This window comes from Dermacentor albipictus, chromosome 10 (genome assembly GCF_038994185.2).
Source record: "Dermacentor albipictus isolate Rhodes 1998 colony chromosome 10, USDA_Dalb.pri_finalv2, whole genome shotgun sequence".
Taxonomy (NCBI): Eukaryota; Metazoa; Arthropoda; class Arachnida; order Ixodida; family Ixodidae; genus Dermacentor; species Dermacentor albipictus.
Window position 1 is genome coordinate 45,259,161 of NC_091830.1, and position 71,241 is coordinate 45,330,401.

General features: G+C 46.2%; 3 protein-coding genes and 1 long non-coding RNA gene across 8 annotated transcripts; 1 reads left to right on the forward strand and 3 right to left on the reverse strand.

The window, feature by feature from the left end:
- Nucleotides 1–223: 223 nt before the first annotated feature.
- On the reverse strand, nt 224–8,973 carry LOC139050530 (uncharacterized). The gene is made up of 3 exons (XR_011508937.1): nt 8,666–8,973; nt 1,626–1,887; nt 224–990 (listed from the first exon to the last, which is right to left on the reverse strand). It is a non-coding gene; the product is annotated as an uncharacterized lncRNA (long non-coding RNA).
- A 5,289-nt stretch (nt 8,974–14,262) lies between these two features.
- Nucleotides 14,263–19,523, reverse strand: LOC139050518 (uncharacterized). Of its 4 annotated transcripts, none has more exons than XR_011508918.1 (3): nt 18,793–19,523; nt 15,735–15,996; nt 14,263–15,095 (listed from the first exon to the last, which is right to left on the reverse strand). XR_011508918.1 is itself a non-coding variant. In XM_070527003.1 (3 exons), the coding sequence occupies exons 1-3, from the start codon at nt 19,266–19,268 to the stop codon at nt 14,569–14,571; spliced, it is 1,218 nt and encodes a 405-aa protein (XP_070383104.1). In that variant the 5' UTR covers nt 19,269–19,523; the 3' UTR covers nt 14,263–14,568. The 4 variants fall into 4 exon arrangements, 2 of the variants coding, with proteins under 2 accessions (XP_070383104.1, XP_070383102.1); XR_011508917.1 differs by lacking the exon at nt 18,793–19,523 and adding an exon at nt 17,426–17,694; XM_070527003.1 differs by having other exon boundaries at nt 14,263–15,092; nt 18,837–19,523.
- LOC139050520 (octapeptide-repeat protein T2-like) lies at nt 17,823–47,268 on the forward strand. Of its 2 annotated transcripts, XM_070527005.1 has the most exons (6): nt 17,823–18,245; nt 24,087–24,336; nt 33,571–33,643; nt 36,135–36,548; nt 41,313–41,562; nt 46,217–47,268. In XM_070527005.1, exons 3-6 carry the CDS (start codon nt 33,638–33,640, stop codon nt 46,219–46,221), a joined length of 675 nt encoding a protein of 224 aa, XP_070383106.1. In that variant the 5' UTR covers nt 17,823–18,245; nt 24,087–24,336; nt 33,571–33,637; the 3' UTR covers nt 46,222–47,268. The 2 variants fall into 2 exon arrangements, 1 of the variants encoding a protein (XP_070383106.1); XR_011508919.1 differs by lacking the exons at nt 33,571–33,643; nt 36,135–36,548; nt 41,313–41,562; nt 46,217–47,268 and adding an exon at nt 28,472–29,095 and having other exon boundaries at nt 17,905–18,245.
- Nucleotides 31,647–36,137, reverse strand: LOC139050519 (uncharacterized). Its single transcript, XM_070527004.1, has 2 exons — nt 34,622–36,137; nt 31,647–32,723 (listed from the first exon to the last, which is right to left on the reverse strand). Exons 1-2 carry the CDS (start codon nt 35,573–35,575, stop codon nt 32,466–32,468), a joined length of 1,212 nt encoding a protein of 403 aa, XP_070383105.1. The 5' UTR covers nt 35,576–36,137; the 3' UTR covers nt 31,647–32,465.
- Nucleotides 47,269–71,241: the final 23,973 nt, after the last annotated feature.

Here is a 71,241-nt window from a genome sequence, read left to right on the forward strand (position 1 = left end):
ATCATAACATTTGATTGAGAAGTTGCATAATCAATTGAGAATAATTATCTAAGTAGGCAGAATTAAAATTAATTTGAGTATCTCCAAGTGACGGCAAACAACCCCACCTTGGTTCTGTCCAGCTACGTGGCATTCGCATATTTTTAAACTCTGGCTAAAATTAGCTGAGGCACCATACATATATAAACACATACATACATGCACACGCAAAAAAAGAAGTCTGTTATGAGAAAAGTATATGTTTAATATATATATTAGAGAGATTTAGGTTAGGGGACACAAGCTGCAGGCAACCGTTGGGGGACAGAACAGCATTGTGGGCCCTTCGCATTCTTTTGGGCTTGATTTAGGTTCTTTTGTACACCCAGTGGTTTGCGTCCCCCAACACTTGGGTGCAGCTTGCATCCCCATAACTAAAATTCTCTATTATGTGCTCCATTACAGTGAGCATGTTACTTTTCTCAATTATAGAAGCTTCCTCTGCTAACTCTCATGGCTTCCTTGCACGACACCTACGTTTGTGTGCGAGCATGTCATCCCTGCTGACATACGTGGCCCTGCACAAGTTGCACATGAATGCCTTGACGCGTACGTGTAGCCGTTGCATGTGCCTCATCATGTTCGATTTCCTACCATCGAATATGCACTTGCAAAATGGGCACCTTTCGCTGGTGCGGCCAAGGTGAGATACGAGATGAACCAGCGTTGCTTTCCAGTCTGCACAGGTCTGTGAACACAGGACACACTGGAATGGTTCAGGCCACGGGCACGTCAGTACATGGGAGGTTAAGGCCTCCAGCTCCTCGAACTTCAGTGAGCAAAGCGTGCAGGCATAGGCAATGACTATGGGAGAGCTTTCCGTCTGCTTGCTCAAAGCCGCGTCAGCATCATTCCCGAGTATATAGTCATCTTTTGTGATATCGTCAACTACTGCATCTTGCTGTACTCCATTGTTGGTTTTCCTTGAATTACTAGGCACCAGAGGCACTGCTGAAAGAGAACAAGAAGATTATGTGTTAGGCTATGAAGGTGCTTTCAATATTTGTGAATGATAAAGAGCAACACTTCTACAGATGAAGCATGCATTCTTTCAAAACTCGACCTTTTTTTGGCAGCAGAGTTACTTATTAGTAACGCAAACTCAAGAAAGTTCCTCTTAATTTTTGGGTCCGAGCTGCCACATAAGTACACTATTATTCCATTACAGAGTTTGAAGATATTTTCGTGTGTTCGAGGCACTTTTATATTCACTAATGCCAAGCAGATGATGTCCAAATCTTGCAATATCACAAGGCTCCACTCATGGTAAGACTCGTGTTTGCGGCATTGCAGATATGCAATTTTGAAATCCAGTCTAAGTTAACATTTCTTTTTAGTGCCCCCATAAATACATTGTTGATGATGATTATTCACTCACAATGCTTTGAGGGTGTACCCTTGCTTCTATTTTGTTGTACCGCAGGCATAAAGAAACACACAGAAAGGCACATTAGACAAACACACACCATTACGTGTTTGCAGTACTGTGTTTTTGTCTAAAGTGCCTTTCTTTGTACCCGTTCTTCTGCCTGCACTACAACAAAGTAGAATATGCCATACCAATGAGTCCATGTAGCTATTCGTACCTTTGCTTGGCAATGGCAGTTCCAGCAGTGGAGAGGCACAGCAGCTTTCTTCCAGATCATCAGACTGCGTCCACCTGGAGACCTTCAGAGTGAATAACTCAGTCTGCGTTGATTTGGAGATGGCTTCCTCACACCATGTGGACTTGAAAACAATGTCTGCTTTCTGGTCACACTGCGTAGCAGCATCCCCTTGCATGACTGTGGTGGATCTTGCAGGCACTGACTGGTGCCTACTGCAATCCGCAAGATTTTGCTTTATAACCTAGACAGAGAGAGAGGAGAGAGACATCATACGATAAAGCATAAAGCAACATTGTTACGGAGCATTTGAACAGGACCGTGCACACAAGAGTAAGACAAAGAGGAAGTGGTAGACTGTCTCCTAGAGCTGTGACCTTTGTACCAGCCTGCGTGATTACCACTAACTTTTGCCCATATAAATAGTTGTATATATATTTGTACATCGGGCTTCCTCTTCGTAGCATTTGGTGGAGGTGCGGGGTAACGACTCAGAATTGAGCTTCGCAGTGGCCGTTACTTCGGTTCTTCACCGATGTCGCAGGAGACTGTGCCTAGTTCTGCAACTCCTGCGTCGACTGTCGTACTCATGCATCCTCGTGATCCAGGAAACTTCTGCGGCACCGATAACACCGACTTCGATGACTGGCTTGAGATGTATGAGCGGGTGAGCAGCCACAACAAATAGGATTCCACAGTGATGCCGACAAACATAAATTTTTGCTTAATGGTAACTGCACAAGTGTGCTTTCAAAACCATGAGATGACGAGGGACAAGCAGTATATCTCGTTCATCATCATCATCAGCCTGGTTACGCCCACTGCAGGGCAAAGGCCTCTCCCTTATTTCTCCAACAACCCCGATCATGTACTAATTGTGGCCATGCCATCCCTGCTAACTTCTTAATCTCATCCGCCCACCTAACTTTCTGGCGCCCCCTGCTACGCTTCCCTTCCCTTGGAATCCAGTCCGTAACCCTTAATGACCATCGGTTATCTTCCCTCCTCATTACATGTCCTGCCCAAGCCCACTTCTTTTTCTTGATTTCAACTAATATGTCATTAACTCGCGTTTGTTCCCTCACCCAATCTGCTCTTTTCTTATCCCTTAACGTTACACCTATCATTCTTCTTTCCATAGCTCGTTGCGTCGTCCTCAATTTGAGTAGAACCCTTTTCGTAAGCCTCCAGGTTTCTGCCCCGTAGGTGAGTACTGGTAAGACACAGCTATTGTACACTTTTCTCTTGAGGGAGAATGGCAACCTGCTGTTCATGATCTGAGAATGCCTGCCAAACGCACCCCAGCCCATTCTTATTCTTCTGATTATTTCTGTCTCATGATCCGGATCCGCAGTCACTACCTGCCCTAAGTAGATGTATTCCCTTACGACTTCCAATGCCTCGCTGCCTATTGTAAACTGCTGTTCTCTTCCGAGACTGTTAAACATTACTTTAGTTTTCTGCAGATTAATTTTTAGACCCGCTCTTCTGCTTTCCCTCTCCAGGTCAGTGAGCATGCATTGCAGTTGGTCCCCTGAGTTACTAAGCAAGGCAATATCATCAGCGAATCGCAAGTTACTAAGGTATTCTCCATTAACTTTTATCCCCATTTCTTCCCAATCCAGGTCTCTGAATACCTCCTGTAAACACGCTGTGAATAGCATTGGAGAGATCGTATCTCCCTGCCTGACGCCTTTCTTTATTGGGATTTTGTTGCTTTCTTTATAGAGGACTATGGTGGCTGTGGAGCCGCTATAGATATTTTTCAGTATTTTTACATATGGCTCGTCTACACCCTGATTCTGTAATGCCTCCATGACTGCTGAGGTTTCGACAGAATCAAATGCTTTCTCGTAATCAATGAAAGCTATATATAAGGGTTGGTTATATTCCGCACATTTCTCTATCACCTGATTGATAGTGTGAATATGATCTATTGTTGAGTAGCCTTTACGGAATGCTGCCTGGTCCTTTGCTTGACAGAAGTCTAAGGTGTTCCTGATTCTATTTGCGATTACCTTAGTAAATAGTTTGTAGGCAACGGACAGTAAGCTGATTGGTCTATAATTTTTCAAGTCTTTGGCGTCCGCTTTCTTATGGATTAGGATTATGTTAGCATTTTTCCAAGATTCGGGTACGGTCGAAGTCATGAGGCATTGCGTATACAGGGTGGCCAGTTTCTCTAGAACAATCTGCCCACCATCCTTCAACAAATCTGCTGTTACGTGATCCTCCCCAGCTGCCTTCCCCCTTTGCATATCTCCCAAGGCTTTCTTTACTTCTTCCGGCGTTACCTCTGGGATTTCGAATTCCTCTAGACTATTTTCTCTTCCATTATCGTCATGGGTGGCACAGGTACTGTACAAATCTCTATAGAACTCCTCAGCCACTTGTACTATCTCATCCATATTAGTAATGATCTTGCCGGCTTTGTCTCTTAACGCATACATCTGATTCTTGCCAATTCCTAGTTTCTTCTTCACTGTTTTTAGGCTTCCTCCGTTCCTGAGAGCATGTTCAATTCTATCCATATTATACTTCCTTATGTCAGCTGTCTTACGCTTGTTGATTAACTTCGAAAGTTCTGCCAGTTCTATTCTAGCTGTAGGGTTAGAGGCTTTCATACATTGGCGGTTCTTGATCAGATCTTTCGTCTCCTGCGATAGTTTACTGGTATCCTGCCTAACGGAGTTACCACCGACTTCCATTGCACACTCCTTAATGATGTCCACAAGATTGCCGTTCATTGCTTCAACACTAAGGTCCTCTTCCTGAGTTAAAGCCGAATACCTGTTCTGTAGCTTGATCTGGAATTGTTCTATTTTCCCTCTTACCGCTAACTCATTGATCGGCTTCTTATGTACCAGTTTCTTCCGTTCCCTTCTCAGGTCTAGGCTAATTCGAGTTCTTACCATCCTGTGGTCACTGCATCGCACCTTCCCGAGCACGTCCACATCTTGTATGATGCCAGGGTTAGCGCAGAGTATGAAGTCTATTTCATTTCTAGTCTCGCCGTTCGGGCTCCTCCACGTCCACTTTCGGCTATCCCGCTTGCGGAAGAAGGTTCATCATAGCTGATGTTAGGTCTATAAAGAATGTCGTCGCGAAGCACGAACATTCTGGTGGAGTGATCTGATTGTCCTGAAGTCGGGCATTCAATGATTGACTGCAGAGAGTTGTTCTTGTGCCGCTCAGTTAACAATGTCGCAAAAGTCAGAAATGCCCACAAGGCAAGTGTTGGCATCCTGTTCGTCGTCGTTGGGAGGATTGATGTGATGATGACACAAGCAGTCGGCATCCAGATGTAAGCGGCTGGACTCGTACATCATAACGAAAGAATACTCCTGTAATCCGAGTGCCCAGCAACCAAGGCGATCAGTCGGGTCTTTCAGTGACGATAGGCAGCACAGGACATGGTGGTTTGTGATAATAGAAAATGGGCAGCCAAACAAGTAAGGGCAAAATTTAGCCACTGCCCACGCCAGCGCGAGGTACTCGTGCTCGGTCATAGAAAAATTGCACTCTGAAGGGGAGAAAAGGCAACTGGCGTAGGCAATGACACGCTCGACCATTTTGCTTTTTGGCGAGGACAGCAGCTATGCCACGGCCACTGGCGTCTGTGTGAACTTGACTTGGTGCAAAGAGATCAAAGTGGCCTAATATCGGAGGCGTTGACAAACGGATGAGGGTGTCAAAGGCGACGGCTTGTTTGCGGCCCCAAAAGAATGCCGTGTCCTTCTTGAGGTCAGTCAGTGGCTGGGCGACATCCACAAAATCTTTAAGAAACCAACGAAAATAAGAGTATGAGCCCTCAAAGCTGCCTACATCTTTTGCTGAGCAAAGTACAGGAAAGTTCTGGACTGCGTTAACCTTATCAGGATTAGGATGTATATCAACAGTACTGACAAGGTGGCCAAGAACTTTGGCTTTGCGATGTCCGAAATGGCACTTATAGGAGTTAAGTTGAGGCGAGACTCTCTAAAGACTTCAAAAACAGTGGCCAAGCGACTGAAGGTGGGTTTAAAACGTAGGGGAAAATACGATGACATCGTCCAGATAACATAAGCAGGTGGACCACTTATAGTCCCGAAGGAAAGAGTCCATCATTCTTTTGAAAGTTGCTGGGGCATCACAAAGTCCGAAAGGCATAACCTTAAAATGGTAAAGGCCATCCAATGTAACAAAAGCTGTCTTCTGACGGTCGAGTTCATCAACCAAAATCTGCCAATATCGCGATCGGAGGTCGATTGAAGAAGTGTTTCAATCTGCGAAGGCAGTTGAGGCCACTAATAATCCGCGGGAGAGGGTACACATCCTTTTTCGGGACCTCGTTTAGTTGACGGTAGTCAACACAAAATCGCCAGCTGCTATCATTCTTTTGGCCCAGACAACCACGACGCCCAAGGACTTGAAGAGGGCTCAGTTACACTTTTGATTAGCATCTTGTCTACTTCAGCTTGGATAGCACATAGTTACTGTCAAGAACAAACGGAAAGCACATCAAAGGCATATACATGGAGGCTTGAGGCAGCAACCGTACGAAGTCTAGAGGACATAAACAAGGCTCAGCTGATTTTGGAGCACAGCAGTGAATGGTTAGTTCAAGTTGGAGGAGGCTAGCAATATTAATCTCTAAGGGCTAACTACACCAGCTGACCTGAGAACAGATACCCCCCACCTTTCTAATTTTATACAGTGAAGATTTTTTGTGCTGGAGCAGTCTGATCTTTCCACCAGCAGTTATAAATCAATTCAATGTTCGGTAGGCGGTCCTTTTTTTCACTACTGAAGGATGCAGTCAACAAGAACCTTTAGTATGCTTTCACTGAATGCTGGCTGTACTTGACAACTGCTTTGGTTCAGTGCAGTGCCCTTTTGTCTTTCTTCTCGAAGATCTTCAATTGCAATATCCAAGAACTCAAAAAAAAAATTCTGGCAGCTTCTCTAGAACAACAAGAAATCGGCAATGTGTAGCAAGAATAAGGTGAATTGGATACGAGAGGCCGATGCTGGATTCAGAGGAGGGCCTTCACTGGTCGGTGACCTATCATCATCATCATCAGCCTGGTTACGCCCACTGCAAAGGCCTCTACCATACTTCTCCAACTACACTGGTCATGTGCTAATTGTGGCTATGTTGTCCCTGCAAACTACTTCATCTCATCCGTCCACCTAACTTTCTGCTGGCCCCTGCTACGCTTCCCTTCTCGTGGAATCTTGTCCGTAACCCTTAATGACGATCGGTTATCTTCCCTTTTTATTACATGTCCTGCCCATGCCCATTTCTTTTTCTTGATTTCAACTAAGATGTCATTAATCCGCATTTGTTCCCTCACCCAATCTGCTTCTTTCTTATCCCTTAACCTTACGCCCATCATTTTTCTTTCCATAGCTCATTGCGTCGTCCTCAGTTTAAGTAGCACTCTTTTCATAATACTCCGTTTCAGCCCCGTAGGCGAGTACTTGTAAGACGCAGCTGTTGTACACTTTTCTCTTGAGGGATAATGGCAACCTTCTGTTCATTATCTGAGAATGCCTACCAAATGCACCTCAGCCCATTCTTATTCTTCTGATTATTTTAGTGTCATGATCCGGATCCGTGGTCACTACCTGCCCTAAGTAGATGTATTCACTTACCACTTCCAGTGCCTCGCTCCCCGTCATAAACTGCTGTTCTCTTCCGAGACTGCTAAACATTACTTTAGTTTTCTGCCGATTAATTTTTAGACCCACCCTTCTGCTTTGCCTCACCAGGTCAGTAAGCATACTCATGGTGACCTATTCTCGGGGAGAACTTTCTGTGGCTATGAAGGGAAAGCTACGGAGGCAAAGCGTGCATAAGTGAGAGAGCATCTGAAAAGAGTCGTCCGTTTTCATCCACGTTACAGAAAACAAACATCTCATTAGCAACAGTTAACTATAGTCGGATACAACTTTAGAAAAAAGGGGGCGTTTACTCCTCCGAGGCAGATGCACACGAGCATCCACCAATGGGCGCGCACTCTGGACCGACGTCATGCGCCGGACGGCCAGTGACTTCACCGCTTCGGTCATCTGGGCGGGGCCTCCCCTTTTTTCTAAAGTTGTATCCGACTATAAGACAAAACACTCTACTGAATGTAAAAGCTTACTTATTTTGCAGCTTTTCCCTTCAGCGTTTGGGCAAACGTGGAAGCTGCGTCGATTCACAGTCTGTTCCGAGCAAACAAAAGCACTGTAAAATGCTGGCGGACTACTCAGCGTGGTAACACCTGTGCAAAAGCTCCGTCCCGTTGCTTTCCCATTATAGCCACAGAAAGTTGTCTGCGAGTACAATCCTTTTCCACAACCAGGGATCAACATTGTAGATTGCACTGAATCTCTGTAGATATTTTCCAAGATATTTATGTAGGTGGTCTGTGCTCCGTGATTACGTAATGCCTCTACGACTGCTGGTATCTCTACTGAATCAAATGCCCTTTCTTAATCTATCAGAGTCATATAAAAAGGCTGATTATACCCTGCCTATTTCTCAATAAAAGCCTATTCAATGTCTCCTTATACCACTTCATATTATATTTTGTTTTGATGAGCTCCCAATGCTAACGAATTAATCTACATTCTGCTCTTTGGGTTACTTCCAGCCTTGGCCATGTTTCAACCCAACTTTGCATTTCTGAATGCAAGCCCCAATGGCATTGCACTGTTATACCTCCGTAGCGCTCTTTTAATGGCTGCATTTGCTAAACGTGAATTTCAGCCTTCCACCTTCCAGTACACGATGCGGAGCGAAAGGCGCCCTCACCGCGTTTCACACGCGCACCCCTCCCCCCACCTCACTGGGGAGGGGGAGTATGGATTGTTCATTTCGGCTGTCGCTGAGCTGCTGATTGGCTGGGTTGGGGTACCAGTGGGATGGGAGACAGGCGCCCTTAACCAGTCTGCTTCTCACCGGCACAGGTCCAGCCAATCGGCGGAAACCGAAATGGACACTAAACCCCCCTCCCCCCCCCCCTCGTTAATATATGACCAAGAATACTTGCCACACTGATATCTGGCTACTATCGGAGAATCAGAATCCATGTGTTGGGACTGTCGCTGTGTTGACAATGCTACAGGATCGTGCGTGCTGCGTAGGAAGGCGGCTGGACTGTGAATTAGGTTGGGAATGCCAGACGACTATCACGGAAGTCCCACGATTACACCGATAAGGCAACACGGAGGTCCTTCTTCGGCCGGTTCCTGGCTTAGAAATTCACAAAACTCCATGCAAGATCCCCACTCCTCTACACCACACCATAACCACGGAGTACACTCGGCCACCATAACTGTTGCTTTAACGCTTGGCTTGGCTCTGTCATGCTAGCCGGATAGATAGGTGGATGGATGTTATGAGCGTCTCCTTTGAAACGGGGTAGTCGGTTGCGCCAGCAAGCTGTTTGATGTCCTACCTAAAAAACAATAAAAAAAATAAACACTATGAACTCCCACATCCAAATTTTCTAATCCCGTATGACTAACTGTGCTTTTGTACGTCTCCGTTTTTTGTCGTTTCTCTACTTTTCGTCCACCAATCCTCTAATCGCCTCTTCGGACGCCCCATTTGGTGATCGCTGTGGGCAACGTTCAGACTGGTGTTGTATATTTCGCGGGTCGCTTTTTTAGTCGCGACGATAGCTTATACGTTTTCTACAAGCACTGCTCCTGAAGGATACATGTAACCGACAAACGGAGGCCTCAGGAGAGCACCTGAGGTTATATCAAAGCAGGCGGCGCAGGATTTCCAGGGCACCCAAGCGGTTGCGGGCGGATCACAGCTGGAAGCAGGGCGGCCCGTGGGTTGGGGCCGCAGAGGCCGAAGTGTGCCAGGTGGTGTTTGCATAATAAATTGGCTGTTCGCGATAGTAGACAGCCGATGTTATACTCGCCTGGCACGCGGAGATATACGCCTAATATGCCCGATATGCCTAATGCGTGTACTGGAAGGCCTTGAGAGCTTTATCGGACGTGCCTGTGGCAATTCGAGCCCTTAAGGGCAGTTAAAGAGATTCATTCATTTTTTTTTTTCTGACGTTTTCGCGGCCCCTCGGGAGTCCAAAAAATGATACGTTGGCTGTATAGCTGACCAAGAGGATGCTTCAAATAGTCTGTGGGGCGAAAGCGTGGCGGAAGGAGGATGAGAACAGAAAGGAGCGACGCACATTGAGGAATGAATGGGAAAGAAAGCATGCCGCTGCCTTTTCGAAGGAGCTTGAGCGAAAAAAAAATGGCTGTGGCTTAGCTAAGGTTAAGCCCAGGATGCGAAGCGTACTAGCCTTTATTTTAGTTGTTGAACCACTGTTTAGCCTGGTGAACTGCTGTTGCTTGGCTATATTTGGTTCGGCTAGACGAAGAAACAATTCATGCGTTACTCTGCTTCGCCTTCAAGAGTGGAACGCCAGGTTCCCGTCGACCCGCCAAGGGGTGACAATGGGCTACGGCGCAGCGACTACGCGCCCTGCATTGGACGCGGTGAGCGTCTAGCAACGCAGCGTTCGGCGCGGCAACGAAATGTGCGCCTGAGCAAGCGACGCACGCCTGAGCCTCAGAAACAGCTCGTTTCTAAGGCAACACCGCATTCACTAGAGGCGCTTTTGTACCGCTTTGAAGCATTGTACTCGTGGCTCAGTGGTAGCGTCTCCGTCTCACAATCCGGAGACCCTGGTTCGATTCCCACCCAGCCCACCTTGCGAGAGTTGAGTCAAACCACCTAGAAGATCAGTCTCTGTAGCACGCCGCAACCTTCGCTTCTCATTCCAACGAGCAGCTCTGTCTCCAGGAGGCATCTCACCTCGTGAGTTTCTAGCAGAGGCAAGCGACGGCGCGAGTTGGAGCCCCGTTTCTCCTCTGCCGTGACATCACGGTGTCACGTGGTATTGAAGGCGACACCGCCGCGCCTGAGGAGCTCGGTTGAGCTCTGGTAATAATAATATATGGGGTTTTATGTGCCAAAACCACTTGCTGATTATGAGGCGCGCCGTAGTGGGGGACTCCGGAAATTTTGACCACCTGGGGTTCTTTAACGTGCACCTAAATCTAAGTACACGGGTGTTTTCGCATTTCGCCCCCATCGAAATGCGGCCGCCGTGGCCGGGATTCGATCCCGCGACCTCGTGCTTGGCAGCCTAACACCATAGCCACTGAGCAACCACGGCGGGTCTCTGGTAATATGCTTCGCATAATAATGTGTTGGCTCACGCCCGGATGCAGGTGTCCCTCATCCAAGCCGAAATATACTCTCTAAAGCAGTGAAACCAAACACTGATATGTTGTGTACGAGCTGGACAGTTGAGATTGACTTTCCAGCTGGTGAGAGAGAATCTTAGTTGTGAAAAAGTTCAGGCCTTATACCGATGAGCTTGCTATTGGTTAGAAATATGTCATCTTCGAAAATATTTACTTATGTATGCATTGATAAGAACGGCCTGCTGAGGTGCCAACATGTAAAGTTTTGCCAACCAGGTGCGACAGCGGCGTCGATATTTTCTGGAAAGCCACCGTCATCCTCTAGCCAAATGGCGCCACTAAGTCTACTGTGTGCGGAGGACAATATGCCGCATCCGTGACTCTTCGTCGCTGGATATTGCCAAGATGAGTTCGACGAACCAGGCTTTGTTACTGAACACGCCACCACCGACCTGGTCTGCCGTGAGCTGGGCAGTTCTCGAGGGAACGTATTTGGCGGCACCGTTCCACGCACCTTTCCAAACGTAAGCCCCGAGTTCTGCGAAGACCGTCTGGCCTCGGTGGGGACCGTGAAACCTGTGGGAAAGTGTGTGTGTGTAAGCCCTCCCGCTAAAAGGCGGCTCGGCTATGATGCCTAGTCGAACGTTTTCGTTCACCTAGGGATCTAGAGAGGACAGAGTGTTTATATATAAACAGCTGTTGTGCGGCTGCTTAGTACTTTCTCTCGCAGTCATGCTAGACTGATGAACTGCAACGTCCTTATGTAGGTACTGTAAATAAACCCATATTCCTTGTTCTCGATGAGAAGCATGTCCTTCCCTTCAACAGCGTGCTCAGCGTCGATAAGTTCGACGATGGCATGGGCCAGCTACCATGTAATTCATGCCCCACTCCAATCTTGACAACTGGTTACGAGCGGTGGGATTGACCTCCCAATCCTTACAGCATCCCCTTTTCATTCGTATTTGAAAACGTTCAACTCGATTTGAAATAGATTTTACATTTATTCGAATATAATTTACTGCGCATTTTACTAACATCTTCCTTCTGTGTTCTTTTTTGAATAATATAGTATTACTTCTTACTGTTCAAACTGGATTAAGTCATTTTTTGTTTCAACATGCTTACTAAAGTGACAGCATCAGGCAACATGGTGTCGGCCTGTATTGACATAAAACAAAGTTCTGCCTCATTCAGGGAATTTTGCAAAGCAGCTCAGGGAAAACGTGGAAAACTCGGGAGAATTTGGAAATGTCAACTTGGTAGACATCTTATGGTCAGAGCGACACTCCCACACGTTATCACTACAATCAGCTGATCCACTGACTGTGAACTGTGGCTCATAGGAGCAACATGAAATCGAGTGGAAAGTATCGCTACAAAGTCGCTGCCTTTGAGTGATTTCATAGAGGGGCTATGGATTGGAAACCTCTCTAGCTCATTGCAACATTGCGAGATAAGTTGCAAGCTGTGAAGTGTTTTTGTCCGAGTCAACCCACTTTTTTGTCATACGTACATGTGGTGCCGGCCTCTTCGTCCTGCTCTGCTTGGATTATTGGCAACTCCAACTAAATGCTCGCCCGCTAGTGGCCTCGCCGAAAAACAGTCCATCCAGGTTCAAGCTTGAAGCGAAAGTGGGCTTCCTATTGCAGAATTCGCTGAATGCCTCATAGTTCTCAAATCATTGTGATGCTGCCGCGCACAAGTCCGAAAAAGAAAAAAAAAACAAATATTTGTGTCGGAAGACTTGTTTACCATTACTAGTGTAATCACGGTGGAGACAGAAATGTATGATTGATTTCAGGTTTTCTTGAAAGGAGCAGATGACACGCATTGGAAAGTGACTAGGATCAGAAACTTTGCATCGAGAAAAGGTGACGACTGCTACTATACCAGTTTGTTCGAAACACTTCACTCGGGATTTCTTCCCGGCGAGCAGAACATTGCTTTCAAAATCTTGCTGGCATTTCAAATCGTGGCGTGTGCTTCGTTTAGGCAATTGCCTTAATATATTATAGCGATGTATGTTTAAGCTTCCTTTGGTTTTGTTTGTTTATAGCTTTCTGCCCCAGCATTAGTGTTACTAATGCTTTAGGCAGCAGAAATATTCTCGCTAATGTAACTGTTTTCAGAAGGTCCGAAGTAGATCAAGCGACACATTGTGCCGTGAGGCGACATATCGTTTTCATAGCATGCTTTAACTTATTGGTGCAAAAAGATACCGTTTTCTCATTCAACGCGTTGTCAGTTTATTTGCTCGCAAGAAATTTAGAAGCAACAGCAAACAGCGCTTGTTCCATCTTTTGAGCGTTCGACCTACGCACAGTGCCGCTAGTTCACTTACTGAAACTGTGCACACACCTAAGTTCCATTACAACTGGTTCAGTTCAGTTCCAAGTCACGCACTTACACTAATACAAGTGACTTTGCCTGAAAGAAAGCCTTCACCAAAATTTGGAAAGCTGGTGGAAGAAACTCAACTTTGTTCGATTGGTTGCTATTGACTTTTCGCGTTTCACTAGCGCTCGAGAATTTTTACGGGCGGCGGTTGTCTGCTGTGTTCACAAGCCCGAGCGCTACCTTGAATACTGCGTACTGTAAGCATGAACAAGCACCAGTCATGGGACGCAGACGTCACGTGCTTTCCTGACTCACGACAGAACTCTAATTTGTTTTTATATCCCAAGACGTCGCACTGACCAGGTAAAATTAGTTTTTTAGCCTCAGTGCAGAATATCCGTACTTAGCTTCTGAAATCAAGACGGACATTACCACCTATATATTGTGAGATGCTATATGTGATATACAACACGAGTCACACTGTGGAGTTGCCTATGAAGGTTAAAATAGTCGAGTTTTGTACGTGTACCAGTGGAGCAACGTGAACAAGAGCTTGCACCTTTCGGAGACCCGTTGCGCACAAACATCTCCCTTTTTAAGTCCTATGGCTTGCTTGAAAGGGCGTTTGTCCTAAAAAAAAAGTACAATGCGGCTCACTGGGCAGGCAGGATGTTGGCACACACAGCGCGACTATTTCTGTGATTTCTTCACTGCAATCCTCGAGACTGATCAAAATAAGGTAATTGGCAGCAAGGACCCTTTCGGCTTTGACGAAACACCTCAGTTCGATGCCACGAACAAGAAACGTGAGCACAGCACCAAGCAAAAGCTGCTGTGAACCTGAATGTCGTAGTCAACTTGTTTATTGTGACAGTGTTGCCAGCACAAGTAACGGATTCTGTAGTTGTCAATGCCCAGCACGCACGCCTCTACACACACACGCACACACACACACAGGGTGTCCCCGCTAACTTTCGCCAGAGTTTAAAGATATGCAAATGCCACAGCTGGACAGAACCAAGGTAATTATGTTTGCCGCAGCTAAAATTAGCTGAGGCACCATATATATATACACATACATACATACAGAGATACATACACACACAAAAAAGGAAGTCTGTTATAATAAAAGTATATGTTTAATATATATATTAGAGAGCTTTAGGTTAGGGGAAACAAGCCGCATGTAACCATTTGGGGACACAACACCACTGTGGGCTCTTCGCATTCTTTTGTGCTTGATTTAGGTTCTTTTGTACAGCCAGTGGCTTGCGTCCCCCAACACTTAGGTGCAGCTTGCATCCCCTTCACTAAAATTCTCTATTATGTGCTACATTACAGTGAGCATGTTACTTTTCTCAATTATAGAAGCTTTCTCTGCTCACTCCCATGGCTTCCTTGAACGGCACCTACGACGGCTGTGTGCGAGAATGTCATGCTTGTTGACGAACGTCGCCCTGCAGAAGTTGCACATGAATGCCTTGACACGCACATGTAGCCGTTGCATGTGCCTCATAATGGTCGAGCTCCTACCATCAAATATGTACTCGCAGAATGGGCACTTCGCCAAGGCGCTGTCAAGGTGAGATGTGAGATGACCCAGTGTTGCTGTCCAATCTGCACAGGTCTGTGAACACAGCACACACTGGAATGGTTCAGGCCACGGGCACGTCAGTACGTGGGATGTTAAGGCCTCCAGCTCCTCGAACTTAAGTGAGCAAAATGTGCAGGCATAGGCAATCACTGCTGACCCTGCATTGACTATGGGAGAGCTTTCTGTATGTGTCCTCAAAGCTGTGTCAGCATCCAGCCCAAGTATATAGTCCTCTTTTGTGATATTGTCAACTTCTGCATCTTGCTGCACTCCATTGTTGGTTCTCCTTGAATTACTAGGCAACAGAAGCACTGCTGAAAGAAAACCAAAAGATTAGTCTGTTAGGCTGTGAAGGTGCTTTAAATATTTGTGAATGGTAAAGAGAAACACTTTTCAGGTGAAGCATGCATTCTTTCAAAACTCGACCTGAATTTTTTTGGCAGCAGAGTTACTTATTAGTAAAGCAAACTCAAGCAAGTTCCTCTTAATTTTTGGGTCCGAGTTGCCACATAAGTACACGATTATTCCATCACAGAGTTTGAAGATATTTGCGTGTGTTAGAGCCACATTTATATTCACTAATGCCAAGTAGATGCTGTCCAAATCTTGCAATATCACAAGGCTCCACTCATGGTAAGACTCGTGTTTGCGGCATTGCAGATATGCAATTTTGAAATCCAGTCTAAGTTAACATTTCTTTTTAGTGCCCCCATAAATACATCGTTGATGATGATTATTCACTTACAATGCTTTGAGGGTGTACCCTTGCTTCTATTTTGTTGTACCGCAGGCATAAAGAAACACACAGAAAGGCACATTAGACAAACACACACCATTACGTGTTTGCAGTACTGTGTTTTTGCCTAAGGTGCCTTTCTTTGTACCCGTTCTTCTGCCTGCACTACAACAAAGTAGAATATGCCATACCAATGAGTCCATGTAGCTATTCGTACCTTTGCTTGGCAATGGCAGTTCCAGCAGTGCAGAGGCACAGCAGCTTTCTTCCAGATCATCAGACTGCGTCCACCTGGAGACCTTCAGAGTGAATAACTCAGTCTGCGTTGATTTGGAGATGGCTTCCTCACACCATGTGGACTTGAAAACAATGTCTGCTTTCTGGTCACACTGTGTAGCAGCATCCCCTTGCATGACTGCTGTGGAGCTTGCAGGCACTGACCGGTGCCTACTGCAATCCGCAAGATCTAACTTTACAACCTAGACAGAGAGAGAGAGAGAACATATGATAAAGCATAAAGCAACATATTGTTATGGTGCATTTGGACAGGATTGGCGTACAAGAGGGACACAAAGAGGAAGTGGTAGACTGTCTCCTAGAGCTGTGACCTTTGTACCAGCCTGCGTGATTACCACTAACTTTTGCCCATATAAATAGTTGTATATATATTTGTACATCGGGCTTCCTCTTCGTAGCATTTGGTGGAGGTTCGGGGTAACAACTCGGAATGGAACTTCGCAGTGGCCGTCGCTTTGGTTCTTCACAGATATCGCAGGAGACGGTGCCTAGTTCTGCAATGCCTGTGTCGACTGTCGTACTCGTGCATCCGCGTGATCCAGGAAACTTCTGCGGCACCGATGGCACCACCGTCAGTGACCAGCTGGAGATGTACGAGCCGAGGTAAACACACTCCTTCTCAGACTCTAGAGGCTGAATGGCGATCCTGAACACTTGTTCCCTTGCCCGGCTATTCGTCATTATCTTTGTCTTCGTCATAATAATCTTCAACCCCACTTTTTCACTCTCTCTGTTAAGATGCTCAATCATTTGTTGCTACTCGTCTGCAGTATTGCTGAACAGCCAAATGTCATGGGCAAACCGAAGGTTGCCAAGATATTTGCCATCGATCCTTACTCCTGAGCCTTCACAGTTTAATAGCCTGAATACTTCTTCCAAGCATGCAGTGAATAGGATTGGAGAGATTGTGTCTCCTTGTCTGACCCCTTTCTTTATAGATATCTTCCTACCTTTCTAGTGCAGAATTAAGGTAGCTGTGCAATATCTGTAGATATTTTCCCATTTATTTATGTAGGTGGTCTGTACTCCTTGATTATACGTAATGCCTCTACGACTGTATGCTGGTATCTCTACTGAATCAAATGCCTTTTTGTAATCTATCAAAGCCATATAGAGAGGTTGATTTCTCAATAAAAGCCTATTCGATGTCTCCTTATACCACTTCACGTTATATTTTGTTTTGATGAGCTCCCAATGCTAACGAATTAATCTACATTCTGCTCTTAGGTTTACTTCCAGCCTTGGCCATGTTTCAACCCAACTTTGCATTTCCGATTGTAAGCCCCAATTCCATAACATTTTTATGCCTCCGTAGCGCTCTTTTAATAGCCGCACTTCCTCGCTAAACGTGAATTTCAGCCTTCCACCCTCCCCTACACGATGCGGAGCGAAAGGCGCTCTCACGCGTCACACCCCTCTCCCCCTCTGGGGAGGGAGAGTATGGATTGTTCATTCATTTCTCCGATTGGCTGGGTTGGGGTACCAGTGAGATGGGAGACGGGCGCCTTAAACCAGTCTCCTTCTCACCGGCGCAGATCCAGCCAATCGGCGGAGGCCGAAATGGACACTAATACCCCCCCCCCCCCTCCTTAATGAATGACCAATACTTGCCAAACTGATATCTGGCTACTATCGGAGATTCTGAATCCATGTGTTGCGAGCGACTGTCGCTGTGTTGACAATGCTACAGGATCGTGCGTGCTGCGTAGGAAGGCGGCTGGACTGTGAATTAGGTTGGGAATGCTAGACGACCAACACGGAAGTCCCACGATCACACCGATAAGGCAACACAGAGGTCCTTCTTCGGCCGGTTCCTGGCTTACAAATTCACAAACTCCGCGCAAGCTCCCTACTCGCCAACACTCAGCCACCATAGCTGTTGCTTTGACGCTTGGCTTGGCTTGGTCATGCTAGCCGAAGAAATTCACGAGCGACATCACGACCATCGCTACTAGATACTTATCACGACAGCGCACGGAAAGCATGACACGATTGGGCCATATGATTGGGCATGGCCACTTTGACAGCGATGTAGCCGTGCTTTTTCTATTGCTATCATGATTGCTATTCATTTTTGTGCAACGTTGGCGGTAAGAGCGACGCTCCGATCTCGTTATCACTGAAATCAGGCGATCGACCGAGCGGGACCGGTGGCTGATATGAGCGACCTAAAATCAAGTGGGAGGTATCGCTTCAAAATCGCGGCCTTCCAGCGACTACAGCGGGCGGCTACGGATAGAAGAACCGGGAGAGCTCGAGAACTCTTCCTCGTAGCGATATCGAGAGCCCAAGCTGCGAAGCATTCTTGTCCGAGTCAACCCATTTCTTGTACGTGCATCTGGTGCCTGGCCTCTTTCGCGATAGCAGCCAGTAAAAAGAAGCAAACCACGGTTCGGATAGTCGTCCTACATGGCTTCTGTCACGAAAGAAAGTACGTATATATAAATGCATATCTAACCATGACATTGATGTGCTTTTTGAGCGCACGCATGAATTGTCGTAGCTAATAAAAAAATTAAGCCCAGCTCTATTAATTCTGTGAGAACTGTTGGAACAGCGGAGCTGTTCTTTGAGTTTTCAGGGAGTGGAACACTGGCCGTAGCTTTTCTTTAAGTTTGCCTCCTATCTCATTCATTATCGGGGCGTTCCGTTTGTGTTGTTGGTCTTGCCTCGTCATTGAAGCTTGAGTTCCTTCCATGATATACCGTTCTCCTGACGCCGTTGTCGCCGCTTACACCGCATGGGCACGGCTTTGTGATTGCTGTGGTATACAGCGAGCAGCGCACATATGTCGGCTGCAGGCCAGTCACGTTCGTGAAGACCACAAGTCAACACAGGTGCCCCTAATCGTAGTTGGCTGCTTGCCCCACGCATTGCTAAAACACGTTAATCTAAACTCTGTGCGCGCATGCACTGTACTACGATCCAGTTCTCCCGTAAAATGTTGATGTCGAAATCCTCGATAACTACTACTACACTTTAGTTGGGTCAGGCTACTGTCGAACCAAAGCCTCTCGCACACCTTGCAGCTTTGCCCAAAATGCCATTCCAAGAATTCCATCTTCAACCGCCCGTCGGCGCCGCCGGTAGCAATCTCCCTCCGGTGGCGCCCTTCTGCGGCCTCACTCTCTCGAAGTCCAGGAACATTGTTCCGGCGCTGCCGATGTGTTTCTGTGTTCCGGGCGCGCACTTTGGGGTCGGCCTCTCGGCGCTGCCTTTGGACTTCTGCCTTTCTAGCCCGTAGCTCCGGGTGGGCTTGCATCCGTTGTCGCTGAGCTGCGACTTCTCTTGCGTACGCTTCGGGGTTAGCCTCTCGGCGAAGTCGTCTAGCTTCGGCTTCTCTTGCGCGGACTTCGGGGTTGGCTCTGCGACGGCGGGCCCGTTCCCGCGCAAGCTTTCGCTGGCGATCACGTCGGGCAGCTTCTTCCTCGGGAGTATAAACAGTCTTGGCCATTCTCGAAGAACGAACGCGGAGCAAGAACGGACTTCTTTTGTTTATGACCCACCGAGCTTCTCATTTATATTGACCTACTTTTGGCAAACGCGCATTGGCTGCTGCACTCGCCCCCTTCGCGCCGCGCAGCCGTCTGGCTCACTCTCGGCGCGGCGCACCTCACTCTTGCCCCTCTCGCTCCCAGGTCACGTGACCAGCGTGACGCCAAGCAGCACGACGGTACAGGGTCGACCAAGAACAGCTCCTCTGTTAAAACGGTGCGCTGTGTACAGTGTATGCGATCATTGCTTACTCCATCATCATTAGGAAGACGGTTTTTTGTTCTCTTTTTTTTCTATGCACAGCTATTCAGTTCATTCCAGATGTATTTTTTCATTCATATATCTGTTTCTTCATTTTAGCCGTGTTCGCTATATCAGGGAAGAAATACATGAATGCCTATGGAATATAGATGGGACTGGCACTTTTCTTTACTCCTGTGGCCTGCAAGGGTTGAAGCTTGGTCGATTTGGTAACGGCGCGTTTTGATGCTGTTCACAGCCCACACAGGCGGAGGAAAACTAATAGCCGTATTAAAAGAGTGTTATATACAATGCCACTGACATGTGGAAAAAGATGTGCTGGATAGACTGCCAAATGACAGTTTGTATGAGCACCACAGTGTTCACAATGCTGTGGACGGTCATCTGGGCATTCACTGCTGCAACTGTGATTGCACACCTCCTTTTAATGAATGCGAAGTGATGGCAAAGTATCGGACCCACCTAACTTTTGCAATTATTGAGGCTGAAATGATAAATAAGCTTGGTGATATGTGTTAGTGCGCCTTCCGTTGCATCCTCGGAACATGAATTTCAATATCTTGCTGAATTTTGAGGCAATTAGTTGTGAGCACATGCAATGGAACATGTCAGCTGATGTGTATCAGTTGCTCTCCTTTGCCTTGTTTTTTTTTCACTGGTGTATATATTAAATTCTTCATGAAAATAAAATTAATTGGAAGTCATCACTCATTTTTGCTCTGCCCATCCTTTAATCTTCCATAGTACATGTACATTGTGAACACTAACAAAATCACTACAGCCGTTAGTTCTCTGTATGCGGGTGCACTTTAACATTCCATTCTACTGCATTCCGGTTGCACCATATTTGTATTTCAAATTGTTTAGAACAATGTGGTGCTATATTGTACTAACAGTATTCAGTGAATGCAACACAATATGTGCATGCGGTAAAGTGCAGTTCCCTTGTTCTATTGCTATGTGTAGCAGATAACTGAAAGCAGTTGTCACAAGCTCCTTAATAGACTGGAACCGACTGGATGTCAATTCATGTTCGGCATAACATGGATGTATCTAATGATGTAAATAAACCTTTCTCTTTTTTTTTGTTACCTAGTGGACTCCATGCAAACTTTATATCCCCTTCAGCGACAATGTGTACGAATGTGCACATCAAATGTGGCACCACGTCATGCACCCGCCTTTTCTTCAAATGGAATGTCGTACTGCATGAGCACTGAGATATGCCTTTGATAATGAGGATGATAATGATCTGTGGCTGCACCCTTTTTATCGGGCGGATGCAATGTTTGCATCCTAGCTGAGGGAGAAAAAAACAAAACACACGCACTGACAGAGCACTTCACTGGTTTGCCGTCCTGATTTGTGTCACTCTCCACCATTGTAATAGTCAGTGCTTTGTGAAGGACATGACGGTTGTGCTGCATCCATTGTCTGTTGTGAATCCAAGTGCCTGTTGTATGCCGGTGTCCCCTTGTGGTGATGGTGAGCGCTGCCTGCAATGAAGGACGATATGTTCGATTGTTTCAGCATGTTGCCCACATGCCCTATATGCCACCACCTGGACGTTGGGGGTGGTGTTGAAACTCTGGTGGTATACAAGTGTGAACAGTGCTCCCGCATGGGCCTCAAAGAGCTGAGTCCTGCCGCCACCGTTGACATACTGGGGTTCCATGGTGATTATTCCCTTGTGGGCTCGGCACAGTGCGAGTGTTGTTCTCGCTTGCATGTTAGTTCTCCACTGGGAGGTTTCTGCCTCGTTTACTCACTCTCATCCTGTTTGGGCGCTGCTTTGTCTGGTGTTATGAGTGTGTGACTTGGGTACTCCATATTTGCGATAAAAAAACTGCATTAGAACACTCCACTGTGTCCTAGTGCCCTTGAAGTACAGGTATCAGAGCACCTTATGTGCCCAGCGAGTGTCGCCCATGCAGCAGAGCGGCCGCGCAAAGCTAATCTTACTTGCAACTTCTCGGGCCTCGAAAGAGGGCCATCCTATGTCCCCCTGCACCGCCTCCACTGCAACGTGGCCATGGCATTCTAGCGACAGTTGGCCAACCTCTCGCTGGGCACGCTGAAACCATGCTCGCATTGTCGCCGACAGACGGCACTGCATTGGCGGATGTCATGCTCAGCGTGTGCACTGCCTTCCATAATTCGCACACCATCATGAAGCAACTGCACCCCCACAAACACAGTCTGTGTAAGATGTTGCTGGCTCATTGGGAGGTCTGCCTCAAGTGTGCCTCATGTTCCGTGTAACACCACTGGTGCTCACCCTTGGTGCTGAGTCTAACACCCAGGTATAGGTAGGTCGTTGCTGTTGCGATGGTCTCACCGTCTGGTAGGTGGATGGTCTTAGTCCAGTTCCTGCTTCCGGAGAACCTCAGGACTGGCAACTACTTCGAGTTAAAGGCGAGGCCAAGGATCTTTAGGTGGTTGGCTGCTACTGCAACGAATTTCTGTAGTTGTTGTCCATCAGCTAACAGGTCCAGGTCATTCTGCAGCCGCCTGCAGGCAGCTGCAGAAACCAGTGTTTCAGGGATGGCTGCTTCATGTTGCCCGCCCCCGGAATGCATAGATTTTCATACAATAATTACTAGAGGGAACTTTGGCACCAGTGTTTACGGGAGCTGCAATGACAACGGTTGTACCAGCATGAAAATTATGGGAAGTACATGGACTTGCCTAAACTTCGTCCTTCTGGCTTCAAACGACTTTGTAAACTTGTAAATTTCAACAATGTACTGTGTATCAAATAATTAAGTAGACATCATTAAAATTGTCAGATGATAGCAATTGAACACGGGACCTCTACTACTGAGGCCTGATATTGAAACCGTTACGCCACTGACACATGCATCGACAAGTGGCATAGAATGCCCTTATGAATTTCTTGCAGGCAAGCCAGTGTGTTGAGACACCTGGCAAGTTTCAACTTCGCCACCTCAGCAGCTGAGCAGCTGCAATTAGTAGCAATTATGCGTGTTTGCTGAGTATTCTGCAGTTAGAAAAGTATAGATCACTTTTAAATATAGGACAATGAAGGCAAAGTGTAAATAAACAAAGCCACAAGAACGTCTGAATCCACAGGTATGGAGATCAGACAAATTCATGTACTTCCCATCGTTCCCATAGTGACTCAACGATCGCAATGTCAGAGTTCCCTCCAGTAATTGTTCTATGAAACTCTATGCCAGAACACATGAATGACCTCCCTGAAATGCAGCTGCTGGCAGGTGGTGACACAAGTTTATGCTTGCGCCATCGCGGAAGCAGCTCACATTTCCATAAGTGCAGGTAAATTTGCACTTTTTCGAAAAGCGAAAAAGAATTGAAAAAGGAAGGGCACAGAAGCTGCGACTTCAAGGTTACCGAAAAGGAAGACGTGGTCATTGTTCTCTGGTACGACAATGGTTGGGTCAACATGGTCTCTACAGTTGCAGGACTATGAAACATCACTATGGTGATGAGATGGAGCGAAGCAACCAAGGAATATGTCGACATTGATTGTCTGTCCGTAGGTAATCACTAAGTACAATCAATTTATGGGTGGCGTCGACAAGCTCAACTTTTCAATTACAAAAAAAGTTTTTGAGGAAATGGCTGGTAGAAGTAATCTCTCACTTCATTTGGTTCACAGTGTGCAACAGCTGGCTTGAAACAATTGTGACGCTAATGCAGAGGGACTCCCCAAAAAGGAAGTGAAAGATGTTATGGAATTTCAATCACATATTGCATGGAGCTCGATTGCAAGCAACAGGACTGCACCAAACAGATGGGAAAGACCAAGCGCCAGCTTTCCAAAGCCTGTCCGAAAATCACATGTTGGCACTACACAAGGCTTGACGGCAATAACCACTGGCCCAATAACATTAATGCCAACTTCCTGCAAAGGTGCCGTAACACGGGCTGTGTTTCGAAGTCTCGGGTTTGCTGTTGCAAATGCAGACTTTTCCTTTGCCTAAGTGGCACACAGGATTGCTGCTATGAATTTCATGTCAAAAAGTAGGAGTCGTTGAAACAGGCAAGCTAAGAGACATTCAAACTGCACTCTTAAGTACTTCTTACAAATTAACAGTACATGAAAATAGTCGTTCCTTTTGTAAGTGGTCATCAACATGCTTTATGGCCCGGAAGCACTATGTGTGCAAGTGTTCACATCGCAAAACATTGGTGCAATAAATATGGTTTCTTGGTTCAATAAATATGTTATTACTTATATCACTCAGTTTGGGTCGCTACTTAGAAGCCATATTTGAGAAATCACAATTTTTCTTTGTGTTTATCTTATTTCGCACCTGAAGAGGATATTTCTGAGAAAATATCTTCGTTTTCAATACAGGAATTTCACTATTAAATAACCGTAAAGCCAACATAACTTGATAGTATTATCAACCTCATACGAAACAAGTTGCTTGTGTGATGTGCTAGGTGGACTTACATTGGTAAAAAATTTGCAAGTTATGGGTAAGAGTCTCGCTTTTGCATCTGCTTTGTTTTCTTCTCTGTGCAGGCCAAAAGAAAGCCACCTGTCACCAGCCATCAACATGGCTCCATGGCTGTTGCATCAGCTAAGGCTGTGCATTCGCAAATGGCAACACAGTTCAGTGACAGAGCAGATATTGCAGTCGGGCCCTCGGGGATCAACAGGTCAACCCAGACACCACCTGTTGCTACCTTGGTTACGAGGGTGAACAGCTGGACAGATACCGAAGATCTTGTCAGCTTCCAAGACACTGGCTCCGAGCCACACAAAAAAGCAGGTAAATGTTTTTAAGCTGGAAAAAGTTAACCACAGGTGGCGGATGGAATCAGCTGGTAGTCAGATTCACTGTCAACATAGTAGCAGGAAAAGGTTGTTAAGTTGTGCTGTCCCATATAATTTTGTACCAATGTAAAGGGGTTTTTTGCCTACTGAGACTTCTTATTGCAGCTTGACAGCAGACTGCTTAAGTAGCTCAGTCAAAACTATAGAAAGGTGAAAGAGAGTGCATGCCTCAAAAACCAGCAATCATCATCCTCTACTGTCACAATCATTGTGTTACTACTCAAAGCGGTACCCAGGAATTATTTTTGGGAGGGGTTCCTTAAAGATAACTGCAGCTCATTTCAAACATTATATACACTTGGTTATCTTAAAGTGTGAACCAAACCCTTCGCTGACATAATATGGTGAAAAAGTGCAAATGCTTGTCAGTAGACGTGTTGAAAGCCTCATGCGTGACCGTTTGTCGTTGACCTGCTCTACCCACTCGCTTGTTCGACTAGCTTTATTGAAACCCAAAACTGACGCTTCAGGATGCACTCACTCTATATAGACAGCATGAAGGTACTGAAAACAACAAGAAACTGGAAACCGGAAACTCACAACAGGGCAACGTCAATGCCGTGTTGCGAAATCAAACCAAGATAATGACCTGGTTACAGTTTTGGGAAGCTTGCATAAGCAGGGAGAACCAACACTGTAATCAGCCTCGAGGCAGATTGAAGGGCTCGCGTCGTTGCTGCAGCAACGAACAGCATTCACACTGAATCTGTCATGCTCAAAAAGCGATCTGAAATTTTTGCAAAAAACGGGGACATTTCGCATCAGGTTGTCGCTCCGGGATGAAGTGTCTCAGACACATCCAACTGCTTTCCGTCGAGTTGTCGCTAAATGAAAGCTGGAACTTTGTAAGAGATGTAAGTGGCTACACCCTTGTCTACAAAATAGACTCTGGCATGGATGTTCCCGTTGTGCCCCGCTCTTTTTCGGGATCTTCCGCCTTGCTTGAAACCCACTGGTGGATGGCATATTTGTCGGGGATGCTGTAAATTGGACTTGCTCGATACGTTTCCTGCTACCCCTTGCTGGCTAGGCCACTTTATCAACTAAATAACTGCACGGTTATGCCGTGATAGTCGTGCTTTGGATAGCCTACTTCGTTGACTCTGTGGTGGCCGCCAGTGCCGCTGTGATGCCACTATTGCCTCCAGCTGCAATGCTACTGTTTGCAGGACTGGGTACGATGCCGGAAGTGTACCACATCTGCATTAAGCCTGAAGTTGTGCCCTTTTCCCCAATGGCTGTAAGGCAGATATCCCTTCCGCACAGAGGGATGGTGAAAGACTAACTGGTCAAACTGCTAGAAGGAAGGTGTCATTCATCGAGTTGACAAGCTCACACCATGGTGTGCAAGTCTCTGTGACAGAGGTGGTAGGACAATGACAGTGATAGGCTCATAATCGTAAATACAGAGTATATCTGGGTTGTTTGTTACTAAACTACCTTTTTTTTACAAGCTCACGTACACCATGCTGTGCAAGCCTCTGTGACAGAGGTGGTAGGACAATGACAGTGATGGGCTCATAATCGTAAATACAGATTATATCTGGGTTGTTTGTTACTAAACTACATTTTAATTATCAAAGATAGGGCACACTTTCCTGGTGGCTTTGCTTTTTGTGACGTACATTAGCAGTTCTTGGTAACTTAGTTCTCACGTCCATTCAACCTTGCCATTAAGAGGTTCTTTTGGTGGGGTGATATGATTATGTTGCAGATGCATTTAATGTGCTTTTAATTTGTTTGCATAAGTGAACACCAGTTGGCTGCAACTTTTGCTTGAACCAGACTGTTTCTATGCTCATGTGATGACAAAAAAATGCAATGAATAGCAGTGGAGAGATTGTAATCTCCTATGTTGACTGTCTTCTTAATCAGCATTTGCCAACAATGTGACTGTCAATAAGTTATGCCACATCGTAGGTCGAAAAATCCTCGCTGTCCTAGAAATATATCCCAAAGGGTTTATTCATTAAGCAAACATCAATACCCCAAGTCTCCTGCATCATGCTTATGCTTACAACTTATTGAATTCTCCTCATAAAGCACAATTAAGTATGTTTTTCTCTATCTGAAAAACATGGGTCTAGCATACACTGCTGCACACACCTTAGACACAGTTGATGAGTAGTATCTAGGGAGAATGCATTCAGCCTGCGTTTGTTGGTTATTGTATTTTGATAATCTTTTGTTTCATTGACATATCTTTCATCATGTAGATACAGCCCATCTGTTTGTGGGATTACTTTTTGCAAGGCTTTGTATTGTTACTGCATTTCTGTGCCATACAAACGTATGACCGAGACGATGAAAGCTAACCAGCGATTGTAATTCACTAAATCTGGACTCCAGTATGCTGAATGGGGAGAAGTGTGTCCACTCTTGATGGCAATTCATTGTGACTTCTCATATACTGCCATATTTATTAACCAAGACGTATCATGCATATAGCCTGCGGCTTTTCGAGTACTGCTGTAGGATGTGCGAATATCCGAATTTTCAAATACAAATCGATTACGAATATTTAGCTTAGAATATTGTATAATGATATGTGCATTCATTTATTAGCAAGTATGGTTATTTTAACATGTTGGAACATCACAGGCACATTGTATACGGTAAAAAATTTAGCTGTTATACTAAAATATTGTGGATTTGACTAATGTTAACTTGGGGAGTTCAGTAATTCCCACCAGCTGTTTGCTATTGCCAAACTGTGCCTTATTAAATAGCATCAAATGCCTGTAAAGTCGGATGCATTTGACACTGTACCAGCTGGCATTCATCGCATTTGCTGTCAAGCAATGAGCTCAGGATTGGGGCATCGTTGTTGAGGATCGGCCCATTGGGCCTGAACCTCCAAAAAGCCCGTTCTTATTGCAGTTGGATTGTTTTGTGCAGTGCCCCGGACCCTTTTCGTTGCGCTCTGAAGGCACCCTTGCCGTCTGCAAACCCGTGCGACTTGCTACTGAGAAGCTGGCTTTTCCGCACATCTTAGCTGTGTAGTGGCTGAGCGCGTTTTACAGGCGAAAATTTTCCGGCAGCACAAAATACGACACATATTCTTAGATTGTATGGAAATAAATGCTAAGTACCTTGTTTTCACCCGCGCCGACATCGCTATGCTCGATTTGTTTCGAATCTAATACGAATATGAAAAAAAAATTCAATGGCAGTCGAAATTTTCAAGTATTCGTACACCCTAATTATCATTTCTCTAGACAATTGTGCATCTGTAATGTGCACATGCTACCCCATTCCTTAGTACTCCTAAAGAAGTGCTTAGATGGGCTCACAATTGTTCAGGAGCCATTATGGCAGCACGCAGGGAGCTCTGATTGGAAAGGTTTGTAGAAATGTCTGTACATTGCCCTCTAGAGCATAAGGATGGATGGACAGCATATAGCATGCGTTCGTTTCGACCAGATCTACAAAAAAATATTTTTGTGGATAATGCTGATTTTAACCTTTCAGCCATATTTATATTAGTCATTCATATTTGCGAGAACACATGCCCACATGATATCCATTCTGATGGCTGACAACTAAAATGTGTAACTCTGTGTCAAAAATCCACCTAATGTGTTGCTGATATTTTACCAATCATTTTCATGTGCAAGTGTGAGCAGATTAATTGGCCTAATTTGTATTATTTTATAAATGCTGAACAACCTTAATTATGTGTGCTCATGCTACGTCCACTCAGATACCTGTGTAAATGTCCATTAGTGGACATTCAGTGAATATCTTTTGGATGCCCAATGAGGATATCACTGTGGCAAAACATTCAATCTTCTTAAATCAGGTGACCCTCGGATATGCGTGGTGTTTGCATGGGCTTACAACAGCCCAGAAGGCATTACGCTGACACCCAGGGAGCCATAATTGAAAAGGTTTGACTTGTGCCTCTCCCCTATAACTATAACCTTATCCCTATAATTAGGGATAAGACGTGAAGTATAGAATCCATGTGAGATCACCATATCTGTGCTGTTTGTATGCTCCTTTGCGCTGTCCATGCTGGTATAGTAATTAAGCAGTTGAAGTAATGCGAACATTTCTGCATTCTTCAGGTGCAACTATTTTCTCCAATGGAATACCAAAAAAGATGGATCGACCCATCAAAGTTAAACGGTTTCAAGAACCATACCACTGCCACCTTTGCCCCTACAAAACAAAGGACAAGGCAATGTTGAATCGACACATGCTGACTCACAGTGGAGAGAAGTCCTTTGAGTGCCCCATCTGTACAAGAAAGTTTGGACGATTCGAATCACTTAAAGATCACATGCACACGCATAGTGGAGAGAAACCATACCAGTGTACCATGTGCCCATATAGAACTGCTCATAGAAGCACGTTAGCAGACCACAAGAAACGACACACCACTGAGGAACGCCTTTCGTGCGATTTGTGCCCTTATGGCACCATGCGGCGCACCAATTTGGAGAGGCATGTGATGACCCACAGAGGCGAAAAGCCATACAAATGCAGTGAGTGCTTGTATGCTTGCAACCAGAAAAGCAACCTGATCCGTCATAACATTTTGAAGCACGCAAGAGCCCACTTTGACAAGTAACTCTTTATCCCTCTTTTGGGAGGAATATTGCATCATTGGCAATATTCTTCCCAGAGAACGCAATAAACTGCCAACACTGAATTTTAAAAATAAATCTATATATTGTTCTCACCTTTGATGTCGGCGTGATTGACTTGGCTGGTTTACACCTCATACTGCCGGCTTTCTGCGAAAACTGTCACCGTGGTTCGAAACAGTTTGTTGCCAGACAGCAGTGCTTTTCTGTTTGCTAATGCCGTTTAGTAACTAGTTCATTTTTGTGTAGACTAGCAGTATTTTAAGTTGTTTTTGTTGGAGTATCAAGTTCCCCTCTGAAACAACATGCAGTACAGGGGTTGGGGGAATCAAGGGGCTCAATTTTTAGTAACAATTGTATTACACCAAGAAAAGCACAACGCATAAGGGAAATTTACTCTTTTGTTGAAACTGAAATGCAAAATTACTGCAGAAGTTTCACTTTCTTAATGAAAGAAAGGGAGACGAAAGTGGCAGCAAAGGCAACTTGCCGTGATTAAGAGCCACACCAACAGCCTGAGCTGTTGGTGTGGCTCTTAATAACGGCTATTAGTTATTAATAACGGCTGTAGTAAGGCTGTTGGTGTGATATGCAATGCTTTATCGAGCTATTCTACAGTGGAATGATTTTCTTGCCTTTACATATTGTTCTAAATAAAAAAAATTGAATCTGTTGTTTTGAAAATGGTATTTGCATGACAAGTTTCTCGACTCTCCCAGCCTTGATTTCTTAATTGACGTGCTCTACAAGCTAATTCTACACAAACCAGCACAAAACAGGCACCATGGAATATCTGCTACCTTGGCTTTCTGTTCTCATCAGTTTCGCAGTTATACTGCAAGTTTTGCCTTGTGGCCTTGCCGTGTGGTTTTCTGATCACGATGAACCCTGCTCTCTGAAGCTAAGAAAAAGTTCAGTGTGCAAGTTTATAGCTCCGTCTTTTTTTTTGTAATGTGATGCGTATGGGAGCAGTAATGAACAAAAAAGTGCTTATTCTGCAGTGCACCCTTATATTAAGACAGTTGAGGTAATGGGAGTTTGTGCTTGGAGCATGTTGATGTACCTGGTCAAAGGGTCATACCTCCTTTCCCTAAGAGACGCATATGCGAGTTTAGAAAGGACAGAATCACTGCTTCGTGAATGTTTGAAGGAATTTCTGACAGGTTAAGCAAGATGTAAACGTGCAGCGAGACTATAGTTTAAATATGTTGCTACACTGTGTAACAGTTTGATGAGCTTGAGCATATCACTATGATGAAACTAAACACTGCAAGACAGAGAATCCACTGAAATAAAACAGGTGCAAAGCTTTCTTGAAATAAAGATATAAGCAAGCAATTGATCAAGAATGTAAAACACAAATGATACAACAGAAACAACAAAGAGCTCAGCTTTGACAGTTTAGTGATAAACAGCAAATGTGAAATATAATATCAGCAACAAGAAAAGTAATATGATAGAACACTCTTGTTCAAGCAAAAGGAATCTTACAATTTATGTTAGGGAACACCATCAAGCAACAAACATATAGCAATTATAAGAAATCCAGACGAAGTAGAGCGGGTGATTTATTGGTGTCGGTTATAGTCCAGGAAAACGAGGCCACACTTATCATTGCTTGGAACATTTAAGTTTCTAGGAAGAGAGACTCGAGCAATACAAGAACATATCACAGAAAAATTTATGTCAAAAGCAGCAAGATATGGTAGCACCTGTTACTGTGGACATCATAAATAACCTCCAGGTAAAGTGAGACAGTGGTCTGAGGAAGCTCAATGGGAAAAAAGTGAAAAACAATCCCCGAGTGCTCAACCACTGGTCTATGGGGTAAGCTTACCATTATGCTGGTAAGCTTACTTGGACTCTTCTCTGTGCCTCGTTCTTCATGATATAACTTCCCAACTGTACTTTATTTTGTTAGTAGACCAGCTTGGTGCAACCTTGGCCATGAATGTGCTATGTGTGACACTCAAATACAGTTGACTACAAATAAATAAATATAAGCATTTGTAGCTCATCAGTTTGCAACAAATCATAGCACACTGTTGCATGTGACAATGCATAGCAGTGTAACAATGTATCCTCGTCATGCAAAGTATGGTGGCTCTGTCCGCTGCTACACATGCAGGTAGAGACTGCAAATGAAATATTGGGTAGAACTTGCCAACTCCTTATCAACTAATTTCTATAACAATCCAGGGTTGTCTTGTAAAGACAGTGCACATAGGCCAAGTATACTTGCTATACTGCACATTGGTATAGTCTGTTAAATGCCGACAGTATAGTAGACAACACATAGCACGTTCTGCATAGCCACCAGAGCTGCCGAGGAAATGACGATCACAGCAGATGGAACAGGGGAGCCATGCACTGATGCTGGGCACTTATGGGACTACATTATAATGAAATGATTTTAATTGTCGAAGGGCTCAGTTGGTAGGCCAAAAGAATCACTTTTTCGCTGCGGTGTTTGCATTAAACCCTGCTAATGTACAGCCAGCCACAAAACATTACGGACCACGAAACCTGAGAAAAAAGCTGAATATCACCGCAATCTCGTAACGCAGCCTGGTGTTTGCATTTCGGGGTTTGACTAGAACGTGCTAACAACACTGTCGTATATGGTTTTACTGGCTACTGCTACAGGCTGCTCTGTAAACTTTTTGTGACCAGGTGTACCTACCTAATTCTAGGTTCCCCCAATACTCGGAGTTGTACATGTATTTGAAGTGCCCCCTGCGTGCAGCACGCATGCTGTATCTGAGGAAAGAAGGTGCCAGTGTGCCACACTTGAGATAATTGTGAAACCGTTGCAGTTGGCAGGAAGTGCAACCATTCAAGGCTTCATGCATCCAGCACACGAGATGAGCAGGCGCTCAGGCTAAGCTTGCACAGGCACACATTGCACTTGTACAGTGTCCTACTCCTCATAACAGGTGGGCACTTTGCTTTTTTCTGAGATGTCCAAATGTGTGAAGACGGTGCAAGTTAGAGAAAAAAAATTAATGCAGTGAACAAATATTCCACAGGTATGGTTCTTTTTTGTGAGAAAAAGACTTAATTTGAAGTGTGGAAAGCCCCAGATTGTGCTTGTATGTTTTTTTTTTTCAATTGGCAGATTTAAATCACTCTGGAAGGGGATAAACTTGTTATCGCAAGAAAATTATTTTTCTTGTTCAAAAAGCCAAAATTTGTCCCTGGTTCTTCAGCTTTCACAGCAAACTACTGCTATCACTTGCGGTAATCACAACGAGTACTCCTGCACATGCCACACAGTAACCAAGTCAATTAAAAGAAGCTAGCATAAATGTGACGTTTCCGAGCGTCACCTGACAGATGTAGGGAAAGATATAATGGCCTGCTTCAGCCAATTACCCAAGACTTTATATTGAAGTGGCCATTTCAATGGTTCTGCTTGCAGATAGTTCCTCTCGACGTAAGCCCAAACAGTTTTGCACAGGGCAGTAAATTATCATCCATCCAAAAGGCAGGGTGCTCGACCTTTCTCTGGCAGCAGCTGTTCCACAAGAGCAGGAGCACCACAACAGTCTGTCAAATCTTCACACTGCACTGACTTGGCGATCCTAGATGAAAACAGCTCCACCTGTGCGGACTTGACGCCAACATCGTCTTTCCCATTACACTGCACAGAAGCATCTTCTTGTACAGCTGTAGATCCAGCAGGAACCGACTCGCCTCCGCGCCTAGAGCTAGACTGCTCATTCTCAGCCTGTAAGAGAGAGAATGAGAGTAAGCATGTGGCTATGAGCTTAAAGTCCACATGCTGGATGGGCCCGACATGTGAAATGAGGTAGCACCAGGGGCAAATTCAGGACAATCACAGGGGAAAAAGGCCTGATCAAAGCACAAAGAGACCAGGGTAGTTGGGGGCTGATTGCATGCTCAATTTTGTCATTGTAGGAGTGCCAGCATGTCTTCAAAGGCAGGCTCTCAGCTATAGATCTGCCAGTCGGTAGCGCAGAAGAAACCTAAGCATGTGATGGTCATTTCATCATAAATTATATCTGGTCTGCCTTATATGTTGTTCCTTTGTCCTAGTATCGGGTGGACGTCAAGCTTCCCATTGAAGAAAATTTCTCTACCTTATGAATTTCTGCAGGTTTTATTTGCTTAATCAGTGTTACAGTGATTTGAGCTGCTGATTCACTTTTGCCTTCACTAGGCTTTGGTTGGCTCCGCTGTTGGCTCACCTGTCTGGCCCCACAACTGCCCTGGACAGGTGGCGGTGGTGTGTTCAAATCCCTGAATACGATGGACTCTGATGTCTGAATGATGTTGCCTGGCTACGGAGAAAGTTCGCTGCGAACCTGTCTGCATATTCTCTTCATATGCGCCTAGGTAGCAGCAGGGTGTTTGGGTGATCCCTCTGCACTGTCTGATGCTGTCCTCATGTGTAGCGCTCTTGTAGTTGACTGTGCACTGTGGCTATTTTTTGAAAATTGTCTACTGCGCAGTTTCATACGTGCTGAAGGAGGCGAGAAAGGTATTTTATGCACGTAGCTAGTAGCACTCACTGCAAACCCTGTTGTGAAAAATGTGGCTGTTTACTGTCCTAGATGGCGAGACGCACCTGTACAGACCAAGTGGGTTCAGCCACATACCTGTTAAAGAACCAGAAGCTTGATGTGGGTGAGTTGGTTTTGCATACTTGAGAAAAAGAGCGCTACAAAGACGTGGACTAAAAGAAAAACATGTACGATGGACAAGGGGCTAAAATTGTCACTTGTCACAAAATTGTAAACTGCGCCTTGTCCGTCGCACATGTTCTTCTTTTAGTCTGCGTCTTTGTAGCGCTGTTAAAAAACCTTAAGTGGCCAAACATTAATTTCGAGTTCCTTCTATTTAGCGTGCCTTATTATTAGATTGTGGTTTTGTAATGCTAAATACCGCACCATTAACAAACCCCTTAATTGATCTCGCCTCAAACACACTTCATTTACGAGATCGTTTAGCGGCGTTTGAACCACAGTGCTGCTCTTGCTGTAATTGTTTAATTGTAGCAGTAAGTAGACGTTTTGTAATACTTTGATGGGTGGCTTATATGAACTGAACTGCGATACATGCACTGCATTCAAGCATTTGCAGCAACAAATGTTCAGATCTTCAAGCTACACAACCCGTCGAGGCGAGACGCAGCAAAGCGACTCTGAAGCATTAGAATGAGTGTACAGTATTTTGTGAGAAAGGGCGGCAGGTGCGCATAGTGGAAAAAACACTTCAGCGACTCTTTGATATCGAAATAATAAAGAACTTACAATCATACATGGATGCAGACTAAACGAGCATATATATATATATAGTCACCCGCCCTCACTTGAAAACCTTTCAACTCCCCAGCCTCACATTTCATCAGTCCAGAAAGCAGTTCGAGCGCTTTTTCACTACCTGAAGGCAACAGTCGAGTGCCCGACTATAGACATCCTACACCTAAGTTTTCTCTCTCTCTCTCCCCCCATTCCCCTTTCCACGTGTAGGGTAGCAAACTGGACTCAGTCTGGTTAACCTCCCTGCCTTTCCTTCTTCCCTTCTCTCTCTCTCAACTCCCCAAGCTGCAAAAAAGTTCCTCCAACATGGAAGATCTTAAAACTCTTCACGGACACTACGTACACGCAGTGGAGAGACCGCACGGGCGGTCTGAGAAAAATCGGTCGTCTCGTTATCTCGCAGGCTCGTCCGGCATGAGGCGCACGCGTGGATAGCCCCGGTGTCCCTTCCAGGTAACAGCTGCACCAGCAAGTCCGCATACATTGGGAGCGGTGGCCATATACTGTTTTGGTAGCACGGGCGATTGCACACATCGCAGGGGGCTCCAAACTGGTTGCTGATGTTGAACCCGCTTGCCAAGTGTGCCTCCTCCCACCTCGAGTCTTTGCTGCCACTGCTGCCGTTGGTGTTCTCTCCTGCTTGCCGTTCACTGACGGTTTCTTTCCGTTCCCGGTCCGCTTCTCTACTGGCACCTGCGACGGTTTCTTTCTGTTCCCGGTCCGCTTCTCTATCGGCACCTGCGACGACGCTATATTCCGCCCGGCGTTTTCTCGCGGCTCTTTTGCGTTCGCGATCCGTTTCTCTTCGGGCTTGTGCGACTGCTTCCGCCTGCCGCTTCCTTGCGGCCCTCTTGCGCTCCCGATCTGCTTCCCTAAGGGCCTGCAAGACTCCGTCGTCCAATTCTAACTGTCGCTTCCGCGCGGCTCTTTTCCGTTCCCGGTCCGCTTCTCTTTGAGCTTGTATGACTGCGGCGTCTGCTGCCTGGCGCTCTCGGAAAGCACGCTTCCGCTTCCGGGCAGCTTCTTTCCGGGCTTCTGCCCTCTCGGCCTCGGTCAGACCGTTGCCAATGGTCAGACGCGAGGGTCCATCAGGCCCACCTCGAGCGGCGGCGTCTGCTGCCTGGCGCTCGCGAAAAGCACGCATCCGTTCCCGTGCTGCTGCTCTCCGGGCTTTTGCCCTTTCAGCGTCGTTCAGTAAATGCGAAGCTCCCGGCGATGGCCCTCCGTTCTCCAGTTGGACCACAGAACTGTCCAGACAATTTCTTGCAACGAGGAGATTTTCTTGAGGCGGCGGCATCGTGAGATCGTCGGGGGTCAATTCTCGGACGATCACTTTCGGCGATACTATCACTGATACTATCGCCTTCGCGTGACGTAGTGTTCAGCGAGCCAATCAGCTAATCCGCGTTTGCTCAACTAGGCACGCCGGATGGCCAAGCCGCCAGTATCATCGAAAGCATGGGCGAAAGTGGTCGCCCTAGCATACGTCTTTGCTCGCATGTGCAGCGTGAACACTGTGGACGACGGAACACACTCATCACACATTTAGCAGACGACAACGACAAAAATGTGCACTAGCCAAAGCTGGCCGCAGTCAGTCCAGTTCGAGCCAAGCCGTAGGAGCACACGTTCAGTTTCCTTAGTTTCGTGCGCGGTCGCTAGAAAAGTTTGTCATGTCATTGGTCATGTAATAATTAGCTTCGAACAGTTGCGATGATTGCACCCCACGAGCTCATACGCTGGCGCGTTACGCAATGGAGATAGAAGGCCGTATATTTTTTAGGCGCTAACATTGACGGCATCACCACAGCATCATCGTGACATGCGTTTGAGGGCGGGGATATGTGCCAACGCAGGCTATGCCGAGAAAGAAGAGGCCACGCACTGAACAAGAAGAGCTCGAACACAAGCGTAGACGTGCAGAGGCGGCGAGACGACGGCGACGGAACAAGAGCGAAGAACAGCGAGCGGCCGAGCGGGAATTACACGCGGCCGCTGCCCGAGAGCGTCGGAGAAATCGAAGCGAAGAAGAGAAGGTGGTCGAGAGAGAGCGCCACGCCACGGCAGCCCGCGAACGGCGACAGAAACAAAGCGAAGAAGAACGTGCAGCTGAGCGAGCACGGCACGCTGCAGCCGCTCGAGAACGCTGGCAAAGTCAGAGCGAGGAGCAGAGAGCTGCGGAGCGAGAACGGCATGCGGCATCGAAGCGACGGCGCCGAGCGGCGAAGAGAGCGCGTGCTGCCGCTGCCCGGAGGGAGCGACGGAAACAGGTAAGGGACAACGCCCATTTTCTTTCTCTACGCAACGCCTGCGAAAAGAGCGCCTGCACACACAATGATCTGTATGCGTGTAGTGCACCGCCCATAGAGGCGCCACTGATGGCCACCTAGCGGGCTAGCCTGTACGCTGGGGATGCAGTAGCAGACGACAACGTTTTGCAGCAGGGATGGCTGAAGCTTCCGGCAGCGATTTCCCCTTCGTTCTGGTGCCGGACCGCTACTTCAGCGGGTGGCAGCTGCAGAAAAGGTGCAGGCCTCTGTTAGAGCGGACATGTACACAATGTTACCAAAGTGTGGGACAACCCAGTCCGCATACGTGTGATGTGTGTCCCGCAGACAAGCGCAACGAAGCCCAGTCATACGAAGTGAAGTTCATATTAAGTAGCTGCTTCGTTTTGCTGACTAGTGTGGCGTTTCGATTGTTTTTTCATGTGATTGTATCCCTGTCGTAATGCTGTTTGTGTACCTAAATAATGGGTACATTTCGTTGGGGCAGACTTATATCTCAAAGAACTCTGCAGAGAGCGATGCCTGCATACACTGTAGTGAACTTGCTACTGATGAATACATGTGACATTGCCGAATAAGTGCCTTCAAGGACACCACAAGAATAGTAATTGTGAACTTGTTAATGGAAACGCGTATACTGGTCAAGGAATTTACAAAACACGGGTGAATAAGGTATGAACATCATGCAAGCGATCTTTTGTCTGACAGTGACAAAAAACATGATGGAGAAGGCTATTGGGTTCGCTCATCGCCTAGACGTTGTAACTCACGCGAGCGACGACTTTGAGCGACATCTCCCAGGTGTTATCAGTACGAGGGCAGCCAATATGTGCCGAAACTGGCATGATGCATGCTTTATTAAATTAAGTAGATGTGTTACTGTAAAGAGCAGCATAAGTATTTCGAAAGGTCTTGCAGTAGATTATTAAGGTGAAAGCCTTTACTGGCTCATGCTCGCAGCCACGGCGGCGTTCGTTCGCAGAACATGTCACACTCCGCTAGGGGGCGCTCGTGACGTCATCGGAATGGTGCGCATACTGCGCATGTGCCCAGTATATGGTGCCACCCTCGCGCTCCAGAACGGCGTCGGCAGATGCTCCTCGCTAGCCAGGTCAGTCGGATGTCTCCAAAGTGCTCCCGTTTCTCCAGCAACCCAAGTGCGCTCGCGCTGACGAATGTAAGCTCAAGTCGCGGCAGGCTCAGCGACAACATTCGAGTGGAAAGGAACAGCGTCTTCCAGAGTCTCCCAACACAAGAAGATTGAAAGCAAATGAACGGATGCGACTGAAGCGACTCAACCGGTCTCCTGGGATGAAGGCTAAAGAGGCAGAATGCAAGCTACAACAACGCCTTCGGAACAAGCTCCAGCAACAGCAGCAACAACAGAAGAACAAGTTCCAGTCGAATCAGGCAGTAAATGACTTATTCAACATCACAGTGCATTTCAATCAAATAGAGCAGTTCAGACAATAGCAGTAGAGGCAGCCATAGAAAGGCTTTCGCCTACCGCAGTTTAGCTTAGCAAAGTGCTCATACATTTTTATACTTGCAAGTATCAAAATTTAGTCGTTTGCTTATTCTATGCGACAGTAGGTAGTACTTGACTGATGTACATCCAGTTTCGGCTTTGCCTTATTGGCTAGTCGCTCATAGCACTTCCAGCCGATGAGTGATGAATTCTAGATTTCCAGAACTGAGTGATCGAGCGACAAGAACGAGCGCTCTGTTCACACGACGGCCCGTTTCTTTGCTCGACGCCCTCGCCGTTACGCACAAAACTGCTCTCCTGGGATTTGGGCTTAAAAGAGTCAGATCTGCGCCATCGATGCAATTCCACTGTGTACGTCAAGAACTGCTCTTCCTGCTGCAGCCTCTGCAATTTTGTATCCTCTTATTTACCTGATTTTGAACATACAGAGCTAAAGTCTTGCCAATTTCCGAGTTTCTTTTCGAATGTTATGGAAGAGAGAATCCACACAATATATTTAAAAGTGGAGCAATGTCGGCTAAGGTAAATGGGAACTAATGGCAAGGCCGGGTTTAGTGCTTTACAGCATGGGCATTGTGCTCCTATGCCACAAAAAATAAGAATTCAGTTGAGAACAAAATGCACATGCGAAAAGGCACTTAGCTGTGAAAGAAACAAACAAAGCAATCTGCCGGGTAAGTCTGCTCAGACAGCAGCAAGGTGTAAAAGCTCCGCAAACTTGATGCGAATGTTTCTGCGAAAATAAAACAGCACTACTGTATGCAGCACCTAATAGCAATCCTCGCCTGGAGCTACCTCTTTCTAACATATTTCCCAAGCAACCAATGTAGTGAAGACGTTCTCGGGCAAAAAGAATAAAGCTGGTAAAGAATCACTTACCTGTAATCATTCCGATTAAAACAGCATGATTTAAGCCCCTTACAAATGAGGCGAGGCAAGAACCTCGTACTTTAAGAAATACTTCTGCATGCAGCGACTATAAGCAGTTCAGGAAGCGCGAAGCTGCACATAAAATAGACCCAAAACAGGATCTACATGTCAGCTGGTGCGACAAATTGACGGGCTGGATAAAACCGACAAAATCAGTCCTTGCAAGTCTCACCAACTTTAACACATAGCATGATGCACTCGTAGAGTTGTGCACCCGAGCTAGAGCAACACGGTAAAGAAGCGGCAAGTGGCATTCAGAAGCTAAGCGAAGTGCATTTAACCCGCATGCTTCCCTGCGGATAAACCAAACCGAGATCTGAGTAGGTCTTGATCAACTTCATTGTCTAGACGTGTAAACATGATCAAGCACAACGAACACTGTGATTATGAAAGAAACTGTGAGAACGTCAGAGATTCATTGCTGCCGTTGGTTCCACTTGTCTGACCTCACGGTGAATGATTAAAATTGTGTCGCCCGCAAGCCTTTGCAAGTATTTGAGCACCCCGCCGCACAACAGTTGTTCTCTGATATGCTTTGAAGGTTTGTCCACTACACACATGCGACGGGTGGTGCTTACTTTGCTCCAAGAATGTGAATCGAACAGTGGAGCATGAGCAACGTTGCAGAAAACTACGGTGGACGGCTGGTTCCTTTCCCAAGTGCACAAGGCAAGGCTGCCACCAGTGGCGAATCCGTCTGTGCTCACAGCGTGTGTGAGTGTGCGCACGTGTGCTGGCACTCACAGGGGTGTATGAATATTAGAAATTTTGAATAAAAATTAAATAGTTATGGCTAGTCTATCAATTTTCGTACAAATACAAGGGATAAACGCACTTATGTTGGAGTGCCCTGGGGAGAAGTGCCATTGAAAGTGCAGACTTATCGACATACGACTCCTGAACAGACGAGTTGTCGTAGCTAATGGAACGGTGTGCTTAAACAATGGTGTGTGGTGTGTGTGATCATTGCTTACTCCATCATCATCAGGAAGATAGTTTTTCGTGCACCCCCCCCCCCTTCTTTTTATTCTAAGCTCAGCTCTTCAGGCCATTCTGGATGCAGTAAAGAAATTCCTTTTTTTTAAATTCACATATCTATTTCTTCATTATAGGCGTCTTTACTCGTCTTTATCAGGAAAGAAATACAGGAATGCCTGTGGGAATGTACATGGGACTGGCGTTTTTCTTTATTGTAGCCTGCAAGGGTTGAAGCTTGGCCGACTTGGTGCGTTTTGATAGTGTTCACGGCACGCATGCTAAGGAAAATGGACAGGCATATTGAAAGTGTGCTATATTCAGTGTTTTAGATTCAATGCCACCGTCATGTTGAAAAAGAGGTGTTCGACAGACTGACAAATGCTCACCACTTGTGGTAGCATCACAATGTTTGCAATGCTGGGGAGAGTCATTTGGGCATCCAATGCTGTGATTGTGCACCTCCGTTTAATGAATGCAGAGTGATAGGAAAGCATCGGACGTAGCTAACCTGTGAAATTATTGAGGCTGAAATGATAAATAAGCTTGGTGGTATGTGCTAGTGCTCCTTCTGTTGCACCTTCAGAACGAGAATTTGAATATCTTGCTGGGTGTTGAGGCAATTGTGAACACGTGCTAGAAACATGTAATTTGATGTGTATCAGTTGCTCTCCTTTGCCTTGTTTTCTTTTTGTTGGTGTATATGTTAAATTCTTCATGAAGATAATATCAAATGGAAGTCATCGTACTTTTACTTTACCCATCCTTTAATCTTCCTTAGTATATGCATGTTGTGAACACTAACAAAATCACTACAGCCATTAGCTCACTGTATGCGGGTCCACTATAACATTCCATTCTGCTGTATTCAGGTCACACCATATTTGTACTTACAAATTGTTTAGTAAATGTGGTGCTGTTTTATACTAATATGTCTTCAGTGAATGCAACACGCTATGTGCATCTGGTAAAGTGCAGTTCTCTTGTTTTCTTACTGTGTGTATATAGCAGATAACTGAAAGTAGTTGTCACTAACAAGCTCCTCAGTAGATTGGATGTCCAGTTGTGATTCACATTACGTGGATATATATAACAATGTAAATAAACCTTTCTTTTTTACCAAATGGACTCCACGAAAACTTTAAAACCATGAGTAAATATCTTAGTAGTATTAGATTCAGGAATTTCACTGTTAAATGACTGTGAAGCCACCATAACTTGAAAGTATTATCAACTTCATATGAAACAAGTTGCTTGTGTGATGTGCTAGGTAGACTTACATTGGTAAAAAACGTGGAAGGTATGACAACGAGTCTCATTTTTGAATCTGCTTTGTTCTCTTCTCTGTGCAGGCCAAAAGAAAGCAACCTGCCTCCAGCAACCAACATGGCTCCATGGCTTTTGTATCGGCTAAGGCTGTGCATTCGCGAATGGCAACACAGTTCAGTGACAGAGCAGATATTGCAGTCGGGCCCTCGGGGATCAACAGGTCAACCCAGACACCACCTGTTGCTACCTTTGTTACCAGGGTGAACAGCTGGACAGATACCGAAGATCTTGTCAACTTCCAAGACACTGGCTCTGAGCCACACGAAAAAGCAGGTAAATGTTTTTAAGCTGGAAAAAGTAAACCACAGGTGGTGGACAGAATCAGCTGGTAACCAGATTCACTGTCAACATAGTAGCAGGAAAAGGTTGTTCAGTCGCGCTCTCCCATATAATTTTGTACTAACGTAAAGGGGGTTTTTGCCTACTAAGACTTTTAATTGCAGCTTGACAGCAGACTGCCTAAGTAGCTCTGTCAAAACTATAGAAAGGTGAAAGAGTGAGTGCATGAACAAGTGAGTGCACGTCTCAAAAACTGACTAATCTTTACGAGCCCAAAAGTTTATTTCGATCGTAAAATTGGCCTTTGCCGGATAATTGAAACTTGGCCAGTCAACACGCAAGTGCGTGACTCTGATGGTGACCCCAATAGTAGCCAGACTACCAGACTCAGCCTGGTTAACCTCCCTGCCTTTTCTTTGTGACTTCTCTCTCTCTCTCTCCAATAGTGACCTCGTTAGTGACACCGTCTATATCAATGGAGCTTAGGGGACAGTGAATGTGTTGAACACAACTAATCTCCTGATGAAAACACCTATTTCAGGCCTATCCTAGGAATATTTTGAACCAATAACCACAGCTAACGTCTCGTGATATTTACCCAGTTCTCATGCGCCTCTTTTTATTTTCGCATCTAATGGGCCAAAAATTGCCTGTGCAGTGCAATCATGTACGGATCCAAAGCTGTCTGCACTGCATCTGTATGCTTTACTGCGTTACACAGATGTATTGAAAAACCGTGTGGTGAAGCTGACCTTAGGAAACCGGCCGCCGTTGTGCAACACATATTTTTCTTCCAAAAATATAAGGTGCGCATGGTATTTTCACTTTACTTAGGAGCTCTGATGTCATTTCTACATTATTATTCTACTTTGTACAAGTAGAAAATAGTCATCCATTTGATTCGAAGGCATGTTAGAACAAGGCAAACACTGGCAAATTTATAGTGGTGTGTTTTGGCGTATTTTTCTGTATCTTGTTTAATTCGACCCTCCTGATAATTCGTTTAGTTATACGTATCAGTCCCATCAGAGTCGAATTGATGGAAGCCGACTGTATAAAGATAGGTGTAACGACATACCTATATGTAAGTTGTGCTGAGCAGTATATCAACGCAGCAATAATTTCAGTGGGTGTTAGAACTCCCAAACTCCCCCCTTGGTTATGGCCTTGTTACTACCACTGGGGCATATTGCCTTCAGTACACTAAGTACTGTACAGGGTGCAAAAGACATGCCCCAAATGACTGGATGGTGGTGCCCTCTAAATGTATATATTTCAGTGTGATGAGAATAAATGGGGCTCTTCAAGTCACAGTAATGGTACAGTGCAGTCACTTTTTGCTGGCTAGCTTAGCTTAGCTCAACTAAATGCTGAACAATGTCACTTCATGGTATGAGAATGCCGAACAGCGAGCTGTCCACAACTCCTTTGTAAACTGCTAGCATTGCTCTCTACTTTCCGTCGCTCCACTGACGACCCAAGTCAGTGGCCAGCATAGCTCCTCTAATTTGAGGTACGTCGCATTCATGTCGGGTCTGACTGCCACTTCCGAGGAGACCAAGGTGCGCACGCTCCTGTAGTGCATGGGTACTCAAGTATGGGTCATCCTTGCTTCGCTCATGATGGACGCTAAGGCCTATCACTCATTCGAACGCATGAAAGAGGTACTCACACGTCACTTCGTGCATCAAGTCAACGAAGTATACGAATCCAACCAGTTTCTTCGACGTGCGTAGATGCCTGGAAAAATGGTGGGCGCCTTTCACACTATGCTCTAAAATATGGTGAAAAATTGCAAATACTTCTCAGCAGTTGTCGAACGCCTTGTACGCAATTGCTTTGTCGTTGACCTACTTTACCCACTCGCTTGTTGGACTAGCTTTGTTTAAACCCATAACTGACACTTCAGGATGCACTCAAGCTAGACAGTAGAAGATGCTGAAAACGAGAATACACTGCAAACCGGAAACTCACAACGGGGCTCCTAAAATGTCAATGCTATGTTGCGAAAGCAAACCAAGATGATGACCTGGTTACAATTTTGGGAAGCTTGCAGAAGCAGAGAGAACCAGCACCGTTACCAGTCTCGAGGCAGATTGAAGGGCTCGTGCGGTTGCTGCAGCAATGAACAGCAGTCTCACTCAGTAGATCTGTTATGCTCGAAAAGCGATCTGAAACTTGTGTAAAAAACGGGAACATTTCGCATCAGGTTGCTGGTCCAGGATGAAGTGTCTCAGTCACATACAGCTTCTTTCCTTTGAGTTGTCGCTCAAAGAAAGCCAGAACTTCATAACACATGTAAATGGCTACGCCCTTGTCTGTGAAATAGACTCTGGTGCGGACATTCCCATCGTGCCCCGCTCGTTTTCAGGATCTCCTGCCTTGCTTGACCAATCAACCGGTTGGCAGCTTATTGGTTTGGGCTGCTCTAAATTGGATGTGCCCGGTACGTTTCCTGCTACCCTGTCTTGGCAAGGCCTTGTTTATCAACTAAAGAACTGTACATTTTACACCCCCCTCTTTGGCTTTGCTGTAATAGTCATGCTTTGGGTAGCCCACTTCATTGACTCTGTGGCAGATGCTCGTGCTGCCATGACGGCATCAATATCTTCCAACTGCTTTGCCGCGGTTCACAGGACTAGGTATGATGCTGGAAACATACCACATCTGCATTAAGCCTGGAGTCACGCCCTTTTCTCCAACAGTCGCAAAGCTGATACCCCTTCTGCAAAGGGGGATGGTGAAAGACGAACTGGAGAAACTGTGGAAGGAAGGTGTTATTCGTTGAGTTGACAAGCCAGCACCATTGTGTGCAGGCCTCTGTGACTAAGGTGGTAGGATGGCGACGGCATGATGGTGATAAGCTGATAATTCAGAAGTTATGGGCATGGAATAACCACAGCTTGATGATGATGGCGTGACGACAGTGAGATGACGAGGATCGGATGACAAATTTGAAATTACGATGATGGTAGGGCAATGAAAGCATGATGACTGTATGACGACAGCAGTGTCATAACAATGGTGGCATAATCATGATTGAAGAAGGAATGGTGTCGATAGAATCAGGATGGTGGTATGACTACAATGGGATTATGTTTCTGAAATGTCACTGGTTTGATAACAGCAAGATGACAACGGTATGATGAGAATCGGATGATGAATCTGGAATGGCAATGATGGCATCATGATGATGGCATGACAATCGTGGTATAATCGTGACAACGCCTTATACGAGGCCTGTAAGGAAGTTTTAAAGAAATCATTAATTAATAAACATTTAGACTGAATGGCGAAGAAGGAATGGCATCAATGGAATGACAGTGGAATGACATTTCTGAAGTGATGGCGATGGTACGATAACAGCACGACGACGATGATATATTAACAACTGTATGACGATGCTGGCATGGCGACAATGCTATAACAGTGATGATGACTGTATATGAGGACATGAGAGTCAGATGACAAATGTGGAATGATGACGATGGAACGACCGCGGCAGCACCATGACCATGCGTAACGTATCTAGGGCCCAATCTAGACTTGGGTCACTGAGTTGATGTAGGAGGCTAGATACATAGAAAGACTCAAAGTGCATGAAGCAGGCAAGCAATGCTGATCCCATTAATGCTATGTGCTGTGCCCTTTGTTTCAATGCATGGTGCGAGGTAACTCCTTCTGCGAGGACGGATGAACTGGTGATGACTGGGACATCATAAGCAAGGTGGTTCCTGTCTCTGGTTGTATGCGAAAAAAATAAGGTGCATAAATGACAATATGTGTGTGAGGACGTGTTATACTTTATGAATGACTTGTGTGAAATGATATACATGATGGTTTTATGAGAGGGTATACATAACTAGAATTTCATTAACTTTCTATCCTCTGTATAATGTTTGTTGCTCACTATGGCAAATGTGTACTTCACCTTGTCATCTTTCATTTTAGCTAATCAGAAAGAATGGTGTTCGTTTTTATACATTCTCTGCATGACATTAGTTATGTAACTGTCATTTCGCATCTTGCTCTTATCACCTGGAGTTGCATGCTATGTGTCACCATATTCATCTACTTCCTTTATGTCCACTGCATGACAGTGGAATTTATCAGTAGTTTTCACTGGGTGACCATTATGTAGACGGACTGTATCCTATGCTTGCATATTTTCTAATTTCATCACATCACCTCTCCCATCGCTGACTGCTCTTTCCATTCTGTTCCTCTAATAGATCACCAACTATTTGCTGCATGCATTGCATCACCTTATAGAGAGTCCAGGATATGCTAGGCACAAGGTCAGGCAAACATCTCCAGAACGGGCAGGTTTGGCCTACACAATGTTACTCAGGGATGAGAGACAAATTAGAGCACCATGCTTCCTTTTATCATTCTCTGTGTAACATGATGCTGGCCAAGCGTGTTGATATGCACCAGTGTTGTGTTAACCTCCAGAACCTGCATCCTGTCTCGGCCAATTCCATCCTATGCCTACATATTTCCTCATGGCATCAGACCACCCGAGATCTCTGTTCTCTTAAATGCATTTCTTTGCCTTTGGCGCTGCTTTCCTTGCTCTGACAAACTGCTGTTGCCCGAAGCTGCATCCTGCATTTGTCATATACCTTCTCTTGTCTTTTCTTTCTAGACTGAAAAGGAGCACCCTACCTATGGCAGCAGATGCAGTCTTACTCCACTGCTGTCGAGGTAACACAAGCAGAGTCTGCAAGGCAGTGCAGGTGGAAAGGGCTCATGTGACAAATGCATGGGGTACTTTAATGAGGTAACTTTGAAGTTAACTCTGGAACAGTTGAACCTTCAAAAACCTCCTGCTCTATGCAGTTTAAGGACCTGATGTCTGCAATGGTGCTACATCATAAAACAACAGCGTTGACAAGAAAGGTGCATCATCATGTTTCTTCAGCACATAGATGTTCTCTTTAGAGCTCTTTTAATACTCACCTTGAGAAACATCATATCAACCTAACAAATGTGAGAGCTCTAATTTGGTGTGTGCGAGCACCTTATGATGCTTTATTTTTGTGCTTGTACTAGCAATATTTTGCAATTTTAAACTGCAATCACACGTCTCATTTCCAATAGGCTGAGTGCTCTGTGTACATGGTCGAAAGCTACATTCTCTGACCTTCACTTGTGCCTTTTTGTTTTCATCATCTGCTGGCCATGTACTCGAGAACAATTTAGCTCTGGCCCAACTGTGGTTTTCCAATTCAAGTGCAAGGTAAATGCAATATTGGACTTGGAAAGTGACACTAAAAAGAAAAATAATTTTAGCTGTATTATTAGATCACCCTTTCGCAATGCCAAGAAAGACAGTCGTATCGTGAAAAGACGGTTATTAAGCCAGAAACATGCAGGAACGAAAGATGGGTTGTGAAGCCACATTGAAGTTCCCTCACGAGCATGTGCCATGAGGTCATGAATTTTGATGGCGTCTGCATGGCCCTAGCTTATTTGTTATCGTAAATGATGTGCTACACTGTATTCCTAAAGAGCCAAAGACTGAACTTTACAAGCTTCAAGAACTTTTACTTACTCACAACAGCCAGCATGAAAAAATACCTTCAAATCTACGACATCAGACAGGTACCGGCCCTGAGGTTATGGTGCAAAATTAAAAAAATGTAACTTTGACCCTGATTAATTTCTGCAATAATCAACCTCTTACCGTTAAATAATTTTAGGAGACGAGCTCCACTGCCAAACAAGACAATCTCTCCACTCACCCCGTTCAGCGTCCGCGAGCGAAATTCTTTTGCCTAGATTGCCTAGAAAAACGAATTCTCTTTTTACATGTATTTAATTCGGAGCACCTGAGCTAAATCTTCCTCTTAAGTAAAGTAATATTGCTGTAGTGGATTTCCGGAAGGCAGCATTTTATTTTTCACCGCAGGTTTTAAGAGGTTTCTAAATAATTCTAAGATAATTATAAATTTCAAAATCTATAACAAAAACAGATACTGCAGCTCTGTTTACTGCCCCTGACTAGCCTCCATATAAAGTTACAAAATACCCCGCCGTGGTTGCTCAGTGGCTATGGTGTTGGGCTGCTGAGCACGACGTCGCGGGATCGAATCCCGGCCACGGCGGCCGCATTTCGATGGGGGCGAAATGCGAAAACATCCCGTGTGCTTAGATTTAGGTGCACGTTAAAGAACCCCAGGTGGTCAAAATTTCCGGAGTCCTCCACTACGGCGTGCCTCATAATCAGAAAGTGGTTTTGGCATGTAAAACCCCAAATATTATTATTATTAAGTTACAAAATTCTGATATCTATCCTTGATCTAGAATGATGTGTTTGTTAACTCATTGCTCCAATTTTATGGACAGTTTGTAATTTTATTACCAATAATAAAACAGTTTATTTGCAGTATAGTGTTGTAAACCTTCTCTTTCAGTGATGTCCCCAAACCCAGGTAGCTTTAGCTAAACCATTTGCCATAAATGGATACAGTTCCTACGAATAAATAGAGAAATTATGATGGCACTTTTGCTTGAAGTGTTGGTTTTGAGAGCGATAGAAACTGGTTGAGATGTTTAATATGATGGATATCATGTCTATGACATGCTTCTTGATGACATGCCATGCCTCTATCATAGAATCCAGAGACTTTAAGCATTCCTATCACACGATAGGCAACTTACCTTTTAAACACGTCTTTCACATGATGTAGGCACCAGGTCACCAGCTTTAGGGTAGTGCTTTGCCACTAGGCTGCTTCTGTGGCCACCAGATGGCAGGGAAGGACAAATCTGGCTTCTCATTAATTTTGGCTTCTCATTTACAAGAATGAAAGGAAAGAAATTAGTAGGGAAAATCTGTACAGTAACACAAAGGGCAGTGCCTCGCTATCTGAGGCTCGAGCCGGTTGCCTAGGGACAAAAACACTCCGGTGCAGATATTCTGAACTAGATTAGGCATGTTTACGCTTCAGCTAGAATCTAGAGACTACTGAGAACATGCTAAATTAATGCGAAGGGATTCACCCTGTGAGAACCATAGGTAATGTACACCTTCCAGCAGCGCTTGGGTTTAAAGTGGACGGCATGTGTCAGCCAGTCGGCACTCGAGATAGGCAAGAGATGTTTAGAGTACTGATGGAAGAAATGGCAGGGAAGAGATTGATTCGACCAGACCTCTTACAGTCATAGCTAGCGGTACAAGGTAGATGTTGAAGGAAAAAAGAAAGGTTAAGGAGATGTACACAAAAATGCTAGATAAAAAACGTGTATAGCATACCTGATTAAATCAAGCAGGCTAGGTGACTATTTGCCACCTCTCTCTTTCAAAGGGGAGACCGTTAAGTCATCCTCATCATTGGTGATTTGTTCGTGCGCAAAATATGTTGACACGTTTAGCTTTTCGTTACACGGCATGGTCCAAGGCCACTGCACAGGGCTGATATGTTTTGTGAAAGCAAATGCTGTGTTGTCCCTACCCATTTGGGAACACTTCGTTTTTGGTCAATTTGATCCCTTGGTCACGGCCCACTTTAGCAACAAAAGGACATGTCTCTGATTTCTTCTCTCTGATGCAATATGAATCATGGCATGAACACCATAAGCGGACCTTTTTTTATTGCAAACCTGAAAGGAAAAAAGCTTCACCAGAACGTTTTGAGTTTTAATTTCATGTGAAAGAAATATGCTTTCTGTTATGTTCTAAGTGTTGGAACAAGAACAATGAAGAAGCAAGGGAAAAACCTTTTGGGCAAACACCCTGATTCTTGGCCCATGTCCCACTGTGGGTACATCCGATATATCTTGAAGACACATCATCATCATCGGTCCATGCGATACAGTTTGTCAGCATTATTGCACACTTGCATGTCTGTGGGGGCTACAAACCAAGGTAAGTGGCCCAAGCTTTGTGACCACCACACCCACAAGATAGATGACTGCATTGCATGTCTCAGATGCAGATTGTCATCTACCGCTACTGCCAAAGATCTAGATTGAGTACTCATTTGCTCATTTCAGAAAGGGCTCATAGATCCTGGCCTGAATGCCTCTTGTGCATCTAGTGAGGTATATGTGCATCAAATATACCTATGAACTAATGCGCTGTTCACAAACGATGTTATCGCACCTCATGCTACAGCTGCATATATTCGTCCATCAGTATGAGTTCATATGTAAACGCTGTCTGAGCCTGACATCTGGTTCAGCCCGCTCATGTTTGTTTCATGTCTCGCATATATAGTTTTCACCAGAACAGACTGCCTTTCTCCATCAGCCTACCATTCATGCTTCTTGCATATTAATCTTCACTCGAAAGCCTCTAAATGCTTCCTTGTTCCTTCCACCTTGATACATTAAAATGCGCTCAAGCCTTTTCGTGGCTTGCACACACAGTGGCAGAGGACACCTACATTGTTGAACTTCTGCTTTAATAATTAATCTTAAAGGACCTGGCTCTAGCCTTGAAAAGTAAAACAGCACCCTGGTGTCATAAAGGAACATAAGCTTTATTCACCACCAACTGATTGCCTGAACTGCCAGTGCTGGTACTGCCATGGGTTTGATGTAAGACAATTCCCTGGGTGTGCTGAATGTACTGCTTGCGGAGCCGCCAGACCATTGGGTGCAGGCGTTTGGATGGACATCTCGTCCACAAGTGGGGAAGGAAGGATGCAGAAGGAAGATGGAGGAAATGCATTGAGGACTTAGGGCAAGGATATGTATGCGTAAGCATGGTATTTAGGGCAAGGATATGTATGCGTAAGCATGGTATAGATTTTATTTGTTTTCCCTCAGTAGTCCTGCATAGCTCTGAGAAGCAGTAGTAGATGTAAGTCTGCTACAGTCCCGTGTCCATATGTTACCGTTGCCTGCTTATAAAATTCGTCCCCTCGATTTTAATAGAACGGGATGCGCTCCTGCCTTTGCCTCACCAAATTCGTATTGAACGCTATACTGTGCCTGCAAGCACGAGAGCCTTCGTTAATGGCTAGGTTTCGACTACTAACAGTCCAAACCTTTCCGTGGCGGCATGAATCACATGTTAGAAGACACCAGACAGTATTTATTAGTCAGCCCACTTTATTTTTTGACTTCCTGGATGATCATTTGAGTCATATTCAGACGAATGCTATAATAGCTAGAGATGCCTCACAGAGCAACGAAAAGGCAGGTGTAAGAATTTTTTCTCACTTGCTAGACTGGTCCTATTCAATTAAGACTTCCTCATTTTGCTCCTGTCTACACAGCAGAATTCTCAGCGGCAGTTTTAGCACTGCGTAAATTGAACCCTTCTCATTCATCAGTAGCTATTATCACAGACTGGCTCTCTCTGTGTTCATCACTTAAAATGTGTAGCGATCGACTCAAAAATTTTGCTAGTGTCATAACTCTTGGCTGCACCTCATTTGCATTTGCTTCGTTTAATTTGGGTGCCTGAGCACAAAGGTTTGCCTTTGAATGAGTGGGCAAACTCATTAGCAAAGGGTTCCCTGAGTGGCCCCTTAATATCTGTCGTTCCCCCAGTCACCTATATCATTGCTGCTAGTCTTAGGATAATTACAACAATGAATGTGCGCTATATAAATTTAGTGTGGCTTTATATTCGGACTACCACTGCCTACTGTTCCCTTGGAGCCGTAAATTCTCCTCAACACGCAAATGAGAGATAACGTTAATAAGGCTACACTGCCGCATCCCGACGCAATTTTTATGCATACAGGGCTGGTTCGGCGGCATCTCCTTTGTGCATACAGCGCGAGGAACAAGAAACAATTGATCACTTTCTCCTTGCATGTCGACTATTCTCAGTCAGAAGAAGGCTGTGCGAGGACCTTTTAAACAAGCTTGGCCTCAGCATGAAAGTCGCCGTTTTGCGTTCGTTTGGAGAGCTCTTCCACATTGAGGTACAGCCACCAGGGTGTTTGCACTGCGATGAAAAACTTCATAATTGATTCCAGTCGGCTGCCTTCCTAAGCCGGTTAATTATAATAATTAATTAGAACACCGAACAGAATACATATTTTCCTTTCTTTGTCTCCTAAACTTATTATAAAATTTTCTCCAAACTGCCCAATTCTTGACCGATCCTCCACGGTGGGTACCGTGGAGGATCGGGTACCATTTGGGTACCAAATGGGTACCATTTGTACAGAGGACCGTCATCGTCGTCATTAAAGTGCCTTTTTAAAATATATAAAAAAAAACACTTCCCACGTAGGTGGCTTGGTAAGCCAGACAAAGCGCAATGACAATAGATCGGTGGGACGGCTCCTTGAAGTTCCCGCGCCAACTCGCTGTGACGTCATGGATTTTGACAGCGCCTTCTAGGGCATGGTTAAGTCTGTAGCGGTAAAGGATCGACTACATTGTGTGTTAAAAAAGCCAGAGATTGAATATGGCGATTTTCGGGAACTTTCACTGAGCTAATGCGGCCTAAATACGAAAAAAAAAATACTTTGAAATCCTGACGTCAGATTGACTTACCGGCTTTGGGGATTCGGCGCCAAATTCAAAAGCAAACTTTGACCTTCATTTTCTGTTACAATAATCGACCTATCATTTCGAAATTAACGACAACAGAGTTTTCAAAGAAAGCTTTATCTGCCTAACCCGATTAAGTGTTTTGCTTGGCTATGCTGCATTCGCCTGGCTATGCGCGCATTCGATCTGCGAGAATGCCGTCTGCCTCTCTGCAATAGAGTAGGCGGGCGCCGCGGTCGAGGAAGGAGCGTCAAATGTAAAGCCCCTCAATTTTCCAAAAGTAGCGCCATTCTTAGATCTTTCCGCCACCCCGCTCACCCAGGCGCTTCCTCCTCCACTCCTCCTGTCGCCCCAGCCTCCTCCGCTCCCCCATTGGCCAATCTGTGTCACGTGAAAGCGGGCCCCGCGCTTTTGTATATTTTTTTCTTTCCGGCGCAGAGCAGGCGCCGCGCTTTTGTATATCTTTTCTTTCCAGCGCGCTGCGACCCCCAATCTTGGGCCTGCGACCCCCATTCTTGGGCCTGCGCGACGAAGTACGGCAGGCGGTTTGAAGGAGCGCGGTAGTTTTATACAATGTGTTAGGGCCGAGTGCTTAATTGCGATGCCGTGCTGCTGCGCCTACGGTTGCCACAACAGACCCAGTGACGGCAAAAAGCTTTTTGTTTTACCATCCGCCGGGCGCAACGCGAAACGAAGAAAAGTGTGGATTCACAAGATCGGGCGGGCTGACTTCGAGCAAGTGGCAAAGAACGCGCGGCTTTGTGAAGTGACACGGCTCCTCCAACCTCTTCTTTTGACGCCCGTGTCAAAAAGGGCCCGTGTCCAGTGCATTAGGGGTGCGTTAAAGAACCCCAGCTGCAAAAAAAATTAATCCAGAGCCCCCATTATGGCGTGCCTTATGAGATCGTGGTGTTGGGATGTAAAACCCAAGAATAAACTTTTCTTCTGTCTTGTGTGCCTTGACTGTTCCAGTTAACGCAACACTGCTTCCTTGTGAAAACTTACAACGCAAAAGAATACAGACGCACGTAGTATACAGAGATAAAATTAGCACTTCAACAAAAGTGTTGCTGGTGCCAATGAGGGAGGGGGATAATTATTTTCTGAACCTCTTTCCAGTTGTCCCATCAAGTTCCTTCTTTCTTTTCTATCAAATTCTAAACATTTGCACTGTAATAAATAAATGACGATTTCATATGCTGGTACGTTGTTAAAATTATCTGTACCGCCTATGTGTGAAAACGTTGCTCATGGCCACCACAACCTGTGCATGAGCTACGTAGATCTGTAAAAGGCGCGGAACAGAAACGGCCCTGCTGCCAGGCATTGCTGACCGCAGACAGTCGGAATCTCTCACGCGCCGGCCGAACAAAAGCATCCTGCAGGTACGTAAATTAACCTACGAAACCACGTGCACATACTTTCGCGCTGTCAAAACCTGAAACTCTGGTAATTACTCGCGTGTCTGAGCACACCGCGTGCTTGTGTCGTGTTTCAGCAACACGAACTTTCAACGTGCGCGCGCTTTACGCCTTAAATACGCCTTGAATAATGGTGCTTTTCTCTATTTCTTCCGCAAATCCGACACGACATTCTTAAGGCCAGTTACCGACTGACAAAGCAAGATCTAGATTGAAAAAACTGCTCCGCAGGACTCGAACGAACTTTTCCGCGGATTTCCTCCCGTAGCGTGTTAGCCGTCGTCTGCTACGGCAGGCCCACCACCAGCGGCGCCACCGTCGAGGCCGCGCCGAGTGGAGGAGGAGGGAAGTGAATGGCGCTACTTTGGGAGATTGAGGGGTTTTAGTCAAATGGAGGGAGAAGAGTGGAGAAGGCGAGGGGAGATCTGTGAAAGGTGCGAAGATGACGACGGACAAAGACAAAAACACGCTTTGTCCATCGCCGTTTTCGCCCTTTTCACATCTAATCATTCCCAACCAACACGCCCAGCTGAAAGGAGGGGATATGTCGCTGCCTTTTAGTCAGTGGCGTAGAGTTTGGTCACTACGTTGCGCATTTTGAAGGGCATTAGTTTGGCCGCCTTCGGGCAACTCAAGAAAACAGCGCGGCCATTTCGCGGGCTAGCGGCGCCTTCTCACCGAAACAGTTCTGCAACTTTGCACCGTAAGAGACAACCACGACCTACTGTATAAAGTCGTGGAGACAACGAACAGCCCGGGGCTTTACCGAATGACCCTTGCTGGGTCTGGCAAACGCTAATATTCGAGCAGATCGGATGGAAATTGCAAAAGCTGCGCGGGTAGGGAGGGAGCTGGCACTGCACTGCAGTGTAGGGCGAATCGAATGTACGTCGGAACTGACCTCGCACCCGCCGCAACCGAAGATGCAAATATACCAGAAAAATCCTAGTGACAAGCTGGACATCTCAAAGGCCGCAGCGGTGACAAAACAGTTGAATGTTTACAATAGAGATGGCGCCACCATCCCGTGGCGAGTTTGGTGCCCTCTGCGCGCGCGCATTGAAGCGTCCAAGTAGCGGAGTGAATTTAAACTTGTTGCCATGTAAAAATGAAGTAGACGAACGGCTGCAATCATTAGAGAGAGAGAGAGGGCTCTTTATTAGAAAAACAGAGAATTTTGCCGGCGCGTATATAACCGCTGGCATGCTACTCTGTATAGGGATGGGGAATGGGATTAAAAGATTCCAGATAAGAGTGGGAGAAAAAAAAAGGATAAAAATAAATATGAAATGTCCGACTGGACCTGATACTAATTTTTACAGGTGACATGGCGGGTAAATTTAGGCTTTTGTATAGGAAGGATGCAATTCTTAAAGCTTTCCTATTTGACCAATTTCTGTCAGGTATTGGAACAATAAATCCAAAACCCGTCGCTGTTTCGAAGGGCCGGGCATTGGACCTAAGATGGTCGGTAACGTTAACGGTTCGGGGCAAATCATGTCCATTTGGTGCTCAAAAAATTGTCTCTCGTCGCGGTACGCGGGGCATTCTAGTAATACGTGCTCAATTGTCTCTATGTTGCGACAGTTATCACAGTATGGGCTAGTGGTAAGTCCTATGCGGTACAGATAATTGTTCGTGTATGCCACGTTCAGTCGAAGACGATGGTATAATGTCTTCGAGGAAGTGGTCGTGGAATTTTCGGTCTCATTTCTGGGTCAATGTAACGTAGGAAGTTGTCTTGGTGAAGCGGCAGATTTAAGATGCGGTCTTTTTCTTGATAGGCATATTTTTTTGCCATGGTTGAAGCGTCGGCTTTTGTAAAATATGTTCTTCTGAATTTGCGGTATTGGAGTCCATTTCTGGCAGCTTCGTCCTCTCTTTCATTTCCCGAAATGCCGGCATGGCCAGGTATCCACTGGAACTTTATGCAATGCCCAGCAATCTTAGCCCTGTGGTGAAGATAAGCAATGTCAAATGCTGCTGGTTGATTATTGCAACGCTTGTGCCGGTTCGATATACTTTGTAGGGCTGCTTTTGAGTCTGTGAATATCACCCATGTCTTTGTCGGCTGCTGTCGAAGTATATACACAAGGGCCTCCTTAATGCCATAGAGCTCCGCTGAAGTAGATGATGTCGCTCGCTCAAGACGAAACGAGAATCGTTGTCCTGTAGAGGGAACAAAAAGTCCGCATGATGAACGATGTGGAGTTGTAGAGCCATCTGTGAAAATGTGCGTTGCGGCTGCGTATTCTTTGTGCATATATTCTAAAGCTATCTGATAAGTCGCTGCTTGAGGCATTTTCTTTTTCGCACTGATTCCAGGTATGTATGGCACGATTTCCAGTGGGGACAGTGTCCATGGTGAAATGTTTCGCGGCATAATTTGTGACGCCTGAGCAGGAATCGAAATAGATATGCTTCCGACGGCCTGCCCAAAGCTGGATGTAGCACGGGTTCTGGAAATATCCTTTAAAAAGTGATTCTTCGTATGAATGACGTGGCGGAGGTGTATCCGAAGTGTCTCCTGCGAACATAGCACTTCCAGAGGCAGGCATCCGGCTTCTGCTACAGTCCCTGAGCGGGATGACCCCTTCGGAAGGCCAAGACATACGCGAAGGCAGTTGTTTCGTGCTGCCTCGAGTTTTCTCTTGCTTGTGGGAGTCACTTTGTGCAGGATCGGGAGGTAGTATCGTAGTGTTCCGTCGACGTAGGCCTTATGGAGGAGCACCATTGATCGACAGTTGCTGCCCCACTGTGATCCGGCTAAAAATGGGAATACGTGCGACGCCGAGGAAATCTTCTCACTCAATTTTTTCACTTGGGGCGACCATGTGAGGTTCCTATCAATCGTCACTCCAAGAAACCTTTGCGTCTTGACGTATGGAAGGGCGCGACCACCCAACACTAGTGGGTATTTTTCCATACGCCTCCGCGTGAAAGCCATGGCAACGCTTTTGTCGGGGGACAATTTCAGACCCCTTGGATTTAGGTAGGCCGATATATTTGCTAGCGCTCTCTGGAGGCGTTGTTGGGTGGTACTGCGGGAACGCGCCGCACTCCAAATGCAGATGTCGTCCGCATACAGTGTGATTTTGACGCCAGGGGGCAGGTTTCTTTTCAGATGGATGAGGACTAAATTCAAAAATATCGGGCTTAACACAGCTCCTTGTGGCACTCCCTTCTCGACGGCATAAAGCGCTGTGGGGCCATCCGGGGTACACATGAAAAGTCGGCGTCCTTGAAGATAGTCTGCAATCCATGCGTAGAGCCGTCCTCCAAGACCAAGAGTTTCCAAAGCGTCAAGAATCGCTGTATGATAGACCGAATCATATGCTGCATGAATGTCTAAAAATAATGCAGTAGGTATGTTTCCAGAGACCAATTCCTCTTCAAGTGATGAAACCAAGGCAATGACATTATCAATTGCGGATCTATTTTGCCGGAAGCCATTCATTTCCTCCGGGTAAACTTTTGCAGTTTCCAGGAACCAATTTAGTCGTTTGTAGATCATTTTTTCGAATAGCTTCCCTACGCAGCTAAGCAGAGATATGGGTCTGAAGGAGGCGTAATTCGTTGGCTGCTTTGATGGTTTCAATATAGGAATGACTTTCGCAAGCTTCCATTCCGTAGGAACCTCCCAGTTATCCATGAGGCGTTGTAGTACTCCAGAAGGCGTAGGCGAGATGTGTGGCATAGTTTTGCGAGCGCTTCATAACTCACGCCGTCATGGCCAGGTGATGATCGCTTGTTTACGTCGCTGATTGCTGCCGTGAGCTCTTCGATGGTGAATGGTAATTCTAAGTCAGGAAGGGTAGCTCGAGGTGGACTAGGCTGACGACTTGCAATTTGCCGCAAAGGTTGTGCCCCGTTGGAAAGGAGCCTGCAGTACTGCTCTGCCACCTCTTTCAGGGATGCGCGCTCATGTAATGAGAGGGCGATAAAAGGATAAAGCTGTTGCGGCTCTTTGCGAATGCCTCTGACGACTCGCCAGATTTTGCTCAGCGGTTGTCGTATGTCCATGTCCCACAAAAGTCCCTCCACCTTTTTCGGTCCAGTTTGGTGAGGTAGCGTCGTATATGCCTTTGTGCCCGTCGACAAGTTCTGAGGTCTTCGATATTCTTAGTACGTAGAGCCTTCCTTTCGGCACGCCTTCGAATGGCACATAACCTTTCAAATTCCTCGTCGTTTGTTGGTACATTACAATGCTTAGTGGCAGAGCGGGTACTTTGTTTGAGGCAATGAGCTATTGTCGGTATTATTTCTGTATTTGTAGTCGAGGCTGTGATTCCTTTGTCTACGGCTGCTGTGTAAGCTTCCCAGTCTACCGACTTCAGTTTCACTTTTCTGAGCGACGTCCGAAAATGAAGGGCAGAGATTAGGATCGGGTAGTGATCACTACCTCGAGTCTCGAAATCTGTACACCATCCGAACATCGGGGCCACTTGACTTGATACGAATGTGATGTCAATGCAGCTAACAGTCGTCGGATTTTTCAGGTACGTTATGCTGCCATCGTTCAAGGGCTCTATATTGTATTTTGCAAAAAGCTTCGCCAGCTTGGCACCCCGACCACATGTATGTGAACTGCCCCAGATCTCGTTATGTGCGTTGAAATCGCCACAAATAATATGTGGCGACTGAGTGTTTGTCAACAAGTTTTCCAATCTGGTCACGTCGAAAGGTGATCCTGGTTCCAAGTAGACGCCGATTAGGGTAAACACTTTGGATGCAATCACTGTGGTTGCGCAAATATATTCGTTCTTGTCATGTGGTGTTACGTCAATCGCAGAGGCAGGTATGTCGTTGCGAAATCCAACGAGCAGTCGGCTAATTCCATTTTGTCGCCTTGAATGATGAAAATAATACCCCTTTATCCTAAAGTGCTCGTCGACGCGAGACTCGGAAATGACTAAAAAAGGGAATCGGTACACTCGCGTAAGATGCCTAAAGTAAGATGTAAGTAAGAAGTAAGTAAGTAAGATGCCTGCAATCATTAAAAAAGTATAATGCCCACGGGAACTCATGAGAAAGACGCTTATTGTCGAATTGTGAGACATCCACGCGAAGTCCAGATCCTGGTTCAGGTAAACGTCAAATGCGCGAAGGTAACCTCTGGATACCAGAAATATGCGAGAAAAGCAGAGAGGCACTAAGAAGATTGTGGAACCGCGCCTAATTTACCTCGAACTTGCTTCATTATATGGCGCAGGAGGAGAGCAGGACGAAATATTTGGGGGTCATCAGTCGCCCCTTTTGCTCCTAGAGTTATCTTTAAGGTGAACTTTATTCAGCGTTCAACGCGAGAAGCATATGGAGCGTAACTAGCACCAACAGGGCTCTTTAGGAAAAGAAAAATATTGGGTTAAGTGCCTTAATCACGGTCTGATTATGAGGCACGCCGTAGTGGGGGACTCTCGATTATTCTTGATCTCCTGGGTTTTCAATCTGAATGCACGATCGTCTTTGCATTTCGTCCCATCAAAATGCGGACGCGGAATTCGCGGCCGCAATGGTAGTGACTACCTGACTCCTTGGGTTATCTGTTATTATCTGGAATGACATTTTGGCTTATCGAGACTACAGCTGACGAGGCGCACATCTGGAACACAGCCAGGCATTCCAGGTAAAGGAGAATGTTGGGAAACAATTACAGTTAATGACTATATGGCAGGTAACACCGGCATTAACGACACCGGCATTGACGAAAGTGTAACCAACAATCTATTTAATTAAGCTCAGTAACAGAGATGATAAGGCTGGACATGAATGTCGCTTGCGAACGCTGCAGTGACGGCTCTCACTGGGCAACAGAAACCATCTCGAAGGCTGTGCTTTTGCTGGCTGCGTACGCCGGAAGCGATTGCGAGAGCCGGAAGGACGTCGTGAACGCCGTGTTTTAAACCTAACGTACGGAAAGAGTGCTGCTGGAAGAGGAGCTCGCCTTCTAGTACTGCAGCTTTACGCGACATTTCATTGTTTATATCTCGGCTGCTATTCGAAACATAAACGAAAGGAACATTCTCGCGATATAACGATCCCTGAATGGCGCTTTAGAACTTCCAGAACGAGAACTTCCGACAAGGATTGATGCCTTTAGTTATGATGCGGCAGGAAGTACAGCTGTTCTACAAGAACAACGGATTATGAATAGAGAAGGTTAAAACTTAGTATTCTGAAGTCGTGGGTTGACTTCAATGCGAAAGCTTGGCAAAGGCTGACTTGAAAGCACGTATAAACTATGGCATCGAGTCTATGAAAATACTAGAGCAGCTATGTTGGTAGCGCTCACGCGAGCGAAATAGAGCTCAAATAATGCCTTCTTCCGGAAGAATCAAGAATCAGAATCAAGAAGTCTTTATTGAGTAACACAAACAAAATGTATACACAGATATTTGGACCGATAGCCAATGAGGCTATCGGTCCTAGAAGCGCTCTAATAGGAACATAAATGTCCTAGAAAACGCCACGCGAAGGAACTATAAATAGATTCCATGTTCCACATTAAAAAAAAGAAGAATCCGGCGCGCTGCTCGCATAATTTAGACAAGATGTCTGAATTCCGCCTAGCACTGGTGAAATTTCTGAAATAATTTTTGTGTTGCCGATGAGCGGGACATACATATAGTGGCGTATGCCTCGCGGCACCTATACCCAGTGGCGCATACTGAATGCCCTGCCCCCTCCCCCCCCCCCCCAATTGGGTTGGCATCAGAGGGCTGCATTGATGAGTGGTACACGTATACCTATACGATGAGCAAAACGAGAACAAGGTGAAAACGAGCCAGCGTTTCGACAAGTGGACTTGTCTTCTTCAAGGCCTCCGCACTATACCTGTTATTGCGTTTGACTGAGTTTGACATGCGTGAATTAATGCCCATTTGTGCAGTGTGTCCTCTTTCACTCCCGTTTCCCCTGCCCACGTGTAGGGTAGCAAACTGGACTCAGTCTGGTTAACCTCCCTGCCTTTCCTTCTTCCCTTCTCTCTCTCAAGTAATAATAAAGGCGACGACCGATTCAAATAGCACACTCTTCCCCCCTTTCTTTTTAGGGTGTATATCGTGACAAATTACCGGCTTTGATTCTTTTTTGTGTTTGCGCACGTAAATCCGCAAATCCGTACGACCGATTAATTATTCGTTTAAAATGTACGGATTGATCGGGTTAACATTTCTGATCTACGCCCAGCTCTAGCTAAAACCCGTAATTAAATTTTTATCTAAGTAACCCGTCTGGGGCGGGTTTGGCGCACACAGGTTAGAACGAGGCGCTCGAGAAACCGGGGTGATATTAGATGTCCCTTGAATCTTGTACTATCCGAACGTGGTGTCAGTAACTTCCTCAAACTTAAAGAAAATTTTATCCAGTGCGCCTTTCGAAAATCGACGCAGAGAAAGCGTCGCGTAAGTCGAGCACTTGTCTTCTCCGATACATGCTGTTTCATCTTTATTTCGCATTCGCACGGTTTGAACTCTCGTCCCGCAGGCATACATGGTACTTTCGGAATGGATCGCGTTCCGACTCCTCTTCTGAAGTATCCGAGAGAGGCCGCTATCACCCATCAAGCGGTGACGCCGACATATATAGCCGCGCTTGCTTACAGCCACCAATCGCTTGATGCAAACAGTAAGACTTGAGTTGGTCGAATTGAGACATCTTACCATTGCTCCGTCTATATAATCGCGCATTGTTGATCTCTTTGGAAAGCGTTAGCGATTGTAAGTGACGCGCTTATGCGGCACATATGGAACTCTGTGACGTGTTCAGCCCGCACGGGAGACGCTCAGGTGGAATGCTTATATGCCGACATGCTAAGTCCGCCTGTAGCGGACTGTACAAAAAGGAGGAGAAGGATGGCGCTGCTATAGCGCCATCCTTATCCTCCTCCTCGTCTTTTCTCTCTTTCACTCCCCCTTCCCACGTGTAAGGTAGCACACTGTACAAACTCTAGTTAAAGGGACACTAAAAAGAAAAATATTTTCAGCTGTATTAGTAAATTGCGCTTCTAGTAAAAAAGAATCTATTCTTGCCTGGACAAGAGGCTTGGTAAGCGAGAAAAGAAATGAAAGAGGGTGGGCCGCTTCTTCAAAGTTCCCGCGCTAGCTTGGTGTGACGTCATGGATTTTGACGTTGTCTGCTCAGGCCTAGTAAATCTTTTATCCGTAAGAGTTAAATACGATGTATTCTAAACGCGCCAGTGACTGAACTTAGCAAGTTTCAATATCTTAATTCTATTGAATCATAACGACCCAAGGACACCCCTCCCCCTTCAAGAAAAGAAAGAGAAAAGTGGAATTGGTGACGTCACACTAACGTCATCATCAGCATAGTCGTCAGCCCATTTTTATGTCCACTGACAGGACGAAGGCCTCTATACCGGCGATCTCCAATTACCTCTGTCTTGCGCTAGCCGATTCCAACTTGCGCCTGCGAATTTCTTTCCTGAGTTGATCACCCCAGCTAATTTTCTACCGTCTTCGACTGCGCTTCCCTCCTCTTTGCACCCATTCTGTAACTCTGATAGTCCACTGGTTCTCTACCCTACGCATTGCATGGCCTGTCCAGTTCCATTTGTTTTCTCCTATGGTATCTTCGACTGGTCGCCTGTATGCCCCGAAGCAAAGTCGGGTAGATCGGTCGTTTCCCGAGCTCAAAGGTAGGGGACAAGCGGGCAAGCCGAACGTGCGACTCGCTCTCGGAGGAGGAAATTGCCGATGCGAAGCCACGTGACTACTGCCAACGTCCGATGTTTCGCCTATCCAAAGCTCCCAGCGCTGCCGGAAAAACCGGCGGACGTGCTGGCGGGACGAACGTTCGTCGAGACGCCAGCATGCGGTGGCCTAGGTTGCCAAGGTTACGGTGGGCCGTCGCCAACTGCAGCGACGCGGCGCTGCGATGATGTTTCAATCTCGATGACTGCTCCGACGACAGGGCTCGGAGCACCTCCGAGCGCTCCAATGGCACGCACCCTCTTTCAACCAGCCGAAGACAACGCCGCTCGCGAGAGCGCTCCAGAGCGCTCAGAAACGACCAGCCGAAGATGGCATTAATGTCAACTAGAACATCGTCTATACCCGTTTGCTCTCTGATCCACCACCGCTCTCTCTCTGTTTCTTAGCGTTGCGCCTAACATCTTTCGTTCCATCGCTCTTTGCGCGGTACTTATTCTAGAGGTTATTCGTTAACCTCCAAGTTTCTGCCCCACGTGTCGGCACCGGTAGAATGCAATGATTGTACACTTTTTCTTTTCAACGACAGTGGTAAGCTCCCACTCAAGATTTAATAACGCCTGCCGTATGAGCTTTAAGCCATTTTTCATTCTTTTGTGAATTTCCTTCTCATGATCAGGGTACAATGACGTACTGACGCACTGGTGCGGAATTGAAAAAAACAAACAAACAAACAAACAAACAAACAAACAAAGGAACATAATTGCACACAGCCAACTCTCATGCTGGAATTTGGGAAGCGAAGCCTTCGTGATGGGGGTAACTAAATGCCGCGCAACTGATTGTATTCTGCACAGCCCCTTGCGCCATAGCGATCACTTTCCAGCCAGTGAAGACGGCAAGACGCGGAGACCCTCCCACCAAGTCACCCACGTGACCGTACTGTCTCCGGGGTTGGCCGCCTTTGCTATGACACTGTCCGGGTCGCCAGCGGGCCGATCTTGGAGATAGTGCAGCAGCAAACTGCACTTCACTTCGCGAAGACCAAGCAGACGCGCTAGATTTCAAACCACGTCCCAAACCTCAGGAACATAGAAAGGTTTGCTCTATTAAAGGAACTGCGCTCTCGGTGACGTATATCTTTTGCAATCGGGATATCTACGCATCATCTGTTTTATCGCTTAGTTCTTTCACAGAAAATAAAGCCAGCAGCCAGGACACCTTTAAGGGTGATAACGATGGTGGTGTACTGCAAACGCTCGAGCAACTCGGCAGGTCAACAGTAAGTTTCCAGAATAGTTCTACCAACAAAACCACGCTTTAAAACGTTGGTCTTTCAAATTCTCTTCATATCACCCAACGTGTTCCAGCCACGAAATTTACGAACATATAGTTAAAGGAAACAACTTTATCAGCATAAACTGACGCCGCGTTTGCCGCTGTCTGGCGGCAACTGCAGACCAATTCATTTCCTTGTCTCCACATGCTACATATCTTTCATCCCACTCTGTACCCTTCCTATTGTCCCCACTGTGGGACCAAACCCACGGTGTCTCACTCCATATGGGAATGCCCTAACCCTTCAGGTGTTCCTCCTATACCCAACCCTACCCTTTTCCTCTTGGGAGCCTGCGCTGCTCAGCACAAGCCAGCAGGAACAGCAACGGCTGATCCAGCGGGCCCGCGAAGTCGCGCATGGCAATGGAGCCCTGGACTGAGGGCCCCACTCATCGAGGAAATTTTCTACTCGCTTTATGAAATAAATGTTTATTCTCTCTCTTTGGTGTCTCACCGCGACTCTTCCTTTTCTCCCCCTCTTCTCAAACTCGCCTCGATCCTGCGTACCCGATTCGGAGACGCACCACCGTTCCGTGGCCATTTTCGAGCTCGGCAGTGGACGTCACGGAGCCCTCCGCCGCCTGTAGCTCGCCCAAGCGGGCACCTTCTTATCTGCGTCTCTCTGCGCGGAGGAACACACCCGAGGACGAAGACGACAGGCGGCGCTTTGAAAGATGTCGCGCGCGCGAGCGCTGTCTCACAGGGGGGGGAGAGAAAGTGGACACCGCCCTTGACGAGTCTGCATGTTGTTGCAGGGGCTGTGCGTGAGGGCTTGCAGCTGCGCCGCGCGCGACCAAGTTCACGGTCTCGCGCAGCCCTTTCGCGTCTCTCCCGTGGGGGGGGGGGGGGAAGCGATCGAGACAGCCGTCTTTATATTGTCACGTGGTAGTGACGGCGAAGAAAGCGGCAATACGGTGAAATACAAAACTGACTTTTATTGGGCGAACCTGCGCCCACAAAAACCGGCTGCACTTATAGCACAACGATAGCGGCGAACACGGTCGGCGATGGTCGGAAATCTGATCAGCGGGTCGAGCGCGTCGGCTTTCATAGATCGGTCGTCGAATGTTCCGGATTAACCGCTGGGACCCGCGTGTCTTCCACAAGGTTCTACGCTATTCGCGTCGCGCATACATGCAATCAGATTACACAAGTTGCTGTGAAAGACAGCAGACGGAACCATCGATAACATTCCAGAAACTTCTTTTACATGCAGGCGCGTCCTGCGCTGTGCGATAACATTTGTTAGGCGGAACGTGGTCGCCCGATGAAGTTAAGCACACGTGTCAATATATATATATATATATATATATATATATATATATATATATATATATATATATATATATATATATATATATATATATATATATGTTACACTAACAGTACTTAGAAAAAAAATGTATACACTTGTTTGTTCCCAAATACTTCACGTTTTTGCTTTCACTATGATATGCCCCGGTTGTTGTCCATTTTATTCTGCTTTGTTTGGTGTCATGTTGTATAGCTTATCTACCTTATCTTTTGTATTTTGTTGAATGTAGTTGCTTTTTCATCCTTTGTGTAGCTCGCACATGTATTTATGTAGGGAGAAGAAAGTGTTCACGCCCGTCTGCGAGGCTCTCAGCTGAGAGCTAGCGGCAGTATTGTAATATATATATATATATATATATATATATATATATATATATATATAAACGAGGAGAAAGGGGGTTAACCGAGGGACCCGATAATTATTAGTCATATAATGAGAAGCCAATAAACACTGACACCAAGTACAACATAGGGGAAATTGCATGTGCTTAATAAATGAAATCAAGTAATGATAAATTAATGGAAATTAAAGTGGATGAAACAACAACTTGCCGCAGGTGGGAACCGAACCCACAACCTTCGCATGTCGCGTGCGATGCTCTACCAATTGAGTTACCGCGGCGGCGTTTCCCCATCCACTTTCTTGGGTATTTATGTGTACTAGTAGAACCCTGGGAGTGTTAGCCAGCGCCCCCACTCACAGACCTTGGCGGCGGACGTGGAACGTCTAATCCAGTGCAAATAATGCACTGGATTACGAAAAAGAAGCAGAGGGAAATCGCCACGCTGAGAAGACCGGTAAACATATATCGCGACGCAACTTGAGAAATAATATTGAAATGACCAAGAACTTAGAAGACAAAAAAAAAAAAAAAAGACTGAGTCGTCGCGACGGCACATCACAGTCGGCGTAGGCGTCGAAGTCTCTAAAACGAAATTATTTTTGAACAGTTGTGATAGCGTCCACGCAACAATGGTTGCTAGAGTGCTGTGAAATGCTCATATGCTGCGGCCTAAAGCTCACGGCACGGTGCGAAAATGCGCTCACAGCGAAAGCAAAACATTGTGCGCGGACATGCATGCATACGCGCAGTCCGTCGCTGCGAACCCGTGCGATCGCTGCATTGAGGCTTCATTCTGTTATGCTCCATTTGGTTATAGAGACAGTCCACTATAAGAACATATTTCACATAGTTTGCTTTCAGCGTTTGCCTTCCCTTCACGCAAGAAGCCGGTTCGGGAGACTCCATCGCGACGACCGCGCGTAGTGGCGTTCACTGTATACGTATTCGGTAAAGAGATAGCGTCTGTAAACGATTCCGTGCTTTCAGTTTGCCCAAGATTATTATATCGACAGTCAAAAACTTCCCTCGTTTTGAGAGTACCTATATAAATGTCCAGGAAGGCTGTCGCGTGGTATTTTTATTGAGCGCCGTAAGCGAAACCTACGAGGAGCGTGCCGCGTGATCCCTAATACTACGCAAGGGAGGCGCCTCCGACAGGTGGCGACTCCGTAACTCCTCGCTCCCAATATGAAGAGTACATTATTGTATTAACAGTTACGCATTGTATAAAAATCAATGCTTAATAAACTGAAACTCGAGCCCAAACTTTGTCATGTCGTAGCGTCGGCTAGAGGCACGCGCCAAGACCACAAGTAGGGCGTCAGTGGACTTGACGCTGCACGCTTTGCCATCGCCTCAACAACAACAACAACAACAACAACAAGCAATATTCGTAGTTCGAATATGCGAATGGTCAAAGGAAAACCTGGCGCAAAATGAGCACGAATCTAGAAAGCAAAAGCGTATGGTTCCTTAAAAAATATATTAATAGTTGAAATCGTTCCATTGCAATCTAAAGAACGCGGTGGGAATCAATATACATGCCTATGGATTACGTAACCTGTAGCAATACAACCTACTGGTATTTAAGGAATCCCACGAGTGACAACACCGTTCGCCATCTGTTTGAACCCAAACCCCTGTCGGTGTGTACTGAACCAGAAGTCTCCGCTGGATTTGTCGCTCCCCGAAAAACTGGTCATCATGCCGACACGTCCAAGTGGTTCGCGCCTCAAAGACTGTGGCAGCGGGTCCGGAACGTCCCCCAGACGAAGTTATCCGCAACAACCAGCGGCGAGATTATAGCGCACTCGAAAGACGTGTCGTAAATTGGGAACATTTCGGCGTTCCCGCGCAATTGATGAAAAGGAAAAGGAAGTGCGGTAGTGTCCGAGGGCTCTTCCTCTATTTCTTCGCCTCCGAAAAATGCCGATCCCGACCTTTCGAACCTCCGCGCTTTGGAAGCCTTGTGGGAACGGCCGCAGCACACATCTACACCGCGGCCGGGGAAGAGCATCCGGAGGCACATTCGCTTTCGATTCCGAGCAACCTACCCACGGCCCCGAAACCACACTGATCCCCTTACCCCCACCCTCTCCTTTTTTTATACATATCTTCCTCTTTCAAGAACGACGTCGGCCGCCATTCCCACACCTCGAGATTTCATTCATGCCTCCCGAATTCGCTTTCCCAGATACGTTACGCACTGTACCACGCTACTACGGGTGCTACATACGTTCCTCGGCCACTTCGCTGCCATCTTTCTTTCTTTCTTTCTTTCTTTCTTTCTTTCTTTCTTTCTTTCTTTCTTTCTTTCTTTCTTTCTTTCTTTCTTTCTTTCTTGCTTTCTTTCTTTCTTTCTTCCTTTCTTTCTTTCTTTCTTTCTTCTTTCTTTCTTTCTTTCTTTCTTTCTTTCTTTCTTTCTTTCTTTCTTTCTTTTGTGACCTGCATTCTTGTGTATGGGCACGCGCCTACACCGGCGGGCGCCATTTAGGAACCCCGACGCCCGCAAGAGGTCGCCTGTTTCGTCGTTCACTTTTTCGTTTCCCTCCTTCTGCAACCGTAGACCATTTTTTTTTGCTTTAAATCTAAATCTCACGTACGCGGCTATGTGCTCTTTCGTTATACACTTTCCCACTGCCGCATCTCTCCCTCTCTGTGTCTCTCTTTCTCAATTTTCGCTTTCAGCGCCGTTACGACCTTTAAAGCACCTCCGCGCTCTCCACCTGTACTTTAGCCTCTTATTTTCACCCTTTCCGCTTTCATCGTCGCGTGATTCATTCACGGCGTTTTCGCATTTTTTTAAAACCGAGATTTAGGCTTATTCTTCCCTCTTTCTAAATTTCCGAAGAACCTCAGCGCTCGTCTCTCCCCCTCCCCTCAAATACTTAAAGAGACCCACTGCGCTCTGTCTGCGCTTTCTTCTTATTTTTTATTCTCTGTGTAATACTTGCGCAGCCTTTATTTTGTACACTATTTTTGTGCGTTCATTTTCCTTTTTCTTTCTCGATTTCCGAGGAGCGCATTCCGCCCTCCGTGGCGACCTCTCCCCCTACCCCGTTTCGCGGTCGCAGTGGTTCCCAGACTCCGAAGCGGCCCCTCGGCCCCACCAAGAACTTCCGGCGTAGCTCCTCCGTGCCAGTACCGAACGCGGGCCGCATGTTGTGGGGGGGGGGGGGGGGGTGCGGGGTGCGGTGCAACTGTATGCGGCCAAAGGGAAGCGCCACGGCAGCCGCAGTGTGTTAAATGTTTAAGAAAGTACAAACGGAGAAGCGAAATAAAGACGTGACAGGAAGTGGGAAGACCGGAAGCTCGGCACCACAATGTTGCCTCGTCTCGCGTCCTCGTGGTGTGCGCTGTCGTCTGCTGCTGCTGCCAGAAGTGCAGGGTGCATTGATGCTGCGTCGTCTGTTCAAGCCCAATGCCGGTGCTGGCCGGTGCTATAGGTCCTTTCAAAATGGTGACAGCACGTGATCGCGTGGCAGTCAGTTTTATCCGAGATATCAGTGGCTGATCGCTTGCGTGGATGGATGATGGGCAGCTATCATTGGACGGGGCTATATGCGTTGTTGTTGGGCAGACGGAAGTGCCGCTTAAGAGAAAGCTTTAGCGCAGGACCGACTGCGACTTTCCTATTCAAATGCACGTTAAACGCAAAGCAGACTTTCATCGTGAAGGTAGCTTAATTGTTGGGCTAACTTAGTACAATGTTCTGACTCAGGGGATGTCGACGAGCAGAACTGGAAAACAGGACAAGAAGCCAAGAGCAAGGCGAATATACTAAGTTGAACATAGGGCGCATGGACTCGCAACTGCCTTAATTTATATAAAACGTTGTCATCAACACAACGAATGGCGCATGCGAAACAACAGTCATACATACGCATTTTTGGGAAATAGCCACGTAAGGCACAGGGACGGCGGCGTACCCTCGCATTTTTCGGGACCCAGTTTCTTGATACGGAAAGCCCACGGAATCTCTATTTCCTGCTGGACCTTCGCTTTCCCAATAACTGATACGTTTCTAAACGACGGTGTCTACAACCACACTGCTTTTGCAGTCCAATGCAGACCTTGCCTTCCGTGCCTGCTGGAACTATTTTGGCATGTTGGCGCATCTTGTCGTTGATGCAACGTCCCGGCTGTCCAATGTACGCTTTTTTCACGTGTTATTAACAGAGCATTATAAACAACACGCGTGCTGCACCTCGGATACACGTTTACACGCATGCTTTATCACAATCCCGTTTTTTTTTTTGTGTGTGCGCCAAGCTATAATTATACACACGGTTATACAGAGGCCGGTCAACATGCACGTACGCATTGCCTGGAATATTGGGACACGCAGCGAGTTCTAGTCAGGGCCAGACCTCCCAAAATTTGTTCATTTAATGAAACAAAATAAGAGAAAAAAGAAACTACAGCGAAATGAAAAAAAAAAAAACTGAAGGAAGGTGGACGGAAGTGGCATTTCCGAGCCACGTCTGTCATTCAAGCGTGAGTCGTCTCGTCAGTTCGCGTTTAAAGCGCGACTTCCTCACGTGGCTGTCAGGCCGCAGAAAAATAAAATAAAAATAAAATGCGAGCGGACGATTTTTCTCCCACGGCGGAAAGTTAGTTCACCTCGCGGAAGCGTCACGCCTGCAAACGGAAACAAGCCGAGACCGAAGTAACGCGATATTCGAACCCTGCTTCGCCGGAGATTCCCCTAACATCCGTGAGAACGGAAAGTCGCGACGTGTGCGCTTCGCGAGCATTTCTCGCGTTTTTTCTATATCACTGTAAAATAATTTACACATTAAAAGTGGAAAAAAGGTGTAAATGTGCACACCCTTAGGGTGTCCGTTATTTAGATAGCACCCTAAGGATCTGAGTTATAGACACATTTACACCCTTTTTCACTCTATAGGGTGTAAATTATTTTACGGTGCACGTGCACCGTACGCGGAAGTTTCTTGCAACGAGTAATCACAGCGGAACGTATGCGAAACTTATTACGTTCGGTGCGGCGTGCGCTATATGGGCACCTTGTGCTTATAAGATTCCTGCAAAATCGACAGCAGCGCCACAACTGACAGCCTATAACGAGCAGCGGAAGAGGCAGAGCGTGGAGGGAGACGCGACTCTCGGCCCCTCGTCGGGAGGCAAGCGAGGCACGGGCTCGAACGCGGCAGCATGAGCATCACCGCGAGCTTGGGCTTTGGACAGCGCCATCAACACTCCATGTTTAACCCTCAGGGAAGCGTCCCTTGCCGTTTGGAATGTATTAAAAAATTAAATTAAATTATGGGGTTTTACGTGCCAAAACCACTTTCTGATTATGAGGCACGCCGTAGTGGAGGGCTCCGGAAATTTCGACCACCTGGGGTTCTTTAACGTGCACCTAAATCTAAGTACCACGGGTGTTTTCGCATTTCGCCCCCATCGAAATGCGGCCGCCGTGGCCGGGATTCGATCCCGCGACCTCGTGCTCAGCAGCCCAACACCAGTTTGGAATGTATAGTTTCTTTTATTGCAATAGCAATTGCACGGATCACTCCGAGCGCATTTCTGCCGTCGCCGTCGTCGTGATGTTCCGTATAAAGTCCAAAGGCGATGTAATCGTCGCCGCGCGCCGTGTGCTGTGTGTGCGAGTGAAAGCACGCGAAGGTGAGCCGGAGATCGCGCGGCTCAATCTGGCGCACGAAAGGGAGGAAGCGCGCCGTCTACCGTCGCGCTCAAGGCTCCGGGGGGAGGGAAGGGAACGGAGGGACATTTAAAGCCCCTTAAACTTCGTAAAGTAGTGCCACGCTTTGAAGAATGCCGCCTCCTCCTCGCGAGCTCTGGCCGAGGCCGACGCCGCGTCGCTATTGGCCTAATAGCATCACGTGGGCCCTCGCGCCGTGCATCGGCGCCATTTTTGCTCGAGAAGCGTCTACGGAGTGGCGAGGAACGCATGTTGGCACTGTTGCTGCGCTCGAGCAGTGTAGGCGGCGCCACGGTCGAGGAGGGAGCGTGAAAGAGAGGAGAAACGAGGAGGAGTGAAGGCGGAGGAGGAGAGTGTCACTACTTTACGAAGTTTAAGGGGTTTTAGGGATGGATGGATGGATGGATGTTGTGAGCCTCCCCTTTGGAACGGGGCGG

What these genes read in the sequence shown, in the direction of transcription:
- LOC139050518 (XM_070527001.1), bottom strand. Translation starts at nt 19,268, where the DNA reads ATGGCCAAGACTGTTTATACTCCCGAGGAAGAAGCTGCCCGACGTGAT. An exon ending in ATTTTGGGCAAAGCTGCAAG is followed by an intron (nt 15,997 to 18,836) that starts GTGTGCGAGAGG and finishes CTCTCTGTCTAG; the next exon opens with GTTGTAAAGTTAGATCTTGC. An exon ending in ACTGCCATTGCCAAGCAAAG is followed by an intron (nt 15,096 to 15,734) that starts GTACGAATAGCT and finishes GTTTTCTTTCAG; the next exon opens with CAGTGCTTCTGTTGCCTAGT.
- LOC139050520 (XM_070527005.1), top strand. An exon ending in GGAGGGAGCGACGGAAACAG is followed by an intron (nt 36,549 to 41,312) that starts GTAAGGGACAAC and finishes TTCTCTGTGCAG; the next exon opens with GCCAAAAGAAAGCAACCTGC.
- LOC139050519 (XM_070527004.1), bottom strand. Translation starts at nt 35,575, where the DNA reads ATGCCGCCGCCTCAAGAAAATCTCCTCGTTGCAAGAAATTGTCTGGAC. An exon ending in GTGCGGTCTCTCCACTGCGT is followed by an intron (nt 32,724 to 34,621) that starts GTACGTAGTGTC and finishes TCTCTCTTACAG; the next exon opens with GCTGAGAATGAGCAGTCTAG.